This window comes from Prionailurus viverrinus, chromosome C2 (assembly GCF_022837055.1).
Source record: "Prionailurus viverrinus isolate Anna chromosome C2, UM_Priviv_1.0, whole genome shotgun sequence".
In the NCBI taxonomy this organism is placed as follows: Eukaryota; Metazoa; Chordata; class Mammalia; order Carnivora; family Felidae; genus Prionailurus; species Prionailurus viverrinus.
In genome coordinates, this window is record NC_062569.1 from 46,760,712 (window position 1) to 46,832,800 (window position 72,089).

Here is a 72,089-nt window from a genome sequence, read left to right on the forward strand (position 1 = left end):
TTGTGCTCACAACTTGCAGGAACCTTAAGTCTATGAGTTGAAAGACAGGAAAACACAATCAAACTTGGCTTCTTTGGTATCTTGGAGACAACGTGACTCTATGAGCTCGCCTCTCTTAGGCTTTCTGAAGTCAGTCTACGTGGTTGGAAACGGGAATGCCTACTCTTTATGCAGGTTCTGGCTTACAAGTACTAAACAATGAAAGCAAAGAAATGGACTTGGTGTTCAAAGGGCTAATCCACATGTGAGCTTGGCTTGCACAATAAGAAGGGAGCCATTTCCATATCATCACAGGACCAAGAACAGCCAGGCTTTGACAGGGCATCGAAAATGTCCGGCCTCTTGCTGGTACCCATTCTACTCTTGTCACAGACATTGAAGCAAGTGGGCTTGGATAAATACAAAACTGGGCCTCACGTGGTGCTCCTCCATTACACACATGTCAATATGTGGAGATTTCCGCCTGAGAGGAAACCATGGAAAATGGAAATTCAACATATGGTCAATGAGGGCTGCAAAAATCATGGAGAGGAACAGTTGCACCCCTGAGGCTTTCAGCGGCACTCCTCCGTAATTGCTTAATTGAAATTTTATTCCTTTCATTCAGCCTCGCAGCAGGAGTGAATCTACAATTACAAAGCAAGTTTTGATATTTCATTCCTGCCCTTTATACCAATGGGTGAAGAACGGGCATTAATTAAGGGATAGCTACAAAACAAATTGCTCTGGAAGGGAAGAAAAGGGAGAGATGTGAAAGTGTGTATGAATGTAATTAAAAGAGGGGAATGCAGAAGCAACATAGAAAATTTTTGTTTTTTTGTTTTTTTCTTCTGTATTGGTAACAGCAACATAGGAAAATAATTTTACTGAAAATTTGTGGGTAGATTAAAAGGACATTAATTATAGTGAAAAAATGTTTTTTAATCGGTCATAGTTCAAATTTTACAGGCCCAGTGATTTGAACAATTCAGGTCACTCCTCAGACCCTCAGATACGGTACAATGTGCGTAATAACTGCAAATTGTTATACTTTACAGGGAAAGTATGAGAATAAAGTGAGATACTACAGGGAAAAGCATACTGCAAATTGTAAAGCTCCTGTGCTCAGGAAATTGCATGATTGATTCAGAGAAAGATTTAACCATTCGTTTATTTTCTAATAGTGTGAGAGAGGGAAGTAGGAGCTGAGAACCAATCAGCATACTCCTTATTAGTACTCTAACAGAGTTTAACTTTCCAAAACTAATATGTGAAAGAGAAACTCAGTCCTTCTGCCACCAGTAATTAGCCACAGGAATTATAATGGGATTGAAACTTTAAGGTGCTTCTGGAACTTATTTAGATATGTCCTCAGTATGAGTAACTGGAAATAGGGTTGAATTGGCAGTGTCTTGTGCCAAATCTCTGGATCTTAAACTATTAAGAATATAAAATTATTGTTTTTATTTGTGAATAATCTAATGAGATTAGTGTGCAGCTCTCATTAGTCTCCAAATGTTCAAAGGCAACATCTGCAAGTAGTTCTGTGAGTCACGTTGGAGTTTAAACAATTTTCCCAGTTCCACTAAAAACAAGTAAGCTCTTAGGGAATGGAAAAAAGGAAAAGTAGATTTAGATGAACAATAACTGATAGGGCCAACTCGGAGAAAATAGACTCAGGCAACATAAGTCTCTCTTTTTTATCATTATGAATATATCCATGGTTTGAAGACCATAAGAAGCAAATAAATATAAAATAATAATCAAAGATCACATTGTTCACATTTCTATCCATGGCAGAGCCAACTGGATCCCTACATGATATCCATTCTTGCTTTCTGCTTTAGGAGCAAACAACGAGTATTATTTGGAGCAGTGATATGCCCAACAAAAATATTTTATTTCCCACTCTTCCATATATGCTAAAGGTTTCCACATGACTAAACCCTGACTAATGAGTTAGAAGTTAAAAGTTTTGGGAAGAGACTCCTAGTATGGTTGGTTCCTTAAGGGATAATATTTCCCTTTTGCTTTATTTTCTCTTCCCCTTTTTTGCTGTCTGGTAATGGATGGGGAAGCTGGGGCCACAGCAGCTGTTTTGAACAGTGATTGCCTTCAGGGTAGAATTTAACCAACACTGGGTTAAGTTCAGTTTTATTTTGGGTTAAAGAAAAACAATATGACTTTTAAAATCTTTTCACACATTTTTTTCATACAGACCACCTAATCTTAACTGATACACAACAACTACAATATAAGTTCCTTGGAAGCAGAGGCCTTTTTCATTTTGTTCAGAGCCCAGCACACAGGCAAGCCCACAGAGGTTCAAAAATATCTGTTGAATCTGAATGTCTAATACTGACTCTTTCCCTTTTATATTTTCTTGAATAATTCCTTTCTACCTCTCCTCTTTTCTACTTTTTCTACCATAATTTCCTAAAATATTTCCTCCATTGCCTTTTTGCTTCCTCTTCCATCAGTCTTTGTTCCTCATATTTACCATTGTAGTTCACGTGTTTCTTCTTGTTTAGATGAAAGTCTGTCCCAATGAAAAATGAACAAAATGTAAATCCAAAAGAAATGATGATTCTTCTTTCAAATTTGGTTTAAATAGAAACCAGCATGGTGGGCTACTTTGTATTTTTTTTTTAATTTAAATACAAGTTAGTTAACATACAGTGTCATCTTGGCTTTAGGAGTAGAACCCAGTGATTCATTTCTTACATATGACACCCAGTGCTCATCCCAAGTGTCCTCCTTAGTGCTCAACACCCATTTAACCCATCCCCCCTCCCACTTCCCCTCCAGCAACCCTCAGTTTGTTCTCTATTGTTAAGAGTCTCTCATGGCTTGCCTCTCTTTTATATTTTTATCTTATCTTTCCTTCCCTTCCCCTAAGTTTATCTGTTGTGTTTCTTAAATTCCACATATAAGTGAAATTATATGATATTTGTCTTTCTCTGACTTATTTCACTTATTATAATACACTCTAGTCTAGCCACATTGTTGCAAATAGCAAGGTTTCATTTTTCTGAAATAAAAGCAAAAATGAACTATTGGGACCTCATTAAAATAAAAATCTTCTGCACAGCAAAGGAAACAATCAACAAAACTAAAAGGCAACAACAGAATGGGGGAAGATATTTGCAAATGATATATCGGACAAAGGGTTAGTATCCAAAATCTATAAAGAACTAACCAAACTCAACATCCAAAACACAGTAATCCAGTGAAGAAATGGACAGAAAACATGAATAGACTTTTCCAAAGACATCCAGATGGCTAACAGACACATGAAAAAATGCTCAACATCACTCATCATCAGGGAATTACACAGGAAAATAAGAATACAGTTCTTATTACACAGGAAAATAAAAATACACTTAAAGAATACAGTTTTATCTTCCTAAATGTAAAATAAACCTTTCCTACATCCTTATAAATATTGTATAATGGTATTATGACCAAAAGACAAAGATTCAAATTTCATGGTCACTGTGAATTTAAGAACTTCGAAGTTTGTATTTTGAGTGAGTCAGTGGGGGATAGCTCATGAGAAAATGACAAATCAAGTCGAAGAGTTGGTCTCAAGGTTAAAATTCCCAATTAAGAAACAAATGTCACCTCCTAAATTTCAAAATAAAATTATAAAGGGAAAATATTTCAGGCTGGAAAAGGAGAAATGATTAAATGTCTTCAAGCTGATTTTTTTAATGTGACTATTTGTCATTCAAATTACCAAGCCATACACATTTATTTTTGAATTTTTTTGAATTTCTAGGATAAGGGGCATTAGGATGAATTCAGTTAGAGAAATATAACACTGTAAGAATGTAAGAAAATGTAAAAATAAGAGTCCTTTACTGCTAGTTGGAGAAGTCAAATAATGTGGAATTTTTTTTCTTTACTCTGGCTGTTTTTAAGATTTTATTTTCCCTTTATTTTTTTCATAAGTTTTACTAAATTGTGTATAGATGTGATGTTTTAGGTATTTATAATTTTGGAGAGTAGCAGTTCTTTGTAAAACTGTGTCCTGAGGGGCTCCTGGGTGGCTCAGTCAGTTAAGCATCAGACTTCAGCTCAGATCATGATCTCACAGTTGATGAGTTCAAGCCCCATGTCAGGCTCTGTGCTGACAGCTCAGAGCCTGGAGTCTGCTTAGGATTCTGTCTCCCTCTCTCGCAGCCCCTCCCCTTCTCATGCTCTCTCTCTCTCTCTCTCTCTCTCTCTCTCTCTCTCTCAAAAATAAATAAACATTAAAAAATGAAAAAAAAAACCTGTATCTTGATATCTTTCTACAGCCTTGGAAAATGTTTTGCCATTGTCTCTTCAACTATTGCTTCAGTCTCATGTTCCCTCTTCTCTCTTTTCTTCTACATATGCATTTTACCATTTCCGACATTACTTATGTCTCCTAATCTTTTTTCTTTTTTTGACCAACCTTCTTTTCTCTTTGTTTTTCAATGTGGTTATTTTCTACTGACCTACATTTTTGTTTTCTTATATCTAATCTTCTGGTAATTTACCCACAAATATTCTTTTCAGTTATTGTATCCTTCAGTTCTGGAACTACCATTTGAATATTTTATATTTATATTTATATATATTCTATATATATGTTATGTTATGTATTATATATATATTCTTATGCTTTTTGAAACTATTTTGTCATCTATTTTATTGAACATATTGATTACAGTTATTTTTACATTTCTGTTTTATCATTTCACTATCTGGATCATCTGTGGGTCTGTTTCTAGTACTTATTCCTTCTCTTGTTTTTTGATCATTTGGTACTATTGTAGATTTGTTTTGAATTCTAAACATTGTATATAAAAGACTGCTAAGACAGGAAGCTCTATATGACATTATCTTTATCAAAGAATATTTAATTATTCTAGTGAGTAGTTAGTATAAGGGCAGATTCTCTCAGTCTAAGCTAGGATTAATAAAGTTTGAGAACTGGTTTGAAGCTTTGTAGAAGCTGTAATATTTTTACTTTGCCCATATTCCTGCAAAATTTGAGTTTTACCATTGCCTCTCTTTCTTGGAAGATTCTAATTTCCAATTTGTGTTCTTTTGGTGCTGTGAGACTGCTAAAAGGTTTTTTTTGTTGTTGTTTTGTTTTGTTTTTTTTTTTGCCTTCTAACCTGTTTCCTTCTTAGTTCTTCAGTCTCTTACACCTTGAAATATTAATGCTTGACAAATGACTCAAGGGAAAAAAAAGGTTGTCCTCACTTCCTTACAAAGTCATTTTCTCTAGATCTTGTTCGTTTGGGTCTGACCTACCTTTTTAGCCATTATATTTTTACCACATCCCAAGTTTGACAAACACTCTAGACAGACTTTCTGCTTAAACTCTGAGCCTCCCACTATGAAATGGCAAATAATAGTAAATGTTTCAATGGGAGAAAGCAGCTAAACAAGTATAGTTCCCTTTAGTGTGTTTCCATTCTCTTTTTAATCTGTACCTCTAATCATGGCTGCTTTAATTGCTCTCTAATGCCTAAATAAGCTGAAAATTTTTAGACTGAGGTTTTATAGTAGCTTTTGACTGGAGACCTTGTGTAATACAAACTATTTCATTAGAGTTGGAAGATTTTTTGGAACCAACTCTTTGACCTTTCATTTTCCCTCTAGGCCTGACTTCTTGCTCTGTGGATTATGTTGTACCAAGTTAGAATTCTTCTTAATATACTAGTGACAATTTTCTTATGTAACATATTAGAAATACTGGCAAGTTTATATTCAAACTGTACTACTTAGTTGTTTTGTCCCTAATTAAAGAGGAAGAAGAAGTTGGGGAGGGGACATGGATTTATCCCTATGGGATTAGTTGTTTTTATTATTTATGTGCCCAGAGGGGAGTATAGAAGAGAATTGGTTAAAGTTAAGAATTTTTGTTTTGTTTTCCTTAAATAGCAGTCCCATTGGGATTAAATTATACTTTGGCCAGCTTCTTACATTTATTTGCCAATGGACAAGTCCAAATATGAAGGAATTTTGGTTCTATTTGGATTGATATAATTAGCCTGTCTATAAATAGATTATTTATATCTGTATATTTTAGTTGATGACTTGTCTTATAGAAGACAAATTGTTATTTTAAAATGTCCAGAGTGCTGAAGAGAAGATCCAAAGGAAGGAATATTTGTTCCTGCTAACGTAGTGTGCATACTATCCTAGAAAGATGGTGGGGCAGTGGGATAGGGAATGCATATTCATATAGTGGGATCTTAAAAATGACATACATTATCCTCTCTCTGCTCCTCCCTCCCCTCTCTCTCTAAAATAAATAAACATTAAAGATAAAAAACAAGACAGGTGCCTGGCTGGCTCACTCAGGTGAGCATCCGACTTCAGCTCAGGTCATGATCTCACGGTTCATGTTCAAACCCCGTGTCAGGCTCTGTGCTAACAACTCGGAGCCTGGAGCCTGCTTCGGATTCTGTGTCTCCTTTTCTCTCTGCCCCTGCCCCACTCACGCTCTGTGTCCCTCTGTCTCTCAAAAATAAATAAATATAAAAGAAAATTTTTTTAAATAATGAAAAAACAAGATAAATCCTTTTCTAGAATTTTAGAAGTACAAGTTTTATGGATACTCTTGCATGATTTTCACTTAGATATGAGACTATAGTTTCATAAGGTTATCTGGTGTGTTTAATGCTTTACTTCTATGCATTCCAACTGAAATGGCATATCTGGTATTGTGTGACAAAATGCCCATTTTAGTTTCTGTTGCAGAAATCTTAAATATTTCATGTTGTGCTGACAACACTAAGGTACTTACCTCAAAGAACTATATTTTGATGTGGCCATTGGCCTTTCTCCTCAATAATTCTAAATAGAGAAATACAGAAATGAAACATTTTTTTCTTTGTTCTCATGCGGTAACTGTTAAGGTGAGTCTCAAAGAGTTTATTGAAAACATATGGTCTTAGTGACACATGAAAAAAATAATACTCATCTTCATGGTAATAATCAAATTCCAGTTAAACATAGCTTAATTAACTAGTATCTCTATGTAGTAGTTTGAAATAAGTCATTATATCTAGCTTGCATATCAATTTTATGCTCTTTTAACTTTCTAAAAAAAACTGTTGGAGGGATTATTGCTTTCAATCTTCAGAAAATTCTAGAGGCTTCTTTCTTCATAACTCACCTGAGGATAGTTGAGAGTTGACATTCTCATGGTCATGTACAAAGTCAGGAATGTAGCTCAATGTTTAATTTATAGTCCCCTCTATTTTTTAAACTCCGCAGTTTACTAATTAGCAGCTGGAAATAATCAAACAAAACAGATTTTATCATCAATATGACTACACATTTAGTCAAACTTGCTTTGAAATGGAAGGATTAATCAAAATTATATTATTTCACCTTTGCTCATCATCTGTTGAAGTTCGTCTGTTGAGTTGTTAGTGTAATTTTTGGTCAATAAGGAGATTTGCCTTCCTTTTGTTTTCATGAACTCTTAAGGAAAATAGAGAAGCAGAGTGGGTGATTACCTAATGTAATAGCAGCATTCAATCTACTACAATAGCGTATGTATTTTCTTCAAAGACTGTCACAGGACATGTACATCTAGATGGATAAGAAACTGATTATTAAAAGAGAAATTATGAGAAACTACAAAATGCAAAATGAAAAGATATGATTGAGGTGGATGTGAAAAAGCACAGAATTTTCAATTTCATTTTCAACCAATCAGGAAAGCTGTATAGAACAGGTGGCATTTCACACAGAAAAAAAAAAAAAATAGGTACTTTGATCATCTGGTAAAGAAAAGACATTTTAAATGCAATTTTGATTCACTTCTAGACTTATTCCAGTTTTAGACTCTGTATTTTTTAATTTGCTGATAGAGTATAATTAGAAACTAATGTAAATTTTCTCCTGTGCTTTAAGAATCTTGACATTTAGTACTTCATTTTAACAATGCCTTTTATAAGGTGTCATTTCCTTTTATAGTCATTACACTTAAAATTTTTTCTTCTGCTTTCACAGAAAATAAAAGATAAAAACAGTATTAAGATAACTGGCAATTCAAAGGCAAAAAAGGGGCTCCAAGACACAGATATCTAAGTAAACATAAAAGAAAAGTTATGTATTGCTCCCACGTAAAATTAAATTATAGCTATAAGAATATAAATGGCTCAATCTGTATTATCTTTTGTTGATCCAGCAGCTTGTTGCTATAAAAATACTGACAATTATAAATATAGTCCTTTCCCTTCTGCCATTGGAGCCCTCATATCTTCCTATGAAAGTCACAAGTTAGAGATAAATTTGACACCTTGGATAGGAAATTGAATAGAAGCAAGAAATCAAGTAGAAATTCAAATCTCTCCCTTGACTCTCACAGGAACATATGAAAGTGACTTCCATAATGGCAAAATTTTCTGAGAACATTAAATTAGAATTTTAAGGACATGTTTATTCCAAATCAATATGACCCCAGAGATTGAAAAAATTCATGCCTTTGAGAATAATGCATAGTGTCATTCTGAACAGGCAAGACATACTTATGAAATGTCCTAAAGAACAAAGAATAGAGCTGGGAGAAATATTAAATTTTCTTTTATTACAAAACCTTCCTAGAATTTAACTTAATTTAAAATTAAAATAACTTCATCTTCATTATTTTTATAATCATTGCCGAATGTTTATTGAGTGCCTACCAAGTACAGAACAGAGAATTAAGTATTGCCAGCCCAAAGAACAAATGATAGTCTCTCCCTACAGGGGCACACTATCTTTGGAAAAGAGAAAGTAAGTTTCTACTGACATATGTTCCCATTACTTATATTACTCTCTTGCCCTGTTTGGAACCATACAATTCTAATAATTCTTTGGGCTTTCATTTAATACAGGTTTTTATTTTTCCTTTTTGGAGTAAGTTGAGACGATGGAAGTCGTGGGAAAATCTACCTCAAATCTTACATCATAAAACCCTACCGTGTCTCAGCAGGGACTTTGGGTATCAGTAACTCCCTCCTGAAATAAAAATTTAATGGTCAATGTGTTTGTCCTACAGTATTAGAAGTCCCCAACCTAGGGGTGCCTGGGTGGCTCAGTTGGTTAAGCGTCTGACTTCGGCTCAGGTCATGATCTCACAGTCTGTGAGTTTGACCCCCATGTGGGGTTCTGTGCTGACAGCTGAGAGCCTGGAGCCTGCTTTGGATTCTGTGTCTCCCACTCTCTCTGCCCATCCCCCACTCATGCTCTGTCTCTCTCTGTGCCAAAAATAAACATTAAAAAAATTTTAAAAAAAGTCCCCGACCTAGCATCGTTAGACAATATGAGAAAATGCTTTAAAGAAAAACTAAGTTTTAATTTTTTTACAGCTATATCATTTGCAGAATATGAATCACACTGTGTTGTCACCTAGCAACTATTTATTTGATATGATATTTTAACCTAAAACAGACATTTTTCCCATGACTAAATTCTATTCCAAGTCTATCACATCTATTTTCACATCTATTTTCTATGTCCTGATAGAAACCATCATAACTTACTAGAACAGGCAAGTGTCAGATCTGCTAATAATGAAAGCTGCAGTGGGGCCTAAAACACAGATGCTGGGTGGTACTTGCTGACTCTGGACATGTTTAGGATGTTATTTCATGAACCATGTTCAGAATGAGAGGAAAATCAATGGGAAAACTTACTGGATTAAACCTCATAAACTTGATGTGTCTTTCTTCCTCTTTTCTGGGCTTCCCTGTGATACAGTACTCTTCACATTTTATTGTAATGGTCTGTTTGTGTTTCTTTCTACCCAAACTATAGGCTTTTTAAGTGAGTAGAGCCTATCGTATGAAGAAGTAGGCAAAGTGCTTACATCATAGTAGATGTCAAAAATGCTTAAATGGATGAATGGGATAAGGATCTAAAATGGTATTGTAGCTATCAGAGAACTAAGAAACAAGTTGTAAATAATGTCATAGGGTCTTGAGGTCTATGATTTTATACAACTTGGCATAATTATAGAACATGAAGTATAGAGGCTTGGTATTCATCACTGGCCACGATCTTATAATTTGTTGAATAAATATTTTACAAATGCTGGAAGACAGAATGAACAATTCCCAAGCAACCCTGGCATTCATAATTTGGAGTTATTTGAAGTTTTGCTCCGTCACAAATTTGAATCTCATGTATTCTACATGAGCTGGTGAGTCACTCAGCTGGTGATAGAGCCTAGCCTTGAATGTCCCAGGCAATTATGTTGTCAAAGCTGTGATCCCTGAGAGTTTGGCCCTCAGCTCTGATGCTGTAAAGTTCTAAATGTCCTGAGACCTGAGAAAATGAAAAAAAAGCACCAATTTGGTCAATTGTTCCCCACTTACTTCTCGAGGCAACTTTGATTTTTTTCTGTTCATCATTAGTTACACGGTAACCTTCAGAAGGAATTAAAAATTTCCTTTTAATGTGAAAATTGCATTGCATAAAACTCTTCATGTAAGTTTAAAAGGTGAGATGATAAGAAGAGGAACTATACTGGCATTTAGGTGAAAGCTAGAAGCTTATGCAAACATTGTGGTATACTTAAATTTAAGGTTTCAAGGAAATTTTGAGAGTTATCATTCATGAATTTCACAAGCTTACTGTGCATGCAAGAATAAAGGAAAAAAATTGGGAAATGGAGAAAAAGTATTTATTGAATACTCACATTCAGGTCTCCTGTGAATCATTTGTCTTGTAAAAGAAGTAATTTAGTGAAGCTCAGAAAATCTGATTCTCTTCCAAAAGTACAATAACAAATTAAACAAGAGATCTATTTTGGTTGAGATGAAATCAGTCAAAGAAAAGATAAACATTAAATAAACTGACACCATAACTTCTAAAAATATAAAAGTAATAAAAGGTAGAAGTTAAATCAACTTATAAGACAAAGAAGATACAAATTCAGGGATAAAACCAAAGGCAATGAAAATGTAAATGGGAGGTGGAGTGCCATACACTTTAAAATTGTCTACTAGAATTGTCCAGTGCAAACTATATCAGAAATTATCCTTAGAATTGGAGGCAGATACAGATGCAATCAAGTTATAGAATTACATGCATTGTCTTCTCAGGAACATTATTTTTGTACTGATCGTCAATAATATTTACAGCTCTCCTGTACATTTGTCATAATTGTGCTCTTTTATTTGGATGATTATTGATATAATGACAATTTTTCCAATAGACAGGAATTTCCAAGAGGTAACCGTGCCCAACTTGCTCACCACTGAATATCAAGTACCTAACACAGAGTGTGACATAGGACAGGCGTTTAAACACCTTGTTGAACTTACAAGTGGACAATGATCTTCATTGGTTCTGCGAGGATTCAACTGACTACCATTAAACATTTTAAATTTGAAAAGTAGAAAAATCTGTGTGTGACTCCTACACCTACAAAATAGGTTTGTGGTGAGCTAAATGGATCCAGGAAACAGGAAAGGACGGATGAGCATCTGACAGGGGTATTTCCACTGGGCTGCTCAGATGCTTGCTTGCTCTCTGCCACCTGGACATATTTAAATCCAAACCCAAATGAATAATTAAATTCAACTGCATGAAGGGATTCCTTGTCTTTTTGTCTAGGGCATTTATCTTAGTGATTCTTAAAGTGTGGTCCCTCGAGCAACTTCATCAGCATCATCTGTAAATTTGGTAGAGATGTAAAATTTTCAGCCCCCTACCAGACCTACTCAGTCAGAAACTGGTAATGGGTCCCAGATATCTGTGTTTAATGAGCTTGCAGGTGGCTCTAAGATAAAATGTGAGAAACTCCAAACACTGTGTGAAGTGAATATTACTGTATAGACTAGTGAATTTTCATTGCACATCCTTTGTTGTTATGGAGTCCACAATAAGCAGTATTGTAACCATGGCTATGGTGGCTCCATCAACATGTGGACTCCCAGCCTTTCAACATCCGTGTGAATAACAGTTGCAGTTGTGCTTCTTTGATTTTGGAAGAAGTAGGACAGAACTGTAAATTACTATGGATTGCATTTACACATGACACTACATCTAATAATCAATGTTGTTTCCAAATACTTTTAAGAATAAAGGAAATGCATTATAGAAAAAGGAAATATGACTTTAATAGTTCTACCTATGACTCCCTGTGAAACCTTTGTTCTCCAGGTTCCTCTTTTTTTTTAACACCACACAATATACTGCACATATTAAAAGTATACAATTTGATTAGTTTTCATGTGTACCTACCGTGAACCATCACCGCAATCAAGATCATGAGTATATCAATACCCACCAACGGATCCTTGCAGTCATTCCCACTCAAACTTCTCTGTCCCTCCTCCCCCTTCTCGAAGCAACAACTAATAGGCTTTCTGTCACTATAGATTAGTTTTTATGTTCTAGAATTTTATATAACTGGAATCATACTGTATATATGCTTTCTTGTCTCGATTCTACCACTCAGCATAACGATGTTAATATTCATCCATTTTGTAGCATATATCAATAGTTCGTTCCTTTTTCTTGCTGACAAGTATCCATTACATGGACATACCAAAGTTTGCCAACCCATTAACCTGTTGATAGGCATTTTGGTCTTTTTAGTGGAATATTACAAATAAAGCTATTGTGTGAACTTATGCCCAATTCTTTATAGGGATGTAGGCTTTCATTTTCTTTGGGAAAATGCTAAGGAGTGGAGTGACTAGATTATATTGCACACATATGTTAAACAGATTAAGAAACTGTCAATCTCTCAAAGTAGTTATATTATTGGACATTCCCATAAGCAGTTCACGAGATATCCAGTTTCTCTACTTCGTTATCAACATTTGGTGTGGTCAACATTTTCAAGTTTAACCATTCTAAAATATTTCCTTTTTAATGTCTCCTAACTTGCTTAATCGCATTCAGATTTTTTTTTTCATCTCACACATCAAACTTTTTATGTTTAGAAGTTCAAATTGGGTGGATTTATATCTTCCATGCCTCTCCTCAACTCTTTGAACATATGTAATATAGTTGTACTAGCAGTATCAATGTCCTCATTTGTTTATTTTAACATTTTATTAGTTCTAGTCCAGTTTCAATTTATTGGGTTTTTTTTCTCCTCAATGTGGCTTATATTTTATTATTGCTTTGCAAGGGTATAATGGTTTGGGGGGTGTTTTTGTTTGTTTTTTGTTTTTGCCAGTCATGAATTTTACTCTATTGAGTTCTGGATCGTTTTGTTTTTATACAAATATTCATGAGGTTTGTTCTTTTTTTTTTTTTTAATTGTTTTTTCAACGTTTATTTATTTTGGGGACAGAGAGAGACAGAGCATGAACGGGGGAGGGGCAGAGAGAGAGGGAGACACAGAATCGGAAACAGGCTCCAGGCTCTGAGCCATCAGCCCAGAGCCTGACGCGGGGCTCGAACTCACGGACCGCGAGATCGTGACCTGGCTGAAGTCGGATGCCTAACCGACTGCGCCACCCAGGCGCCCCATGAGGTTTGTTCTATGATGCATTTAAGTTACTTGCAATTTGTTCTCTTTGGGTATTTTTAAATTTTTTTCTTTAAAAAAATTGTTTTAATGTTTATTTATTTCTGAGACAGAGAGAGACAGAGCATGAGCAGGGGAGGGGCAGAGAGAGAGAGGGAGACACAGAATCAGAAGCAGGCTCCAGGCTCTGAGCTGTCAGCACAGAGCATTATGGGGCTCAATCTCACAAACCATGAGATCATGACCTGAGCCAAAGTCGGTCGCTCAACCGACTGAGCCACCCAGGTGCCCCTGTTCTTTTTGGATCTTGATTTTATATTTGTTAGAATCAGAGCAATTCTAGGTAAGGCTAAAGATTCCCACTATTCAGGAATAGTCTCTTGTTTACCCAGTGCCCTTTCATCATGAGGTTTTCCAGTTCTGCTGGTGGTAACAGACATTACTCCAAGTCCTGTGTGAGTGCTAGGCATTGTTACTTCTAAAACTATCAGATGGTTCTTTCCTCAGCCTGGAGTAGTCTCCATGCATGTGTTAGTATCCAGTCGCATACTCAAGGGGTATCTTCCTGGAGCATGCTCTCTCTCTCTTTCTTTCTTTTTCTCACTCTCTCTCTTTCTTGCTCTCTTCTTCCTGATACTCTGCACTTCAAATTCTAGCTACCTCAGTTTACACACACAGTTCCATATCCTCCATACACTAGGCTCCTACTGGATCTCTCTTAGCCTAGAAACTTTTTTTAAAGTTTATTTATTTATTTTGAGAGAGAGAAAGAGCATAAGTGGTGGTGGGGCAGGGGGGACAGGGGACAGAGAGGAAGAGAGAGAATCCCAAGCAGGCTTTGTGCAATCAGCACAGAACCCAATGCAGGGTTTAAACCCATGAACCCTGAGATCATGACCTGAGCTGAAACTAAGAGTCCAATGCTTTAACCAGATGAGCCACCCTAGGCGCCCCTTAGCCCAGAAAGTCTTAAGGAAGCATTTGTTAGGCTCACCTTTTTGTTTCCTATTTCTCAGGTCGCACTCTCCTTCATCATCTGACACTGTGTGTCTTGAAAACTGTTGTTTTATATACTTTGCCTTATGGGGGAATTGTCTCAAATGGGAGGGTAAATTCAGTCTTTATGACTCCATTTTAACTGAAGATGAAAATATCTCCTCATATTTTTAAAGTCACATTTGGAATAAATGACCTTTAAAGATCAACCCAGCTGTGTGTAGACCCAGTTATGTACTGCCCAATAGGCTGCACTGACGTGTACTCTCCAGACCTCAACTTCCTGACTTTGTTCTTGGCCTGAGCAGCCCTAGCTTTGAAATCCACAGTTCTGGGGATGATAAAGTCCAACTGCTGCCATCATCACTATAGATCACGAACCCCCCAACTGGTAGTGACCACTGTCTCCAAACCACTGGCCGGGTCAAAGCTGTAAAGGGTATGGTTTCTCTGTTGTTCTGTAGAAAAGCTAGATCATACAACCCAGGAGTGTGGGGACTTCATAGACCCTGGAGCAGATGTGACCAGTGAGAAATAGTAGAACCATCAGATGAATTACTCTTTTCCCCAAACCCCATGCCCACCTAAGAGACATGAAGCTTGTCCAGAGATATCCCACATGACTAAATAATAACCGACCGAATTTTCTTGTAAAATCACAGACAACTGGATTCATTTCTCCTCCTCACTCCTGCCTCATTTCCCTTTCTCCTTCACTCTCACTGCCGTTGCACATGATGTTTCACCCCTACCAAAGAGCATTAATATATACATTTTGGTTCAGACTCTTTTCTAGGGTACTCAGGCTATGAGAGTGGGGGAAATAAGAGAATATAAGAAAGATAATAATCATCCCATTACATAACACCTACTTGCTCCATTTTTACACGCAAAAAAATGTAAAATTTTCTCTGGATATTTTAAATGAAGAAACAAAAACATTTTAATTTAACATGTTGAAAATTTAGCCCAAATTTACAGAACCTGGAGAAATATTATCAGAGACTGTTGGTCTTGCTGAAGGAAAAGTAACAAAATGTGGATCCTCAGTTCTAGAATAGCTGCCGAATCAGGGAAGGTAGAGAATTCTACATGCAGGTGCAACGTCACTGTGAACGCTGGAATTTCAGAGCTCTTACCTAGAACATGATTTGAAGGTTTGTGGGAGAATGATGATCTAAAACTTGAAGCAACCTGTAGTTTGCCTGCATTCTTAAATACCATGATGACTTTAAATAGAAGAAGCTGAAATGTTTTTGCCTTGGTGTTCTGTCCTGTATCACAGCTTTGTGATTTGTTTAAACAGATCTCTTCAGCACAGTGGAGTGATATTAAGCATGTGACTCCCATGCCAAAGTTACAGACTATGCACTAGTTGAAGAAAAGATCATTTGGTAAGTATGAATTTGAAGGTGGGTAAGTAAGTTGTAATAGTTTATGTAGACAGTACATTTTTAATCAGAAACCAATTACAATGTGAGATTTATTCATGAAATACTAGATTAGTACAGTGGGAGTCCTAACAAAATTATGATTTTTAACTTTCCTCCTATAAATTATTCTTGTTTATTCATAGAAACCAATAAAGTGAAATAAGGGAGTCTAATGTTCTTTTCCTTTCTAATGCAATTTATTTAAAGAATTTTAAGACCTAGTATTGCGGGTTGAATTGTATTCCTCAATAAGATATGTTGAAATCCTACCTCAGTATTTGTCCATGTGATCTTATTTGGAAATAGGGTCTTTGCAGATTAATCAAGTTCAAATGGATTCATGCTGGATTAGGGTGGACCCTAAATCCAGTTACTGCTGTCCCTATAAGAGAAGGGAAATTTGGATATTGACACATACAGAAAACATGTGATGAAAAAGGCACAGATTGGAGTGATACATCTGCAAGCCAAGAATAGCCAGCAAGCAATGCTAGAAAGACTCTCCCAGAGAACCTTTGGGGATAACAGGCACCTGCTGACACCTAGATTTCATACTTCAAGCCTCTAGAACCATGAAAGAATAGATTTCCACTGTTTTAAGCCACGTACTTTATGGCAATTTCTTTTTTTTTTTTTTTTTTTTTTTTTTTTTTTGTTTTTGTTTTGTTTTCAAGTCAACATTTTATTTCTTTAAACTAATTCTTTTTTTTTTTTTTTTTTTTTTTATTTTTGTTTATTTTTTTTTTCTGAAATTTATTGACAAATTGGTTTCCATACAACACCCAGTGCTCATCCCAAAAGGTGCCCTTCTCAATACCCATCACCCACCCTCTCCTCCCTCCCACCCCCCATCAAACCTCAGTTTGTTCTCAGTTTTTAACAGTCTCTTATGCTTTGGCTCTCTCCCTTTCTAACCTCTTTTTTTTTTTTTTTCCTTCCCCTCCCCCATGGGTTCCCGTTAAGTTTCTCAGGATCCACATAAGAGTGAAACCATATGGTATCTGTCTTTCTCTGTATGGCTTATTTCACTTAGCATCACACTCTCCAGTTCCATCCACGTTGCTACAAAAGGCCATATTTCATTTTTTCTCATTGCCATGTAATATTCCATTGTGTATATAAACCACAATTTCTTTATCCATTCATCAGTTGATGGACATTTAGGCTCTTTCCATAATTTGGCTATTGTTGAGAGTGCTGCTATGAACATTGGGGTACAAGTGGCCCTATGCATCAGTGCTCCTGTATCCCTTGGATAAATTCCTAGCAGTGCTATTGCTGGGTCATAGGGTAGGTCTATTTTTAATTTTCTGAGGAACCTCCACACTGCTTTCCAGAGCGGCTGCACCAATTTGCATTCCCACCAACAGTGCAAGAGGGTTCCCATTTCTCCACATCCTCTCCAGCATCTATAGTCTCCTGATTTGTTCATTTTGGCCACTCTGACTGGCGTGAGGTGATACCTGAGTGTGGTTTTGATTTGTATTTCCCTGATAAGGAGCGACGCTGAACATCTTTTCATGTGTCTGTTGGCCATCCGGATGTCTTCTTTAGAGAAGTGTCTATTCATGTTTTCTGCCCATTTCTTCACTGGGTTATTTGTTTTTCGGGTGTGGAGTTTGGTGAGCTCTTTATAGATTTTGGATACTAGCCCTTTGTCCGATATGTCATTTGCAAATATCTTTTCCCATTCCGTTGGTTGCCTTTTAGTTTTGTTGGTTGTTTCCTTTGCTGTGCAGAAGCTTTTTATCTTCATAAGGTCCCAGTAATTCACTTTTGCTTTTAATTCCCTTGCCTTTGGGGATGTGTCGAGTAAGAGATTGCTACGGCTGAGGTCAGAGAGGTCTTTTCCTGCTTTCTCCTCTAAGGTTTTGATGGTTTCCTGTCTCACATTTAGGTCCTTTATCCATTTTGAGTTTATTTTTGTGAATGGTGTGAGAAAGTGGTCTAGTTTCAACCTTCTGCATGTTGCTGTCCAGTTCTCCCAGCACCATTTGTTAAAGAGGCTGTCTTTTTTCCATTGGATGTTCTTTCCTGCTTTGTCAAAGATGAGTTGGCCATACGTTTGTGGGTCTAGTTCTGGGGTTTCTATTCTATTCCATTGGTCTATGTGTCTGTTTTGGTGCCAATACCATGCTGTCTTGATGATGACAGCTTTGTAGTAGAGGCTAAAGTCTGGGATTGTGATGCCTCCTGCTTTGGTCTTCTTCTTCAAAATTCCTTTGGCTATTCGGGGCCTTTTGTGGTTCCATATGAATTTTAGGATTGCTTGTTCTAGTTTCGAGAAGAATGCTGGTGCAATTTTGATTGGGATTGCATTGAATGTGTAGATAGCTTTGGGTAGTATTGACATTTTGACAATATTTATTTTTCCAATCCATGAGCAGGGAATGTCTTTCCATTTCTTTAAATCTTCTTCAATTTCCTTCAGAAGCTTTCTATAGTTTTCAGCATACAGATCCTTTACATCTTTGGTTAGATTTATTCCTAGGTATTTTATGCTTCTTGGTGCAATTGTGAATGGGATCAGTTTCTTTATTTGTCTTTCTGTTGCTTCATTGTTAGTGTATAAGAATGCAACTGATTTCTGTACGTTGATTTTGTAGCCTGCAACTTTGCTGAATTCCTGTATCAGTTCTAGCAGACTTTTGGTGGAGTCTATCGGATTTTCCATGTATAATATCATGTCATCTGCAAAAAGCGAAAGCTTGACTTCATCTTTGCCAATTTTGATGCCTTTGATTTCCTTTTGTTGTCTGATTGCTGATGCTAGAACTTCCAGCACTATGTTAAACAGCAGCGGTGAGAGTGGGCATCCTTGTCGTGTTCCTGATCTCAGGGAAAAAGCTTTCAGTTTTTCCCCGTTGAGGATGATGTTAGCTGTGGGCTTTTCATAAATGGCTTTTATGATCTTTAAGTATGTTCCTTCTATCCCGACTTTCTCAAGGGTTTTTATTAAGAAAGGGTGCTGGATTTTGTCGAAGGCCTTTTCTGCATCGATTGACAGGATCATATGGTTCTTCTCTCTTTTTTTGTTAATGTGATGTATCACGTTGATTGATTTGCGAATGTTGAACCAGCCCTGCATCCCAGGAATGAATCCCACTTGATCATGGTGAATAATTCTTTTAATATGCCGTTGAATTCGATTTGCTAGTATCTTATTGAGAATTTTTGCATCCATATTCATCAGGGATATTGGCCTGTAGTTCTCTTTTTTTACTGGGTCTCTGTCTGGTTTAGGAATCAAAGTAATACTGGCTTCATAGAATGAGTCTGGAAGTTTTCCTTCCCTTTCTATTTCTTGGAATAGCTTGAGAAGGATAGGTATTATCTCTGCTTTAAACGTCTGGTAGAACTCCCCTGGGAAGCCATCTGGTCCTGGACTCTTATTTGTTGGGAGATTTTTGATAACCGATTCAATTTCTTCGCTGGTTATGGGTCTGTTCAAGCTTTCTATTTCCTCCTGATTGAGTTTTGGAAGCGTGTGGGTGTTCAGGAATTCGTCCATTTCTTCCAGGTTGTCCAATTTGTTGGCATATAAGTTTTCATAGTATTCCCTGATAATTGTTTGTATCTCTGAGGGATTGGTTGTAATAGTTCCATTTTCATTCATGATTTTATCTATTTGGGTCATCTCCCTTTTCTTTTTGAGAAGCCTGGCTAGAGGTTTGTCAATTTTGTTTATTTTTTCAAAAAACCAACTCTTGGTTTCGTTGATCTGCTCTACAGTTTTTTTAGTTTCTATATTGTTTATTTCTGCCCTGATCTTTATTATTTCTCTTCTTCTGCTGGGCTTAGGCTGCCTTTGCTGTTCTGCTTCTAGTTCCTTTAGGTGTGCTGTTAGATTTTGTATTTGGGATTTTTCTTGTTTCTTGAGATAGGCCTGGATTGCAATGTATTTTCCTCTCAGGACTGCCTTTGCTGCGTCCCAAAGCGTTTGGATTGTTGTATTTTCATTTTCGTTTGTTTCCATATATTTTTTAATTTCTTCTCTAATTGCCTGGTTGACCCACTCATTCGTTAGTAGGGTGTTCTTTAACCTCCATGCTTTTGGAGGTTTTCCAGACTTTTTCCTGTGGTTGATTTCAAGCTTCATGGCATTGTGGTCTGAAAGTAAGCATGGTATAATTTCAATTCTTGTAAACTTATGAAGGGCTGTTTTGTGACCCAGTATATGATCTATCTTGGAGAATGTTCCATGTGCACTCGAGAAGAAAGTATATTCTGTCGCTTTGGGATGCAGAGTTCTAAATATATCTGTCAAGTCCATCTCATCCAATGTCTCATTCAGGGCCCTTGTTTCTTTATTGACCGTGTGTCTAGTTGATCTATCCATTTCTGTAAGTGGTGTATTAAAGTCCCCTGCAATTACCACATTCTTATCAATAAGGTTGCTTATGTTTATGAGTAATTGTTTTATATATTTGGGGGCTCCGGTATTCGGTGCATAGACATTGATAATTGTTAGCTCTTCCTGATGGATAGACCCTGTAACTATTATATAATGTCCTTCTTCATCTCTTGTTACAGCCTTTAATTTAAAGTCTAGTTTGTCTGATATAAGTATGGCTACTCCAGCTTTCTTTTGGCTTCCAGTCGCATGATAAATAGTTCTCCATCCCCTCACTCTCAATCTAAAGGTGTCCTCAGGTCTAAAATGAGTCTCTTGTAGACAGCAAATAGATGGGTCTTGTTTTTTTATCCATTCTGATACCCTATGTCTTTTGGTTGGCGCATTTAATCCATTTACATTCAGTGTTATTATAGAAAGATATGGGTTTAGAGTCATTGTGATGTCTGTATGTTTTATGCTTATAGTGATGTCTCTGGGACTTTGTCTCACAGGGTCCCCCTTAGGATCTCTTGTAGGGCCGGTTTAGTGGTGACAAATTCCTTCAGTTTTTGTTTGTTTGGGAAGACCTTTATCTCTCCTTCTATTCTAAATGACAGACTTGCTGGATAAAGGATTCTTGGCTGCATATTTTTTCTGTCTAGCACCCTGAAAATCTCTTGCCAATTCTTTCTGGCCTGCCAAGTTTCAAAAGAGAGATCAGTCACGAGTCTTATAGGTCTCCCTTTATATGTGAGGGCACGTTTACCCCTTGCTGCTTTCAGAATTTTCTCTTTATCCTTGTATTTTGCCAGTTTCACTATGATATGTCGTGCAGAAGATCGATTCAAGTTACGTCTGAAGGGAGTTCTCTGTGCCTCTTGGATTTCAATGCCTTTTTCCTTCCCCAGTTCAGGGAAGTTCTCAGCTATGATTTCTTCAAGTACCCCTTCAGCACCTTTCCCTCTCTCTTCCTCCTCTGGGATACCAATTATGCGTATATTATTTCTTTTTAGTGTATCACTTAATTCTCTAATTTTCCCCTCATACTCCTGGATTTTTTTATCTCTCTTTTTCTCAGCTTCCTCTTTTTCCATAACTTTATCTTCTAGTTCACCTATTCTCTCCTCTGCCTCTTCAAGCCGAGCTGTGGTGGTTTCCATTTTGTTATGCATTTCGTTTAAAGCGTTTTTCAGCTCCTCGTGACTGTTCCTTAGTCCCTTGATCTCTGTAGCAAGAGATTCTCTGCTGTCCTGTATACTGTTTTCAAGCCCAGCGATTAATTTTATGACTATTATTCTAAATTCACTTTCTGTTATATTATTTAAATCCTTTTTGATCAGCTCATTAGCTGTTGTTATTTCCTGGAGATTCTTCTGAGGGGAGTTCTTCCGCTTGGTCATTTTGGATAGTCCCTGGCGTGGTAAGGACCTGCAGGGCACTTCCCCTGTGCTGTGGTGTATACCTGGAGTTGGTGGGCGGGGCCGCAGTCAGACCTGATGTCTGCCCCCAGCCCACCGCTGGGGCCACAGTCAGACTGGTGTGTGCCTTCTCTTCCCCTCTCCTAGGGGCGGGATTCACTGTGGGGTGGTGTGGCTCGTCTGGGCTACTTGCACCCTGCCAGGCTTGTGATGCTGGGGATCTGGCGTATTAGCTGGGGTGGGTAGGCAAGGTGCTCGGGGGCAGGAGGGGCAGGCTTAGATCGCTTCTCCTTAGGTGATCCACTTCAGGAGGGGCCCTGTGGCAGCGGGAGGGAGTCAGATCCGCTGCCGGAGGTTTGGCTCCGCAGAAGCGCAGAGTTGGGTGTTTGCGCGGAGCGAGCAAGTTCCCTGGCAGGAACCGGTTCCCTTTGGGATTTCGGCTGGGGGATGGGCGGGGGAAATGGCGCTGGCGAGCGCCTTTGTTCCCCACCAAACTGAGCTCTGTTGTCAGGGGGCTCAGCAGCTCTCCCTCCCTTTGTCCTCCAGCCTTCCCGCTTTCCGAGCAGAGCTGTTAATTTCTGACCTCCCAGACGCTAAGTCGCGCTTGCTGTCGGAACACAGTCCGCCCGGCCCCTCCGCTTTTGCAAGCCAGACTCGGGGGCTCTGCTTGGCCGGCGAGCCGCCCCTCCGCCCCGGCTCCCTCCCGCCAGTCCGTGGAGCGCGCACCGCCTCGCCGCCCTTCCTACCCTCTTCCGTGGGCCTCTCGTCTGCGTTTGGCTCCGGCGACTCTGTTCTGCTAATCCTCTGGCGGTTTTCTGGGTTATTTAGGCAGGTGTAGATGGAATCTAAGTGATCAGCAGGACGTGCGGTGAGCCCAGTGTCCTCCTAAGCCGCCATCTTGCCGCAACTCCTATGGCAATTTCTTATAGTAGCTCTAGAAAACTAATATACTTAGTTATAATTGTTAAAAGACTTTTTTTGTTCTTATGTCATAAGTTTTATAAAAATTCAATAATGTTAACAAAGACTTGTTTTATGATATTATTACAAATTACACTACATTAAGGAATCTTTGAGGCTTACATTTGAACTCTATATAGAAAATTTTATTGAAAAAATATTTTCTTTTCCATTAAGGAATTTCCTATAATTCCTATTCAGTCCAATTTAACAGGTTGTTTGTAATTACCTGTCTGTGAATAGTACTCTGGAAGGTAACAACATTGCCAACAACTTGACTTCAGACTTCTGGTCCCTTGTTTTAAGTCACCTGGTTTGTAGTAATTTGTTATGGGAGGCCCAGGAAACAAATACAATACTGACAACTTCAGGATTTTTTGTAGATGACAAGGGGATTCAAGTCCCAGCCTTATGACCTCATTTTACATTAATCACCTCCATAAGGGCCCTATTTTTAAATATAGTCATTTGGGTGTTGGGATTTCAACATATAAATTTGCGGGGGCGGGGGTCACGATTCAGCCTATAACATTGTGATTATTTTTCTTTATTTCTTTAGATATTTTTAAAATGTTTGTCTTCCCATAAAATGACCCCTTATTCTTGTAACCTTTTACTTTTTAGAACCAATTTCCCTAAAACACTTTGTTCGTATGATTCATATGAGGGTAGCCACAACCCCACACCAGGGATGGCACATGCCATAGTCCTAATTATTCAGAGAACCAATGAAAAATTTCGTTTGGCCTCTGCAAAAAGATAGTGGCCACTATATATCATGTTCCCCCCAGGGTCACTAGAATTAACCTTTACACAATGTGGAGTGAGCCTGCCAGAAAATAAAGGCACTCAGAAGAAAATAAGGCCAGAGAGAGTAGAGACAAGACAGACAGGTACCTGCTAATATTCAAACATTCAATGCAGTCTGTCAGAAGCTTGACCCATACATAACTTTTGAATTACCTGATAAATATCCTATATTTGCTTAAGCCAGATTACATTGGCATTCTGTTAGTTAATATTAGAGTCCTGACTACAACAATTCTGGAGTTATAGAAAACTTGTAAGTAGATATCATAATCTTCTATTGTCTGGGCAATTGTGTTAGATCATGTGATAGGTAGTTTTTAAGATAGTCCCCAGTGATCCTCATCTTCTAGTATAAGATGCAACCTCTTCTCCTTAAGTATAAACTGAACTTACTGATTCACTTTTAATGAAGTGAATAGATGGAATCTCACTTCTGAGATTAAGTTACAAAAGACCGTGTTTTTGGTGTTTGATGCTTTGTCTTACTCTCTTTTGGATCACTTATCTGGGTGGAGCCAGTGACGAGACTTGAGGCCCACCTGGTGAGGGACCACACAAGTGAAATTGGAAGCAAATCTTCTCCTCATTCTCCAAACCAACTAGGCCTTCAGATAAGACCATAGCTTCAAGCTGACAGTTTGATGCAATGTCATGAAAGACTTTAAGCCAGAGGCAGCCAGCTAAGCCATGCTTGGATTTCTGATGCACAGACACCATGAGAGTATAAATGTTTGCTGTTTTAAGCTGCTACATTTTAAAGTAACTTGTTATATGGTAATAGATAATACAAATCACTTGAAAAATAATAAATCTTGGAAGCTATTTGAAAGCAGTATCATATCATATCATATCATATCATATCATATCATATCATATCCACAAACAGAAATAAGCTATTGGCCATCTATGAGTTGTCTCCTAGATAAGACATATATTTTCATTAACATTGAGGGTCTCAACACTTACAATCTCAGTAACAGGAAGGAAGAATCAAAGTATAAGAACAATTTGTGTTTCACACCCTTGAATTTGAATGCTGAGTCAACCCCAACTAACTGAATGACCTTGGGCAAATCACGTAAAATCTATGTGCTTCTGTTTCCTCTTCTGTATAATGGAGATAAGAAAATCTACTTAAAGAGTTTTCTGGAGATTAGAAATAATATATGTAGAATACTAAAACCATGAGTGGGCACACAGGACTGGAGCTTAATAATACATGGTTAGTATTTCTTTGACTAGTACCTTTAAGGTGAAGGAGCAGACTGACAACAGGAATGCATCCTTTGATATTGGCATGGTACTTGGGTGTGGACCCAAGTTGTGACCACTTGCTTGTTAGGATTAGGTTCTAACTGACTGGTTGGCCCCACACAGTTCAGTTCTCATATTAAGGTTGCTTGTGGTCCTTCTTTGAAACTCACTGGAAAATTATGTTGTGTTGGGTAGAAGATACACGTATTCAATGTGTGAGCTAGGTCACTTTTTCCGCCACAGTGGGACTTTACTATTGTCAATATTTTGTCAAGTGTCCCCAGACCTCTTTAATATGTCCCTTTCTGTAAAGGTATTAAAACATTTCACAAATTTGTTTACCTGTTTATGCCATAGTTAAATCTAATGTTTCCTGTTAGTTTAAATTACACCAATCTTTATCATATCCCCAGAGGACATTTAGGCAAGCTTATATATCATCAATTTGCAAATGGGAAAACCAGTACATCTAGAGGTTAAATCCATTTATAGTGTAGAGAAATCAAAGCCTATTACTGATTTGGAAAATCCCTGGAGACTTCTGTCTTTCCTATAGTTTAGGAACTTGCAAAATAATAATTATATATTATGTCAACAAAATCATTGACCATAGTAAATGTGAGTTTGTTTCTCAGTGTATTTAAGTCTAGTCAGATCCTTATTAGAGAAAAGTGCCCAGTTTAGCAATTCATAAATACAGTGGATATCTCAGATAGTATTGAATAATAAAAGAAAATTAATAGTTGAGTGTTAATGTAAAGCATAGCCACAGAATTTCCATGAAGGTGATACCTGAGCACATTAGATGTGGTATATAATAGAAGATTTTGTTATTTATAAACCCAGTGTTTGATGTTTAACAGGCCAACAGATAGCAGCATTAAAATTATAATTATCATTTTTTTCTGATTCCAACAATATGCATTCATTATAGAAAAAAAAGAAAATGTTAAAATTAAAAAAAAATCATTCATAATTCTGACATTCAGAGATAATTTATGATAATTTGACATATATCTCTATAATCTATCTAAATGAATAGTATATATATTCATTTAAATCTATAAATTATATATTTGGGATTATACCAAAGAGTTTTGGGTGAATGCTACTTCAGTTTTTATTTGACAGTAACATAATGTCAAACCTGGCTTAATGTTTAATATATCATTAATATGCCATGTATTGTGTATACAAGTATCATCTGGGCACTGCAAAAGCCTAAAGGACATCATTTACATAGACTATGACACACCTCCTAGGGTTGTATAATGTGACAGCCTATGTTAAATGTTCTTAGAAAACATTTGAAATGGCTACATAATTGCTCATTACGTGACTCTTCCATTCTTTATTAGCTACTAGTCTACTGTTCCATGCTAAACTTGCTTCCAGTTTTGATGTTATAAATAATGCTATGTGACATTGTGCAAAAATATTTGTATTCTCTGCTTATTCATTTAAGGAATACCCTTGGAAGTATAATATATATAAGTCAAAAGATAAACAATTTTAAGTATTCTCTATATATACTGAAATATATAACAAATGCTTTAGACTACTTACTGGGCGGCTCTTGTTTCCAATTTAAGCCTGTATGCCCATCAAAATTTCCTTGGTTTCAAGTAAACTTAATTTATTTCAATAAGGAATATCTATATCTATATATGTGTATGTCTATGAAACATAAAAGAAAATTTCACAGAGTCCTAGGCACTCAAGACTATAAAGAAATGGTACCGGGAACTCAAAAGCCATTAGGAAATTAGTTAGCAGTAAAATTTTACCTGTCTCTGAATTTGTGTATTATTCCTCTCTCTCTCTCTCCACCCCCCCCCCACTTTCCCTTTCCCTCTCCCTTTCTCCTTTTCTCCCTCTCCCTTCTTCCTTCTCTCCAGCTTTTGGAATAGTCTAAAATGTCTACAACACAGCTGATTGTGTATCTTCATTCGATCGACCATTCCACATCAAAATAACATCTTTGATCCATGTAACATATTCCTAGGAGTTAAACCTTATTGACCTTTCTTAGGCCATTTGTTTCTTTTCATTCAGTTGATAAGAATAAACATTGAAGAGCCATGTAGTACAAATCTGACAATTATTTCCCACCACAGGAAGGAATTTCTAAAAGAATGGCAAACACTATGATACAGACACTGTAAAATATGACCACATAGTGCCATAATTAATCATCTGACTGACAGAATTGTGGATTCTAAACTGATAGAACACTGAAGATAGTCCAGTGGCTTCAAGTCATCTTTAGCTTAATTCTTAGGGAATCATGGAAGAATCCCAGATGCCAACACAGCAAGAGGGTACATGGAGACTGGATAAATTGACTTTGGGTTTGGAACCCTTGATTCAACTACAGCTGTATACTTGTATATGTTTTATATATATGCCTTTCTTGTAAGCTCCAGAGAAAAAGAATTTAAGGCAGAAAGAATGTGGGAAAAGGGAAGGGATAAAGGGAAGAAGTGGGAAAAGAATTCTGTGCCTAAAATTCATTTGAAATCACTTATTTTCAACCAACTGCCTGGATGAAATCACTTATTTTCAACCAAATGCCTGGATGAATGAAAGGAGAGTAGAAAGACTGTGGGATTTAACATTTTGTGATGTATTTAGTATTCTCTTAAAATATCTAAAATCAAATACAAAATTTCCTTTGAATATATCTTTTCCTGAGAGAAGTTTTCCATTATCTTAGTGTTGTTTATTTCATGTAAACTAATACCTGAACTTATTATATTAAAGTCTATTTACCCATTGCTTGCAAGCTCTGAGTTACTTAAGAAAATATCTTCCCTTAACTGATAATGAAAACCATTATCCAAAAAATTATTTCTTACTAATCTGGAGGCTACTAATCTGGAGTTTTACTTCCTCATCTGGGGATGATTAATATGTTTAATATAGGGAGAAAAGGCACTTGAAATGAATCAACATTAAATTGACACTACAATTTCATTTGTAAAAATAGAGGAAAAGATTGTGATTGGAACTTTATTTTGAAAAATAAAACCAAAATTATAAAAATGTGATTAAATATAATCTAATATTTAACTAAATTTAGTTTACAATTGCAAACATGGTTCAATTTTTAGAAAAGACAAAGAACATTGTTTTCTTCTTGGTGCAATTTACTGACAAACTTGTACTATTGCATGATATCATATGTGCACAAAATGTGTTTTTTTTTTCAGTATGATAATAAGGAGGATTATTCTTGCAAATACACACATGCTTAATCATTCTTTGCAAAGCTCTCTCTTAAGTCTTTGATTTTTAACAATCATTCTCTTTTGAAACCCCTGCCTATCCTTATTTTTGTTAACATTTTCTTCTCCCATTGTTTATTGCTTATTTGCCAATGACTTCACATGAGATCTAAGTATTTCTCTAATATCCTTCTCATGGTCTCCATGGAATTCTGTATCTTTTGCAAAGCTCAAAGTTTCATTTGGCAATAAATTTGCAATATATTGGCCTTCCAAACATCCAAGAATAGAAGCAGGCCAAGCCACAAAGAGAAGGCAAGCTGCAGTAGAATAGATTCTACCGTTAAAACAAGATGGGGATTAAAAGATGTTTGAGGGAAAACTAAATTTCTGTGTGGTTTCTTCATTCATGATTTTTTAAGACTCTCTATGTAACCTTATAGTGCAGCTCCTTGGAAGGCAAAATACACAGATTAAAAAAGGACCTTCGAGATAAGAAAAATGAGGTACAATTTAATTGACCTTTCAAGATACTTTAGAGAATTAAGAAGACAAAACTAGTTCTACATTTCTTATTTTAATTTGTCTTTACGAATCTTGCTTTGTGTAGATCATGCAGTCACAATTCCTATGAAATCATTTGTAAACGTGATAGTTCAAGTAGTTGAATATGTCCGTATTGCCCTCTAGATAGTATTAGGGCTACTTCTAGGCAAAGCTGTGATGTAAAATGAGAAGATACTAGTGTTTATCGTCCTCCAAATTTCTGTTAGGTAATTTTCTTAGGTGCTTCGGTACTTGCTGTCCTTCTTTTCTGTCCTGCTGATCTCATTTTTCTGATTATCTCTGGTTGCATAAGAAACCACAACACAACTTGGTCGTTTCAAACAATAATGTATTATTATCTCTCATGATTCTGTGAGTTTATTGGATCTAACTGGGTGGTTCTCACTTGCAGCCGTATATGTAGTTTTAGGCAGATGTCAGCTAAGGCTGTAATCATCTCAAGTATATTCTAGCTGGACATCCAGGTTAGGTGTGGCAATGATTAGATACATAAGGGTAATTGATAAAATAAATGATATTAAGGATAGTAAGAGCCTAGTTTCTCAATGTTGGACTAAGGAGTTACAAATAGGGAAGGGGCAAAAACTAGAATGAACTCTATGTTGTTGCATTTAAAGTTGAGATATTAAGGGGCGCCTGGGTGGCGCAGTCGGTTAAGCGTCCGACTTCAGCCAGGTCACGATCTCGCGGTCCGTGAGTTCAAGCCCCGCGTCAGGCTCTGGGCTGATGGCTCGGAGCCTGGAGCCTGTTTCCAATTCTGTGTCTCCCTCTCTCTCTGCCCCTCCCCCGTTCATGCTCTGTCTCTCTCTGTCCCAAAAATAAATAAAAACGTTGAAAAAAAATTTTTTAAATAAAAAAAATAGAGATATTAATGTGAACTCTTCATATTCTAGATAGATAAACTACATATGGATGTAAGTATAAATCTATATGTAAACATATATCTCTACCCCCACACCTAAATAAATATGCATATGTAAAAATAATAAAATATATTTGTGTGTATATGTAACATATATAAATATATTTCCTATCTTTTTCCCCTGAGCAGCTGGGAACCAGCAACCTCCAATAGTAATGAGAACACCTAGCACCCAGATCTTAGTTTCTAAATATCACTGTCCACTTAAGGAAAGTAGAACTCCTTGGACAAGTAACTCAATCTATCACTGGGCAGGAATATTGCAATATGAACCTGGACAATCATGTGTCAGAAAGAAAGAAATTCTCAAAAAATGATGGAGAAATGTCCAAAGGACAAAAAAGTGCCTTCAAAGGAGACCCAGTGACTAAGTCTTGGACAAGTTTAACATTAAAGTAAATAATGAGGATATTGGACTGCAACTTATTAAATAAAACAATCTATCAATCCACACTGATTTAAATAAATGAATAAATTGAAGTTTTAACGAAAAATGAGATATTTACCTAGCCTCAAATACTTGCTCCAATAAAATACTTAATTATAAAGGGGGAAAAAGTAACTTTATGATAAGAAGCCTGAAAGATACCACCACAAACAAGTGATCAAAGTTAACATCATCAGTAACGGAACAAACCCATGTGTCACCTAACAGGATGAAAGAGAATAATGCAGAGTCGCTTTTGTGGTATGTCTGCTCAAGTTGAAAACCTAAATTTAATCATGGGGAAACATGAGAAAATCCAACTGAAATAATTCTGGAAAATAATGTCTATAATCTTCAAAAATGTCATGGTTGTGAAAGTCTCAGAAAGACCACAGAACTATTCCAGACTGAAGTTGTTTAAAGGATTATGACAGCTAAATAGCATGCATGATTCCGGACTGGATCCTTTTCTTACAGAGAACATTATTGAGACCATTTGAAAAACTTGAATGGAATCCAAGGATTATATGGTAGTAATGTATCAATATAAATTTCCTGGGTAGTTGTCTTAGGGTTATATAAGAGAATATCTTCGTTCTATAGTAAAGTGTGCAGGGATGATGGAGCATCGTGTTAGCCTCTCAAGCTCAAATCGCCCAGGAAAATGCTATTTGGATGATTCTTAACATTTTTTAAGTTTGAGATTGTTTTGAGATAAAAACATTTTTAAAAAGTTACAACTAGGGCGCCTGGGTGGTTCAGTCGGTTAAGCGGCCGACTTCGGCTCAGGTCATGATCTCGCAGTTTGTGAGTTCGAGCCCCGCGTCGGGCTCTGTGCTGACAGCTCAGAGCCTGGAGCCTGCTTCCCATTCTGTGTCTCCCTCTCTCTCTGCCCCTCCCCCGTTCATGCTCTGTCTCTCTCTGTCTCAAAAATAAATAAACGTTAAAAAAATTTAAAAAAAAAGTTACAACTGCAGAATCATTCAGCAACACTCAGTGTTAACAAGATAAGGGTAAAAGTTATGATTTGTAATTAGCTATGCAGCATCAGGAAGCTATCTCAGCACAAACCACAGAAGTGTTACGAAAAGGATATCACGGACCCAAACCTGGAAAGCTCACTCTGATAGGATCATTCTGTTATCAGTACTGGTACAGGTGGTCCCCAGCAGGCCACTAATCCTAAGTGTGAAGGAATTAGAAATTCATATCAGATACTACCATATAGATTTTAGAGTTTATTGTAAATTCTATGTTGTTCTCCTAAAATATGGGGTGCAGTGATTCTAAACCATATTATTTTCTAAAAAATCCTAAGCCTTCCATGAAACCCCTATGTGCACATATTACCAGAATACGTGCAAATATATATTTCAATATAAATTCCTGGACTAGAAGGTCATATATAAGCCCCAAGTGGACAAAATTAAGAAAGTGTTTTCCCATACAGAATTCTGTCTTGCACATTAATCCTTTCTAAACTTGCTATCTATGATATTATACTCAAAAATACGTGGCTAAATTGAATGGTCTATACATATTTATGTAATAAAATTCCTAAATTAAGTCTACAAAACTTGATTATAAATGAAGATCTAATATAAACATTCTTTGGATTTTAGCACAGGAGTGATGCCTTGATGTACACTTAAGGATAAGAGGAAGGTAATTAATAATAAATCACTCTAACTTCAAGAGTCATAAATCTATTTGCACTTTAAAATCCCCATTCTTCTAAACTACAGCTTAATGTTTCTTTGGAAAGTGATGAAATTCACACAGAATCAAAGGATTAAGTTTCTTTGACTCACTTTGCTCTCTTGGAGAATGGGAGTTACCAGTTTTAATTGAAGGAAGACTAATTGAGGGATTAATTCCCATTTGTTTAATCCTTTGAAGATTGTTACCCAAATACAATATTATTAATATTTATTCATCACTCTCAAAAGCCAAGCCCATCACAAATATAAACTCCCTATAATCAACCTTTCATTTACAAGTGGGAGGAGACTAATTCTATTAACAAAAATTGAAATAAAATGTAAGATTCCAATAATCCCTCCAAAGGTTGCAGCAGTTAAGATCAATGATTATGACAAATATATTATGCTACAGTCCTTAGTAAATTGTTTTATCTAGAGACATTATAGCATACAGAATATACAGAACACAGAATATATAGAATACAGAATATACCAAAATCTATGAGACTTGTTGCAACCTTATTTTACAATTATATAATATTGTTTTCCTTAACTATTCCATAAATATAGATTGGTGCTTACTCTGAGCACAGCTTCTTGAATCTTCCAAAGCTTATATCAATTAATGGAATCTTTCTTTTAAATTGAATTTTTGCTTTCATTTAATTTTGCTAAAATTTTTTGGAGACATTGAGGGAAACTATATGCATATATGCTGGAACTTCCAAAAATAATCTCTAAGTTTTGCATTTAGATAGCATTTTTCTTGGTTTACCATGACAATAAATAAGATTCCAAATTGAATAATGGACCCTGATGTGCTCTTGTAACAGTACTAAAGGAATTTATCAAAGAAGAAGGCCAATATTACTTAAAGCACCATGAGATACTTCTTATTTTATTTTAGATGTTCATAGGACTCTGTAAACTAAATGACAATTTATTTTATCTAAGACCAAAGTGAATTCTTGGCTCCTTTAAGTGGAATTTCATATGATATCTGAATATATCTGCTGTCTAACAAACCAGTCATACAAATGTTTATTGAATGCCTTTCGTAATCTCAACTCACTGATAGATGTTGCACAGAATAGAAGAGAATTTTAAGCACACCATTGCATTCCAAAAATGATTCAAAATGCCATTTTACAGAGAAATAAAAAAGAAATAAGTTAGTATGAATTAAAAATAAATGTAAAAAACTATTAAAAAGGATAGGGACACAAGGACATAAAATGTTTTATAATCAAGTGCAAAAATGTAAACTTCCTTCCCAACCTCATTCCATGCATTCATTCTCTGATTGAATTCATTCTCTGATACACTCAATCCAGTCATACAACCTCATTATAGATTTGTCAACTACCAGTTGTTTGAACTTGTTTGAAGTTGTTTGAAGTTGTTTGAAGTTATTTGAACTTGGTCTTCTCTTTGCTATGTTCCTCCAGCTTAGAATCCTGACCCTCTCAACTACAACAGTATTCTGTGTTTACTCTATTTGTTCTCCTCCTCTACTGTCTTCAAAGCACTTATCACTTTGGGAAATTATTATTTATTTGATAATTTGTGTATTTATTGTCTCTGGAATTCATTAGAATGTTGGCTACATAATGACAGGTACTCCCTCTTATACTACTGTGTGCCTAGTACTTAGCAAAATGTCTAGCACATCTTAGATGCTTAGTAAATATTTGTTAAATGAATGCACTAGATATAGAAAACTGTTATCATGTCACTCCCCTAGTCGACAACGTTTTATATAAACATCAACAAGTTCAAATCTCTTTAAAATTGCCATGAATAATGGCTTCCATAATATGGATCCATTCCACATTCTGTATTTACCTATTGTCCTATATCTCTTAGCCATCATTATGCATATTTAATTAAACACTCTTTTTGCAGGAATTTCCTACATATACCCTATTTATTTTTTCCTACAACATGACCTTTACTCATATGTTTTCCTCTTTCCATCTCCACCCATTCATATCGCATCTATTCTTCTAGGCACGGTGACAACGTAACTTTTGAGAACCCAAGTCACTTTGTCTTCAGGGGTTCCTTCCACCATCAAAATATTAAAAATTATTCTATTTGTATAAAAACAAGCACAATCCTGGCTGAATTTGTTATTATATATTCATTACTGTTATATTAAATTTTTATGATATTAAAATAAGTTAAAAGTATTTTATCTATGGACTCCTAGAAGTATCATGGGTCCTAGACACATTGTGTATTGTGTCTTTAGGATAGTTTTTCTTCCAAGCACAGTTTAAATATCAACTCATCTTGAAAACATTTTCTGAGCACACCCCCAATACACACACACACACACACACACACACACACACACACACACACCATGTGCCTTACATTTTCTTTCCTCTATTTTTGAAACACATTCTATGGATTTCATTGAACTTAGTAATAGACTGAAGTCAAAGAGTGTAACTAATTCGTCTTTATTCTCCTCAAAGTTTCTGTCACAGAGCTTGACACTTTCTAAGCAACAATGAGTGTATTTTGATTTGAGATTAATTCAGGTACTAATAATATGGATTCTTATAGTTAAGGAAGTTTCCAGTAAAGAAAACTTTATGTATGTATATATGTATTTTAAATGTTTATTTATTTTAGAGAGAAAGAAAGTATGTGCACACAACCTGGGGAAGGGCAGAGAGGGAGAGAGAGAATCCTAAGCAGGCTCTATGCTGCCACTGCAGAGTTTGACGTGGGGATCAGTCTCATGAACCATGAGATCATGACCTGAGCTGAAATCAAGAGTTGGACACTTAACCCACTGAGCCACCTAACCACCCCAAAGAAGACATTATTTAGATGGCCCTAGAGGCATTGTTAAGTGTCAGATCCTAGGTCATAAACTATTGAATATGTAAGATAGAAAGATTTTATGGATCACATCTGCTAGAATAATAGATGATGAAGTTGGGTACATAAATTGGGTCCAGATTATGTATAACCATGAATTTCCGACAAAGAATTAGGGTCTTGATTCATTAAGTCATGGAGAGATGCTAAAGATTTCTAAGCAAGAAAGCAACATGATGAGAATGGTATTTTTAGAAGATTTATCTCCAGGTTGGGCATTGCAGGGATCAAAGCAGGGAAAGTCAGAGGCAAAGAAACCCGAGACATTATAGAAGTTGGCCAATATGGCTGGACTATAGGCCAAGTTCTAGTTTAGTCTCTTCTTGCTTGGTTTTACTCTTAATTTCATTTTCATGTAAACACAGGCATTTATTCAAGGTTGTCATTTTCTAAGTTACTTCTAAGTTTATTACAAAAAATCATAAACCTATAAATGACTTGATGTATCCTTCATCAGAAACATTAAATATTCTTCATTAGATGAAGCAATAAATGTCTTTTTAAATATCAGATCCAAACAGTCAATAAATAAGCAATTTTTAAACAAACAATGTAGGTAACTCCTTTTGGTTTAGGCCATAGCAAATAGAAATTGAAAATCATAATGAAAGTAACTATTATGTCGGTGCCAATTTTCAGTAAAAGAAGTGTTAGTTACATTATTTTATGTAATTATATCAATGACTTCTTAGTATTACATTAACTTCATTTTATAGAAAAGGAAACTGATATGTTAAGGCACTAAGAAGAAATCTGGGGCATCTGACACAGAGCCTACCTGCCTTCCATTGATCTCCTCAAAGAAGACAAAGCATATACGTGATGCTATTATATCAGAAAGTAAGAGAGCTGATGGCACAAAGTCCAAATGGCTTGCCAAGAAATAAGACCTCATGGAAAGGTTGAAATTGTCACTGAGCTTTGAAACTGTAGCTTGTTCAGAGAACATTTGGATCAGAGAAAACAACATGAATACAAATGTGGAGGAAAGAATCATCTTGTCATATGATGGAAAAATGTGTAAAGGGTAGTATCAGAGAAAAATTGGGTGTTGAGCTGGATAGAGAATTGAACTGGATCAGTGAGATATAGCAAGATAGAAAAATGGGACATCAAGAAAGCCTCCAAGATGTATAATTAGAAAATCAAGCGTCTAGTCAAGCCATCCACTAGGAGTAGGAATACAGAAGGAAGAATGCAAGGGAAGGAGGGCTGATGAGGAAAGACACAATGAATTTAGTGTTCAATATGCAGTATTCACATGCAGTTATTCTTCATATGGAGTTGTCCAGTTGACAGCTGGTGATGGTAAAACATAGCAAAACAGGGAGACAAGAAGTTCCTGGGGTAATCCATTACCAAAGAGAATGCAGACATTTATCAGGGAAGGCTGGAAAAATATAGCCACATCTTCAGAAAAGGAACATTTAGAAAAAGAAATGTTTTATATATATATATGTTCTAGTATATATCCAAGTAGAGAAGACATATATACTCAAGTATAGAAGGTCAAGAAAAGACTGTGGAGCTGGGTAAAACAGAAATAAGGTACAATGTGTAAAAATATGATGTTCAGGTTTTCTCCATCCATCTTGCATAGAAGAAACAAAAGGGAAAGATTTTAAATTTTTCTCCGGTAGTATTTACAATAGTAATGGCTACCCATAACACAGAAACTCTTTGTATGTAAGGTGCCAGGGATGATTGGTCAAACCTATAGTATGCCAGGTGTAGAAACGGGTCTTTGCCATGTACTCTTGACTTTAATCCTCTCAAAAACTCATGAGATGGTTATGATTATCATCAGGTTGGAGAGGCAGGAATTGAGGCCATACTACTTGTCCACTGGATGGGAGAACCGGTGTTCAACCTCAGATTTTCCTGACCCTAGAACATGCACTCTTACCTACTATATCGTAAACTTCACTAAATTCATGGGCTATAGTACAAAACAGTATGCTGGAGTACAAAACGGTAATTAAATGGGTTCCCAATTATAGTTCACATTTCACTACAGTGCAACAAAGATGAGCTCCTCTCCATTGTTCAGTAACAGCGAATTACAGACATTTAGCATATATTAGAGTAATTGAATACCCCCCAATTCCATTTCTTTTTTTCTTTCCAAATCTTTTAAAGTGACTATAGTGTGCAAGACTACACGTCTTGTCTTCCAATTCTTTTCATAAGCAAGCAGAAGTGAGATGTAAATTGCAAACAAACAAATAAGAAATAAGGGAGTTTCTTCTTCTCTGGTTTTCCTCAGTCTCTGGGCAAATTTCATTTAAATATTTTATGGTACAGTCATTCCTTTCCTAGCTTTCAGATGGTGAGCATTTTAGTCATTATTTTACAAGGCCAACACGTTTGTTGACTGAAGCAGTCATAGAGAGGCCAAGAGCAATAATTCTTATCATTTTATTCTGAGGGAGTGAATCTATTTTATACCATCTTTGGCTACAATGTAAATCTCAGAGAGAATCAGAAGCTAGTCTGTGTTTAAATGAATTAACTTCATACTGAAGTAACCATGATAGTTTGGGCCATAAATTAGGCTGTTTTAAAAGAATTCAGCCAGAACATTCCAAAAACGGTTACAGAGCCAAGAGACTGAGATCTTTTACTTTTAAAGGAAGTGGTTCTTAAAAACATTAGCTAATAAACTTCATAGTTTTTGTTATTGGCATAACATTAGTGGTGTAGTGTAATTTAGAACCCCAGCAATGAAAGAAAGCTATATGACCATTATGAGCACACTGTAGTTATCTTTCTTACTAAAAGCATATTAAAAACCTTTTTTCCCTCAGTTTTTGTCAGAAGAACTGAATATATTTTCTCCTGAAATAATGAAATATAGGGAAAGAATACTTTTATATTAGAAAAAAACTAGAATAATAGCACACATATTTCTTTTTTATTTTAGGTGTTTTAGCAAAGAGCTGTCTCTTATAATTGAGATTGCATTATTCAGGTCTATTAATGAAGATGTTTTTATTAGCTCTCACTAGGTTATACAAGTATAGGTAAAGATACGCATTCCTGAACCTCTTCCTATGTGCTTTTTTTTTTCCTATGTGCTTTACATATATTACCACATTTTCTTAATATGAATCCTAGGGAATAGATATCTCTGCTATTCTTACTTGATAAAGAAACAGGTTCAGAGGGGTCATCATTTACCCCTGTGAGTGGCCAGTTTGTGAGGGGCCCAGCAAGAATTCAAACCTAGGTAAGCACTGCTTGGCAAAATTATTATGCTTACTATATTATTTTATTTTTAAAAAATTAACTTTATTGAAGTATAACTTACATATAATAAACTATATACACTTTAAGTGTACAATTCAATGAGTTTTGACAAATGGGTGCACCATTATGGGAAGATACAGAACATTTCCACCATCCCCACAAGTTCCATTCAGTACCAATATGCCACCTCTTCTTCTTCCCTTCTTCTTCCATTCATAGGCTTTCTATAACTAGATATAATTTTTTTTATTTTGTTACATGCATGTTCTGTTTAATAAGACAATATTACCACAAAATGCCAAATCCACAGTTCTTCGTCTTCTGCAGTAACTTGAAACAATACAGTACTTCTGTTAATATCAGATAATATTACCAAATCTAACACCTTACCAGATAATAGAGCAGTTAGTTTAGGGACCAAAGGATCAATGGCAATAAGGGGGGGGAGGAAAAGTGCATATAAATTTGTTTTGTAAAGTCAACTAAATGAAAAATTAATCCCAGAAAGTGTTAATAAATATAATATGGTCTTATGTGCACCAAAGTAATAATACCTGCCTTAGAAGGGTGATCCCTAGGTCCAGATAATCTGGACTGCAGAGTCATGGGATCATAAGTCTCCTGTTTTCCAGACATGATACTTTCAGCCTCCTCTATTCTCCTCCTTGTCTATCAGCTTCTCTGCTACTTTCCTCCTGGGGGACCTAAGACTCTCCACACACCTTTCATCTTAGGTCATGAACTGCTTGTTTGTTCTGACCAGTGATACAGCCACCAAGTAAGAGAACCAAGTTGCTATAAGGCTTGGCAAACCAGTGTGAAATGTTTTAGTCCTTTATTATACAATTGTTGTGGTTTAATTAAGAGAAACAAATAATGATTCATAAATGGATGAAGCACTTTGTTAAATAGAAAAACAATAACAACATTCAGATATTTAAAGCAAATGTAATTTTGTTTTCTATGACTGATCTGATTTTCCTTTGAGATCTTCATCTCTTTGGTAAATGAGAAAACAAAACACTTTTTTCAATTCCTGAACTATAATATCTCATTTCTTCCCTATTAAACTATCTCTTCTGGTTGATTCTGTCTTTCTCAGTTAAGGCTTCTGGATGCCCTCTCTTCCCTCATGCTTTTTGGAGACAAATAAATGAACTTTCTAAGGTTGGCAGAGGTTACAAAGAAGGATGTTCAAAAGCACAATTGTTTTCAGGAAAATATCTCTTAGCCATAGATGTTCTTTTATCCTCTCATCAGGTTTTGTCATCTCTCTCCACAATCTGACAGAGTTTATAGCTTGGGCTCCCTACTTCCCCTTCTTTTCTCCATCACATCTTGCTTCTTCTGAAGGGCTTAGCCTCAAAACAGAATCCATTCCACATACCAGGGAAGGAGCAAAAGATCTAGTCAGACCTCTGGCTCCAGATCCCTCTGTGGAAGCTATAGAGATTTGGAAATTCCCTTTATATTGCAGCAATACTAAAATTTTAAGGCTGTTGTCTTGCTAAGAATAAAAAATACAATTTGCAATGCAAAACTTAGTACTGATGTTCTCTCACTCTTTTCTTGTTTTATTCTCTGATGTAGTAATGCTAATCTTCCTCAAGGCAGAGTAAAGCAATATAAAGGATAATATATTAAAAAGAAACATCATATGAATAGACGTATCAAAATATATTACCATCATTTCATTTATAAATACTGTGGAGAAAAGAAAAAGAAAATATTACATCTTTCCCTAATATTGTTCTGAGTGTCCCTTTCTAACAAGGTCAAAACTTGACAGCCAGGCATTTGAATTTTCCACAAATTTATTCATCTCATCTTGAACTATTCTTGAGACACATGTTAAACACATGTTCCAAACACAAGAGGTTAATCATTGTTTCTCTAAACAACGTTTACTTTTCTGTCTCCATATCTTTGCTCAAGCCTTTATCACTACCTAGAAGGTCCTTCCTTTTTCGTTCATTTGGGCCAACTCAGATCTCATCTCTACCATGAACTCAGGCAATATTGAAAACTCTCTGTCTAGGACTCTTGCATATCTCTATTATATATTGTATCTCCATTATAACAGCTTCTTTTCCTTTTATGAATTAGAGATACTTCTTAAAGGATCTGTCTCCCACACTAAAGTGCATGGCTGCAGGGCAGGAACTGTGAACAATTCACCCCAGTTTCACCCACAATACCCAGCAAGGTGCCTTATATGTATTACATGATATGTGGCTACAGTTATACATATCTGTGATGTTGGGTGAATGCAAATGAAAGGGAGAAAAATGTCTTCTTCTTAGTTATTCCTTGTAAAATTCAAAAGAAGTATGCCTGGCCTTTTGGAACTAAAAGGAACCTAATGTAATAGAAGTCTCACCCACAGTCTGTATAATACAGAGGACTTCACAAATGACAGAGAATTTCTTCAAAAAGAAAAATACTTTTCTATCAACTAACATATTAAGAGAGTCTACTTAGAAAATTTGCTTTAAAATTTCTATGACTTTTGCAAATAGTAATGCATTTTCTGATGCCACTTGGAAAACTACATGAAATTAGGTATTCAGATCTTGATATCCAAATATTGAAATAATATAGATTATTTATTGTAACTTCAGAAGAGTAATTACCGTAATTAAAAGGTCAAGGATAGTAATTCAAAGGAAATCAAAAGTAAAATCTTAACACAGACTAATTTAGTCTAAAGAGTATAGCTTAAAGTATATTAACATTCTTAAAGAGTGGGAAGGCAAGATGAGATACTGTTTTTAGAATATAACTAGGAATAACTTAAGTAGCCAAAACTGGTGTGATGGATTAGTTAGGTAGAAAGTAATGGCAACAAATTTTTGTTGGTTGGATAGGATAAAGGTCGAAAGCATATTCTGAACAGACCACATCATCTTTGAGACATACACCGACATTTATGTTGACATAGTGATAGCCAGAATGACCGAATGGACCCAATGCCCCCCAACCTTCACAGGGCCATGGGTAAAACATACGGAAAGTGAAACAAGAATTGTAAGAAATTTTAAAGAGAAATTAAAAATAGCTCGGTAGTCATACAAGTGTTAAGAACCAATCTTAAATAAATAGCAAACACAATCTCATTACACAAGAAAGGATGTAATACATATTTGTTGTAATACATATTTACCAAAGTTGTAATACATATTTACCATATTGCCCAGGAGCATAGTCCTTATCCATTACTTTACGCCATCTCTCCAAAGCAGCGTATGGAAAATTGTTGTGAGTCAGACCATTTAGTGAGAAATGCTCTCTGACAGCAGTGCCAAGGAACATTTTCTTGATGGATATAATCAGTCACAAAATCCTCTATTCCCACTCTCATGCTTCATCCCATCACTAAATATTATCTGTACTTCTATTATGTGCAAGACTTCATTCTAATTTCCATTTTCCAGACGGTTGAGTCATAGCACCTGTTCTTAAGAAATCACAATCTGGGGCACCTGGGTGGCTCAGTCAGTTAGGCATCCAACTCTTGATTTTGGCTCAGGTCATGGTCTCACAGTTTGTGAGATGGAGTCCCATGTTGCGCTTAGCACTGACAGCACAAAGCCTGCTTGGGATGCTCTCTCCCTCTCTCTCTGACCCTCCCTCCACTCTCAAAATAATTTTGAATAAAGAGAAAAAGAAAACACAATCTACTCTGGGACAAAGAGATACCTCTACTCTAGGAGAAGAAATAAATGCCACCAGAATTTCTTTCAGCGTTTCATAGAAAAGAGATTATCAAATATTCCAGCTCAGTGCTCTGTGCACAATCAATATTGGTCAAATAGATAAATGAATAGATGAATTCATAAATCCAGAAATTTAGCTAAGTTCCATGTAAATACATTAGAGATTTTCAGCCTATATCACATCTGAAGCATAAATTAGCTCTATATTACATACATATATGTACATAAAAATAATGCCTTGCAAGCTTCTGTGAGTAACACTGCTTCTTATGATGCTTGGCCTATCACTAAATGTCTGCAACACACGCCATTTTGTGCAGTTTGATAACATGCCTCCTTAGATTTAATTATTTAAGACTTTTTTTTAATTTTTCAATGTTTATAATTGAGAGACACAGAGAGACAGAGCGTGAGTAGGGGAGGGCAGAGAGAGAGGGAGACACAGAATTCAAAGCAGGCTCCAGGCTCCGAGCTGTCAGCACAGAGCCTGATGCAGGACTCAAACCCACGCACCGTGAGATCATGACCTGAGCCGAAGTCAGACTCCCAACCGACTGAGCCACCTGGGTGCCCCTAATTATTTAAGACTTTAAATGTAATAGTTTCCTCTTTTTTTCTTCAATGATTCTATCTCCGGCTGCCCTCCTATCCTTCTGGCTTCAAGTTTTCCATCTCCTTTGTGGCCTTCTCCTCTAGTATCTGTGCCTTTGTTCTTGCCAGGGTTCTGTCCTTGGCTTTCTATTTTCTCCATTGTACATTTTTCTCTAAGTGATAGCATCTGGCCCCATGGTTTCAGCGACACTCTTGTCCACTTACCATTCCCACATCTAGTTTCCCAGGTCAGATATATGTCCTAAGCTGAGACCCATACATCTACCTGAGTACTGGAAGGCTCTATCTGAATGGCACGACGCATAGACACCTGACACTGAACAAATTCTATAAATACTAGTGCCTAAATATTTTTGGATTCCATAACCTACATATTCTGCTCACTGCTACTCCTTTGCTCAAGTCCTTTATTATTTCTCAAATGGATCTGTTCAATATCACTTATCTGATTATTCTATCTCATGCTTGCTTTCTCACCAATGCACTGGGATCCATTCTCCACACCACTGAGATCGATCTTTAGAAAACTAATCTGATTTCTTTACTTCCCAACTGAAAAGAGTTCAATAATAACTCATAACTGAAAAGATAATTAGCTTGGTGTCTGCTGGCACTTAGGATCTATCCACTAACTACCTTTCTGCCTTCACCTTTGATCATACTTGTTGTTCTCTATAAAACAATTATTAGTGACCTTGCCAGTTTCCAGAATGTCCTCTTTTGTTTCTATATCAGTACAAGTGTTTCTTTTTCCACCCTTTCTCTATCCTTCATCTGATTAATGTAAATACTCATCTCTGAGTTTTCTCTTAGGATACCTCCTTCAGAAAGCCCTCCTTAACCATTGCAGCTTTCTATATACTGCACCAAATGCAGCAGACAGAATGTCATCTGTGATTAATCCTTGTTGTAGGTATGAATGTTTATCTAACATCAATTTAAGGCCTTGAAGGCCTTTTCTTGCTACTGAAAAAACTGACTGCAAAGATGATATAGGTTAAAATGACTGTAGCCATATTTGTTAATGGTTACTGATCTAGGGGCGCCTGGGTGGCTCAGTCGGTTGGTTGAGCATCCAACTCAGCTCAGGTCATGATCTCATGGTTCATGAGTTTGAGCCCCACATCGGACTAGCTGCTGTCATCACAGAGCTGGCTTGGGATCCTCTGTCCTCGTCTCTCTCTGCCCCTCCTCCACTCACGTTCTCTCTCTCAAAATAAATAAACATTAAAAAAAAAAAAGAGTTCCTGATATAAAGTTTCAACCCTAGCTCTCTTAACTACCAATTTGGTGATCTTAAGTAAGTGTCTTCTTTTTTGTTTTGTTTTGTTTTGTTTTGTTTTGTTTTGTTTTGTTTAAACCTCTAAGCTTTTTCCCCTCTAGAGTGGATATAGTTCACTACTTCATTGGCTTTTTATCATATGAAATGAAATATTAAATGTGAATCACTGACTGAATTGCATGGAATTCAATAATTACATATATGCCATGGTAACTAATGAAATTTAATTTCACAGCGCTTTGTGTTAACATTAACCTGCATAGCTCATTTCTGACCTCAGGTATTTTCTTCTACTGACTATGTATACGGATTCATCCGTATACAAGTTGCTGTTGCTAGTTCAGTAATCCCTCCCCTCCCAGTAGCCTGTCCTCTGTAACTATTCATCTTCTCTATGTCCCCTGACCAAGCTTTGAAGCAGGTCATCTCATTTATTGATCAAATCATCTCAAAAGGTGGAATTTTGTCAAAGATTCAAGAAAAAAAAAACACAGTCACTTAAAATTGAATGTCAGATATCACTCCTAAATTTCCTCAACCATTACTCTTGAGTTGGAGTTTCAAAAGTAGAATCACACTAAAGAATGCACCTTGTCTTTTCCCCAGCAGGAGAGGGGAGAGGATATGTGAAATGGCAGCTGTAGCAGCTTTGACTTCCGTAAAGGTCAATTAAATTTAAAGATACAATCAATGTGTTATTTACACGTGATTTGTGTCTTTCCTATAAAATCAATAGTAGAGTTGCATTATCACTCACTTAATTTCTTTTTTTACATGTATTTATTTTTGAGAGACAGAGAGAGACAGAGCATGAGCAGGAGAGGGGCAGACACAGAACCCAAAGCAGACTCCAGGCTCTGAGCTGTCAGCACAGAGCCCAACGCGGGACTTGAACTCACGAACCAAGAGATCATGACCTGAGCTGAAGTCGGATGCTTAACCAACTGAGCCACCCAGGCACCCTGCATTATCACTCACTTAAAGACAAAATGTAATTACTTTTTATCCAATCCCACTAGTCTTTCTTTTCTTTTTCTTCTTCCTCATCTTCTTCTCTTCCTTTTCTTTCCAAAACAGTTCAATCTTAAAGCCACTCAATGTAGGCGATGAAGGTAAATATTTGCACAGGTTTTGGGGGTAGGAAAGAAAGGGAGTCCCCTGAAAAGTAGTGTTCTAAGTCCAAGCAGGGTAAGGAGGGCATTCTTCCCCAACAACAGCCAAGCATAAAGTATCACAACCCAGGAATGTAAAACAGGATTTCACATAGGGAAGAGTCTGGCACAAGAGGCCTAACAAGGTAAGAAGGGTATTTATGCAGAAGGAAGGTGGCAATGGTGATGGCATAAAGGGAGGTTGATCAAATAAGTAATATATTTAAGATAAGAGGATCCTGCTTCCGCATTGCCACAGAAGTCAGTTCAAATATAGAAAGAAAAAACATTAGAATTAACCTTGTTTTAGAATTGGTGGCATCAATGTGAAATAGTAGTCTTCAATAGGTAGATAAAAATGGAGAAATATGGATGTAAATATATGTATCATGTGTATACGTGTATATTATGTGTGCATATGTGTGTTCAAATGCATGCATATATATACTCTAGCTTGTCCACTAAGTGGTATGGGACTAGTGATACTCTTAATAGTCATGAATGTCCATGACGCCCACTCAGATCTTGGCTTCTAAATACTATTCGCCACAGATAGGAAATAGGGCTTGTTGGAGGAAAGGCCAATTTTAGGTCTTAAGGCAATACAAGATGAACACAGAATATCCTTTAGTGCCAGAAACTAAAGAATTGCTCAAAAAACAAATGATGGAAACATGTCAAAAAAACAAAGTAGTAACGTTGAAGGATATTTATTACTCAACTGAGGAAAAATTGTGCTTTTGGCATAAAAATGGATGTAGAAGTCAATGGAACAGATAAAGAGCCCAGAATTAGATGCAAACATACATGGTTGATTGTTTTTCACCAATGATGCAAGAAAATTCAGTGTGGAAAGTATAACCTCTTCAGTCAAGATGCTAAAACAGTTTTGCTATATATATATATATATATATACATACACATATATATATACGTACATATATACATATATATATACATATATATATACACACACATATATATATACGTGTATATATATATGTGTGTGTGTATATATATATATATATATATATATATATATATATATAAACTCAAGTCTTTAAATCTTCACATCATATTTTTAACAATAATAATGGACCATATACTTATGTGTAGGAGCAAAACCTACCAAATTTCTAGAAGAAGACATAGAGTAAACTCTGAGTGAACTTCAGTTTAGTGAAGGTTTTATTAAATACAAAGCAAAGCAGAGTAGTAATCATTTAAAGTTTTTGAAAACTTTGGACTTTAGAAGCAATTTCCTTCAAAATTAGGGAGAGAACTTGAGTCTAGAATATATACAGCATTCTTACAACTTAATAAGAATAAAACATCCCAAATGGAAAAAAAATGTGAACAGATGCTTCACCAGTGAAGATATATGGATGGTAAATGAGTACATGCAAAGATGCTCAACATGATTGTCATCAAGGAGATGCAAATCAAAACCACAAAAAGATAATACTACATACTCACTACAATGTCTAAAACTTTAAATACTGGCCATACTTAAGTATCAGTGAGGTGGTGAAGCAATCATAACTCTTACACACTTCTGGTGGGAATGCAAAATGGTATAGTTTTTTGGAAATGGATAGCACATTTTTAAAAGTCAGTAGGGCCAAGCCATTTCACTCCTAGGTATTTACCCAAGAAAAATGAAAGCATATGTTCATACAAAGATGTGTACACAAATTTTCACAGCAGCCTATTTGTAATAGCCTAAAACTGGAAACAACCCAAATATTCCCTAGAAGGTGAGTAGATAAACAAATTGTGGTATAACCATATAATAGAGTACAGCTCAACAATAAAAAAAAAGAGAAATACCAAAATATCTACTTAAGTTTTTTCATTGGTATCATGCCTTCAACTATAGGCATTTAGTACGCCCCACCCAAAATAATGAATTACAGAGGCAGTTAAATCTCAAAATCATCATGGTGAGTGAAAGAAGACAGGCAAAAAATAAAAGAATACATAATGTATAATTCTATTCACATAAAATTCTAGAAAATATAAACATATCTTTCTATATCTAGTCTATAACATAATAGCCCGTCATCTACAAAAGTGCCATGAAAAGTAAAGAAAGACCAACAAACTGTTCCAGGAATGTGAAGAAGCATGGCAACTAAATGTGAACAGATGAAAGCATGTTTGCTACTAAGGCCTCACTGGGACAATTGGGAAGTTTGAGTGTGGGGTAAGGACCTTGTGGGAACCTCTGACAATACTTGAATGGAATCTGATTAGATGTAGTAATGTGTCAAAATCTATCTCTTGGTTCTGTTTGTATTGAAGTTACATTGAAGAATGTTCTGGTTTGTAGGAAATGCTAAAATATTAGGGGTGACGGAGGCACATATTTGGCCACCTAGTCTCAAATGCTTCAGGAAAAATGAAATTGTTCTTTGCACCATACTTTCAATTTTTCTATAAATTTCAATCGACAGATGGGTAGATAAATATAGATAGGCATAGATAAAAAGATTAAAATTATCAGAATGGGCTAAAATAATAAACAAACAATAATACTTTTTTCTATACAGCTATCTATTGAAATTTATAGAAAAATTACAGGACTTTTTTCAATAACTCCATCTCTTTCATCTTCCTTTCCCTAACAAAATGTCTCACGATCTCCACCCTACCACCACCAAATGTATATACATTTCTCCCTGGAGGAACTCTGCCATCCTCCCCCAGCAAAGGTCTACAACAAGGTGGCCTCAAGATTTAATCTGACACAGAGATGCATTATTGGTCTACAGAATCTGTGCTTGTTTGTTTTCCCCTATGCTTGTTTCATCATCGTATTTTAGAAGCAGACAGTTCACTTTCTAGTTTTACAGGTCCAGAAATGAAGAGAGATTCTGCTCTAGGGTAGATCCCCAGAGTCTTATTTGTATCTGATTAGATGATGATATTTGGGATTAGGGGGTTGATGAGAGCTAGACGAGATTTTGAACTTGAGTTGATGCTGTCATACATGGAGTCTTTGGGGGATGTTGGGATGGAGTGGCTGTATTTCCCATGTGGGATGGATATGAACCTTTGGGGCCAGAGAAGGGACTGGTAGGCTGCAAAATGTACCACACGCCCAGACCCCCTACCCTAGTTCAAAAAGGATATATTTACAGAAAAACTGTAGAAACTATGAATGTTACCTTTTTCAGAAAAAGGGCCTTTTCAACCGTGATTCAATTAAAGGTCTTGAGATAATCCTGAGTTACTGGGTGAGCCCAAATCCACTGATAAGTTTCCTTATCAGATAAAAGGCAGAGGGATATTTGAGGCAGACAAAAGAGGGCAAGACACAGATATAAAGAAAGGGTGTCATGTGAAGACAGAGTTGGAAACTGCAGTGATGTGGTCACAAGCCCAGAAAGCCAGGTCAGCCACCAAAAGCTGAAGAAACAAGTTGTCGCCTTGATTCCTCAGAGGTAGTATAGCCCTAGTGATTTCAGACTTCCTGCACCATGCTGGAGCCTGGATTTATAGGTGGGCAAAACTCACAAAGCCTCTCCCTCAAGGCATTTATACATTAGTGGGGGAGACATATGAGAAATATATCAGTCATCAAATAGTGATATGTGAATTGATGGGAAATAAAGCAGGAAGAAGAATATATAAATGCTGTTTGGGTTGATGCTATTTTTGCTTAAAACTCTTAATTATCCGCAATATCCATTTTCCTGAATGATACAAGGAAACATGGCTACCTGAGTAAAACTATATTCCTCAGCCTCCTTCGTAGCTAGGCCATCTGACAATGTCTTAACCAATGGAATGTGAAGAGAAGCAATGTGTACAGTTTCTAAGATACATACTTAATAAAGGATACCTTTCTTTCCTTTCCCCTTCTTGGTGGAAATGTGAACCAGCCTGAACAGGGACTCTAGGGAATGGTAGAGCCTCCAGATGGAAGGAATCTATGTTCCTGAATATAGATGTTTGGAAGGGGAGGTGACTCCCTGTCTATTTCTGGAATGCTATGCAAGAGATAAGTGCAATTCATTTTTTTTAATCTCAATATTGGGTCTCTTTGTTTCGGCAGCTAAGCCTATAACCTAACAAATAAATATTTTAATTTAGATGGTGAAGGCAGGCCTTTCTGAGCAGAGACCAAGCAGACTAAGGAACCAGAGGTTGTAGAGAGGCAGTATATTATGTTGAGAGTTGTATCTGCCACAGTTTGGGTGGCTTTAAAAGCAAATTTTGAGGTAAAGGTTTGGGTGCAGGTACTTGTTTTGAGAGGTGATCCCAGTAAGCACAGATGAAGGAGTGGAGAAAGAAAGGGGGAAAAAGAGATCAAAGAGATCAAACATGCCAATGAGCAGGTCATGCCTGAGAGCCTTGGGAGCGCCATACCATTCAAAACCCTCTGAGGAACTTTAAGGAACATGTCTCAGAACTTTAAGGAGCATGTCTCCAAGAGATGAGGGACAAGGTATTTTACCCACCATACCCAACGCCCACAGAGAGTTTTCTCTGGAGGCATTAAAGACCTGGCACCTTTAAGCTTTACCCTGCAAACGCTGAGCAAGCCCCCAAACAATAATCAGAGAAAGCTCTCAGGCTGACAAGTATACATACCAGGGGCCTGTGGTGGGAAGCTCTGAGCATGTGGAAACTTACTACTTCCCCCACAGATGAATTCAGAAGTAAGCCAAGGGACCATGTGGCAGGACATTAACAGTCCTATAGCAAGGGGCACCTGGGTGGCTCAGTCAGGTAAGCATCCAATTCGATTTCTGCTCAGGTCATGATCTCAAGGTTCTTGAGTTTGAGCCCCGCATCGGGCTCTGTGCTGACAAGATGGAGGCTGCTTGAAATTCTCTTTCTCCCTCTCTCTGCCCCTCCCCTGTTCATGCTTTCTCTATCTCTCTCAAATTAAATAAATGAAACTTAAAAAAACAAAAACAAAAACTGTCTAATAGCCAAGGTTCAAATTCTGGCTCTTCCACGTACTAGCTGTGTCACCTAGAGTCAGTTGCTTAGCCTCTCTGTGTCTCAGTTTCCTCATCTGTAAAATGGAGATAATTATAGTACTCACCCACTTCAGAGGCTTGTTGTATTATATATTATCAGAGATATGATGCACAATAATTAGAATACTGCTCTTCATATGGTGAGAGTTATTTGTTAGTTTATTTTTGTCTGAGACAAGAAATACATTTATTAATCTAAACCATATTTGGGGCGCCTGGGTGGCTCAGTCAGTTAAACGTCCGACTTCGGCTCAGGTCATGATCTCACAGCTCATGGATTCTAGCCCCGTGTCGGGCTCTGTACTGACAGCTCAGAGCCTGAAGCCTGCTTCAGATTCTGTGTCTCCCTCTCTTTCTGCCCCTACCCTGCTCTGGCTCTCTCTGTCTCAAAAATAAATAAACATTAAAGAAAAATTTAAACCATATTTATTATTGAATCTTCAGTGTTTGTCATGAGCTGAACAATAGTAGTAGGTATTATATAAATGTTTATTTAATGAGTAGGCAAAAAAATTTTTTTTTGACTGCTGCTAGACTTTTTGGATGTATGTAGGTATGTATCAGAGGGAGACCCAGACTGGTCACTTCTCACCCATATCCTCTAAGGACTATCCAGAAGACTTGTATAATATCACCCTAAGATGAAGTCTACAGTGGGGCCAGTGATTAACCTTGCTTCATGAAGGATCTGAAGTATAATTTAATAGAGTTTCACAAGCCTCTTTTCTTGGGTAACTTCCACAGTCTTTTGGGTAATTTTCACATTTCATGGGAGTCTCAGTTCTAAATAAAACTAATGAAATTTCTTGGCAAAATAGAAGAAAATCATGGTCCTGGCCGCTGGTTTTTTAAAGAAACCCTACATGCCAACAGTTGTGCCAGTGGTTAAGAATGGTGCCCCTTGAAACCAAGCTAAACTTGAAAGGTTCCAGAAGATTTCCCCAAGAGACAGAAAGCTGAAGAAAGGCCAGGGAGCTTTTGTTACACCTATGTAACAGAGCACAGAATCCAGATGTAAGTATTGAGATAAGAAAAGATGATACTCTACACGGCCGGCAACTAGAGACACCAGTGGCCCATCGTGGAGGGTAGAGGACACCTAACGGAGATGAGGAAGAAAATGAACACGTATTGAATGTCTAATTAGGCCTCAAAACCTTGCACTTAAAAGTTACAGAAGCAGGGCACCTGGGTAGCTCAGTTGATGAAGCATCCAACTTGGGCTCAGGTCATGATCTCGCAGTTGGTGAGTTTGAGCCCTGCATTGGGCTGTGTGCTGACAGCTCAGAGCCTGAAGCCTGCTTCAGATTCTGCGTCTCTTTCTCTCTCTACCCCTCCTCTTCAAAAATAAATAGAAAACATTTTAAAAAATTAAACAAATAAAGTAAAAGTTGTAGAAGTGTTTTCATCTAATCCTCATGACGCTGTCTTGAATAATATTATGCATTAAGTCATGTTAATCTATCTCACTCCCAAATCCATGCTCTTTGCAGGCAATTTTAAAGGAGGGAGGGTGTCATATGGTCCTTAAGTATGAGCTGTGAACTACACCCAGAATGCTATGAACAAACTACTGAAGAACTTGCAAAAGTGCATGAAAATGAGAAAAGCCTTATAACTCTATGGCTGCCAGATCTTGGTCATTTCATAAACTCAAAAGCAAGGCCAGAAACATCAGTGGGCTTCATCCCTCTACAAGTATCTTCATAGTGAGGGTAAAGCTTCAGAACATTCCACAAAACAGAGAAAATCATAATAATGTCTTACCAGATGTCCAGGTCAATTTCAGATTCCAGAAACGGCACGAGAGGTCCTGCGATGTGACACTATTAGAACTCAAGTTCTCCAGAAAGGTGAGGTGGTAAAAACTTTGAAGCCAGCATTAATTTCATGGGAAATAATGGTCGTGAGCATTTACTCCACTTTCGTTTGGTTCAGCTTTGCACTGAAAGTACTTCAACAAAGAATCCGTATGAGCCACAAAAGAAACAGATTTTGAATTTAGGTAGACTGCACCATATAGATAAGCATCTCGGTTTTGTTTTGTTCTGCTTTGCCTTTTGCCTTTTCGGTCAAAGGGTTTCAGTTTGTTTCCGTTTTTTGTTATCATGGTTTTTGGAGGCGGTGCTTAGATAGTTGTTTGTTTTGACTATTTTCCACCACTGGGAAATACAAATAGGTTAAGGAAGTGAGATCAAGGTTTAAAGCTCTGTTAAAATTTCTTCAGAGATGCTGGAGAAGAGAGAAGTGCCAGGGTTTGGAGCGTGCAACTGCATCCAATAACAATATCTCAATTGTCTCAGCAAGCACAAAGGAGCAAGGGGCAGTGCTTTCCTTTCAGATACTTGGTCTGCAAAACTTCTTTGGGCGGGTTTTCTTTGTATTTTCAGGCAATAAATTTCCTGATGACATAAACCTCGTCATCTTGTTTCACGTTGTGGAAACGCCAGGCCAGCCTCATGTGTTGTTGAATTAGGGAGAAAAAAAAATATTATTTGGATTTCTATTGACAACAACAAAAAGTTTTGATTGGATTGAGCTATATAAAATTACTGATACTGAGCTATTTTTTTTCAAAGCTTCAGAGCTGTATTTTTTTTTTACAGCTTCCAAGTTGCAATTTCCTATGACTCAGAATATTGAATCAATTTCCTATGAATCAATTTCCTATGATTAAAAGTATTCCTGATGCTTTTACTGGGAATAAGTGATTCCCCACTAATATTTCTATAGCTCAGTAAGATTTTGGAGTATACTCTTGATTACAAAAGATAAAATACAATTATGGTATGAGAGATTATCATCTAAATTTTTGGAAATGGTAGTATTTGTAAAGCATAACAGAGTATTCTAGGCATATTTTATTAATTTCTGTTGTTTATATAGCAAGTATTATTAACCATCTACTGTAATATGGTGTTTTTAAAATATAGGGCCTAGAGTCAAAATTCATGGATTCCAATCCTGGTTTCCCCACTTTTTTTAAAAAATTTTTTGCATGTTTATTTTTGAGAGAAAGAAAGACAGAGCATTAGCGGAGGAGGGGCAGAGAAAGAGGGAGACACAGAATCTGAAGCAGGCTCCAGGCTCTGAGGTGTCAGCATAGTGCCCAACAGGGGGCTCAAACTCACGAACTGCGAGATCATGGCCTGAGCTGAAGTCGAATGCTTAACCAACTGAGCCACCCAGGTGCCCCATGGTTTCCCCACATTTAGAGTCTCCACACATGAAGACACTTAGGTCTTCATGTCAAACGTTCTTTTTCTATAAATGGGGGCCACAATGAAGACATCTGACTCATTGAATAGTATGAATTGAGTAAAATAACTGCACCTTACAGTACCTGGCTCATAACCACCACTCCGCAACTGTGGGCAAAACAGGTAACCCTGTTATCATGGAGCTTACAGCCTAATAAGGGAGACACAGACACAGATTATCACAACTGTCAAAAATGTGATGAAGGAGAAGTGCATGTTCCTGTACAGGTATAAAATTACTCTGTGGCAAGCAGGCAAAACTTCCTTTGGAAAAAGAGAATTCAGCCGAGGTCTGAAGGATAAACACTAATAAATCAGGCGCAGGTTTGATGGAAAGCGTTCAAGGCAGAAGAAAACCCATGCCCTGTATTTTGAGAGGCCGTGACATTTGGGGGAACTCGTTTCAGGGCTGCAAGGCAGTACCACCAACCCTCTGCAGGTGAGGAGGCAGTGGGGGCTCCACCACGAGGGTCTTTTAAACCATGTAAATTCCTTTAAATAGAGGAGTGAAGTCATTGCCTGAGTATGCTGCATAACAGGAACCTTCTTCTTTGTAAAGTGTCTGGTGTGACTTATTTGTTTTGTGGCATGTATTAAAAATAATTTGATGTGCCTTGGCTTCCCCACCATAGTTACAGTTATTTTTAAATGAGGTATATGGAGACAGAGTATTTTCTTTGGTCCAGTTTCTCCCTTTTAAATATACCTACAACTTCCAAAGGTAGCTAAAATGTGAGGTTTGAGGGCACAATCCTCTGAGTTGCCAAATGTTTCTGGGACCTCTGCACCAACTACAAGTTTGAGGGGATTTCTAAAATCACTGTCAGGTTTGGTGATTCATTAGAAAGACTCACAGGACTCAGAGCTAATATACACGTGCCTATGGTTTATTACAGGGAAAGAATAAATTAAAGTCAGCCAATAACGCATAGGACAGAGCCTGGTAAAGTTCCAAATGTGAAGCTTCTGTTGTCTTCAGAATGCATTTCACTTCCAACCCTGACATGCGACAATATGCACTCACTAGTGCCAACCAGGAAGCTCACCCAAGCTTTGGTGTCCACAACTTTATGGGGACTTCATTAAGTGGACATGATTGATTGATTACCCATGCAGTCGCACTCAGTTCCTAGTCCCCTACTGCCCAGAAGTTGGGTTGATACCATGTAGCCCAAGGGGCCCACCGTGAGTCACCTCCATAGCATAAAGTATCAGATGTGGTCCATAATAACAAAGATACTCCTATCATCTAAGAAATCCAAAAAGTTTAGAAGGTCCCTCCCAGTGGCTAGGGACAAAGCCCAGAGCTTTCCTTTGGCCAAACCAAATGATATCCTATAAAGGCTACCTCTGGCCTTTGGCCAAGTCTGTCTTATAGCAAAACAATCATATTTACCTGCAACTACATTTAGTATAGCTTGTATATGGTAGAGACAGTACTATCATATGAATGTGCCTCACATTTGGAGGAGCCAGTATGGAGAAGGGACAGGTTTAAAGAAAAAACTAATCCATCCTAAGGGTGACTGGGTGGCTTCATCAGTTGAGTGTCCAGCTTTGGTTCAGGTCATGAACTCACAGTTCATGAGTTCAAACCCCACATCGGGCTCTGTGCTGGCATCTCAGAGCCTGGAGTCTGATTTGGATTCTGTCTCTCTCTCTCTCTCTCCCTCTCTCTCTCTCTCTCTCTCTCTGCCCCTTCTGCACTCACACTCTGTGTCTCTCTCTCAAAAATAAACATTAAATTTTTTTTAGGAAAAAACTAATCCATCCTATAAAGTCATTACATATATTACATTTATATTTTTACTCCTTGATTTACCATTATGTGTACTTTAGAGTAAACTTATGCAATGTTATTTAGCATAGAGATTATCTGATGATTGGCTAAATTCAGTTCTTCCTTAAGCCAATCATTTTCCATCAGTGTTATGGTTTGAGGAGGCTTTAATTCTTTTTCCCAAATTGATCATCAATATCAACATTATAACCTTAACAACAAGGCCAGTGTCATACCCTATCACACTATGGCAGCAGATGTGATATAATATTCTTAATATACAAGAATGTATATTCTTATATATAGGATTCTTAATGTATAAGAATCAAAACATACTGGCACATCACCAGAGTCCCACTCAGTCATTAACAGTATAGTCCGTCATCATATTGTCTAACCAAAATGGCTGCCAGAGTGATGCCACTCAGCTTTGTAGGTTTCCTGTCAATGCTGTCAGGTTGCAAAAGCAGAAGTGGCCTTCACCCACTGGTGTAATTGAGCATTGACACCATATCATCTCTTGTTCTTAGCCTTTCTCAAAGTAGTAATGTAGTATTTATTTCCCCCCTTATAAAACCGATTTATGCCCTCCCATAGCCTCAGCTACTATTTTCCCTAGCTTCATTAACTGCCTAGTTTTACCCAAACATTTTCACCTTTGGAAGAGACGGCAGGTTTGGCTGTTGAGCAGGTCCAGATTGCCAGTAGTAATACTGGTCCAGCAAGCATTCCCTGCAATGCACTCCCATTATACAGGGTAGGATTACACAGTACATAGCTAGTGGGCTCTCGGACACTAAGCAACTCGTGTGTTACATTTCCCACCAACCCCAATTATGCCAGATGGGGTAAAGGCATAATCCAAACTATCAGGCCCTTAGGAATTCTGACATAAAAGTTTAAAGATATAGGTACAGTGTTTTTTTGTTTGTTTGTTTGTTTGAGGATTATCTCTGCTTTTCGGGCACCAATAGTCACAGGCCTGGTCCTAGGACCACTGCATTAGGTAAGAAAAAAGTTGAGGTGATGTGAGCAAAAAAGAAACAGTGTAGTCATAACAGCATCCTCCCCCCATGGGAAGAATTATACAGTCATACCAGAATACTTCCCCACTTCCTTCTTCTCAGATTACTCAGAAAAGCAGGGGAATCTATCTGATAGAGATCCTTCCTTGGCCTCCCCTCATGTTGAGTGTGAGAACACACTCATGAAGGTGCAGAAGCCAACTACTCTTGCTTTTATCTACCCATTTTAAACAACAACTATTCCTATTGCCTGTTCTAATTCTATATCTAGCCACTGCTCTGGGGACACAAGCTTTCTGCCCATTGTTGGACATAGAAGCTATGAAGTGTGGTTCTTGGTCTGATGCAATGTGACTTGACAGTCCAAACTGATGTTTCACAAGACCATCCTCAATGTCCGTAATTTGCCAGAAGGACTCCTAGAAGTCTCTGAAAACTATTATATATACATTTATGGTTTATTACAAGGAAATGATACATTAAAATCAGCCAAGGCAAAACACAGAGCAGATTCTGGGAGGGTTCCAAACCCAAGACTTCCATTTTCCACCTGGCATCAATGTGTGACAGTACCTGTGGAGGCTTGACAACCCAGGGAGCTCATCTTAACTTCTGTGCCTAGACTTTTTACTGAAGTTTCATTACTTGGGCCTGACTGGATGATTGCCCACAAAGCTGCGCGCGAGTCTCCAGCCCTTACTCTCAGAGCTCAGGCTGATAACACAGGGCTGAGGCCCACCATAAGTCACCATAATTAGCATAAAGTCTCAGATATGGTCAGAGGGATCCACCTGTCATCTCGCTAGCATAAACTGGCAGATGTGGTTCCAAAGGCCTACCATGAATAACAGAGGTACTCCTATCACTGAGGGTACTTCCAAGAGTTTGGAGATTACCTCCCTGGAGCCAAGGATAAGGCTGGATCTCTCTTTCTGCAAGGCCAAATTCTTTACTACAAAATATATCATTTTGAAATGGGTAATGCATAGAATTTCACTTTTGAAGTTGTACTTCTCTGAAATTTACTTTTTTTTTCCTTTAGCCCTCTATGGAACATAGATGCAGTTTTCAGGTGGAAATGTGACATGCTGCTAGCTGACCATGATATATCCATTCTGCCCCTCCCCTTATTAATAGATTAGGAAATAATGGAAATAAAATACAAATACACTTAAAAGAACAAAGCTAAAATACATTACTATTTCTTTGAGAAAACTATCACAAGATTGATGAAGAAGAAGGAGAGGAAGATGGAGTGGGCGGTGAGGAGAGATGAGGGTGCTTAAAGAATTACCATTAGAAATATTGGAGAGCATAACGGATGCGAAAACTTAAACAGAAAATAGAGAGAGGGGTGCCTGGGTCGCTCCGTCAGTTGAGCATCCAACTCTTGATCTCGGTTCAGGTCATGATCCCAGGGTCATGAGATCAAGTCCTGTGACGGGCTCCACACACTGAGCGTGGAGCCTGCTTAAGATATTCTCTCTCTCTCTCTCTCTCTCTCTCTCTCTCTCTCTCTCTCTCTCTCTCTCTCTTTCCCTCTGTCCCTCTCCCCTGTTCACTCTCTCTCTCTCTAAAATAAAAAAATAAAAAATATAATGGAGCACCTGGCTGGCTCAGTAGGTTAAGCATCTGACTCGACTTCAGCTCAGGTCATGACCTCACAGTTCTTTTGTTGGAGCCCCTCATAGGACTCTTCGCTGACATCAGGAGCCTGCTTGGAATTCTCTGTCTCCCTCTCTCTCTGCACCCCCCCCCACTCATGCACTCTCCCTCTCCCTCTCTCTCAAAAATAAATAAATAAACATTTTTAAAAATTTAGAAAATAGAGGGATATTATAAACAACTTTATGCCAATAAATTTGAATATTTACATAGTTGGTCAAATTCCTCAAAACCAAATTAAAAAGAGAAACATTAGAGTCCCATTAATAACAAAGTGTTTGAATTTCTAGTAAAAGATCTCACAAACCAAAATCAAAAGATATGGCTTTTCCAGCAAGTTCTATCACTATCACTCAAGACAAACAACAATAACAAAACCTTTAGTCTTACACATTCTACTCCAAAGTGTGTGTGTGTGTGTGTGTGTGTGTGTGTGTGTGTGTGTATCACTAAAGCCCAGATTCAAAGAGATGGGGATTAGACTCCACTTCATGTGGAAGTCATAGCAAGGAATTTGTAGCTCATCTTTAATCTGCCACAAAGTGTTTTTCTAAAATATTGTGATAAGGAGGAGCATGTCAAAACCCAGCAAAGCAGAAGTGTGCCTACATACGTTAGTAGCAATTTAAACCTGTAGTAGAACTTATTTTATTAGTGATGTTTTAAAACAGAGTATTCAAACAAATGAAGTGGCTAATGCTGTATGAATCATGGAGGATAAGGAGCCAAACTAAATATGTATTAGAGGGAATGAACGCTATCACAGTACATGTCTTAACTTGTATTCACACAAATTGATTCTTTCTGCACTCTGCAACCTTTGCCTTTGGTACATTTATGGAATGTAGCAATTTGTTTTTATGAAGAATGTATGTATTTCCACTTAAGTATGCTTTCTATATATGTGTTCATATTCAATACAGTAACACAAATTCTTCTCATCTGTTATAGACACTGTCTTGCTTACAGGGGCATTCAGTATTTGCTGAAGTTCAAGAAAGAAAAGATGAGCATAAAAATCTGAGAAGACAGTGATCCGCTTTGTAATTTAAAGGAAACAATTCTGTCAAACAGTTATAATGTTCAGGAATTAGCTCACCTAAGCTCACCCAAGACCTTATAAGGGCTCTTTGCCAGTTTCCTTTCTTGTTTCTGTAGTACTTGATCTCAGTGAATCGTTCACAACCTCTGTCTACTATATTAGTTTCATCTGCTATAATAAATCAATTTTGCAAAAAAAAAAATTAGTAGAAACTTTTTGCCTCAAATTCAGCTTTTAGTTCATACTAGGGTGTGTATGTGACTTTTGTTACCTCTGATATAGGGGGACTCAGCAGGTCAAAACTTAGAGGGACAGAATTCTAGTATGACATTTTTATCAATAACTGTGAAAGTCTTTTATCTATAAGCTTGATGGATTATTCCTCATTTTTGAAATATTACTTTAAGAGAGTTTCTGGGGAGAATGGATTACAAGTATACAAGTAAGCCTTCTCCTATATTAGCAACTGTCTCAGATTTTATGGTACTTTTTTCCTTCTGCAATCTTTCATACACCCATTCAAGAAATTTTAATTGAACTCTTACAATGTTCCTAACACCATGGTAGGCATTGAAGGTCAAATTGTAACTAGAAAATGTCACCAGACAAAATACAGGATTTCCAGTTAAATTTGAATTTTAGATCAGCAGCATACTTATACTAAATATTATTGTTCACCTTAAATTTCAATGTGATTGGGTGTCCTGTAATCTATTTTATTTTTATTTTATTTTATTTTATTTTATTTTATTTTATTTTATTTTATTTTATTTTATTTTATCTTATTTTATTTATCTTGCATGCATGTTAAATATGACAGCCCTAGTAAAAAAATATTATACCTGATCTGTTATAATTTGAAGTCCAGTAGGCAAGGCAGATACTAATCACTGATTTGGCATGTAAATGAAAAAATATAACTGCGACAAGTGTTACCAAGGACAAACACAGAGCTATAAAAGGAAAAAATAATCAGGAGAAAATCCTGGTTGGGAAGGTGACATCAGGGAAGACTTTCAAGTTAAAACTTGATAAATGGAAGTGCAAGTGACAACGGGCCTGGGGTACTACAGGGAAGGAAACAGAGATGCCCTAACACTGTTACTTTTATTTTTTATGCTATTTATATATTTTTCCCTCTAATTTTTTATTTAATTTTTATGTAGTTAATGTACAGTGCAATATTGGTCCCTGAAGTAGAACCCAGTGATTCATCACTTATGTATAAACCCAGTACTCATCTCAGCAAGTGCCCTCTTAAATGCCCATCATCCATCTTGCCCATCTCCCACCAACCTCCCCTCCCTCAACCCTCAGTTTGTTCTCTACTGTTAAGAGTCTCTTAGGGTTTGCTTCCCCCCCCCCTCTTTTTTCTCCCTTCCCATATGTTTATCTTTTTTCTTTCCTTAATTCCACATATGAGTGAAATCGTATGGTATTTAGGGACACCTGGGTGGCTCAGTCAGTTGAGTATCCAACTCTTGGTTTCGGCTCATGCCTCAGGAGTTTGAGCCCCATACTAGGCTCTCTGCCAGTCAGCTTCAGGATCCTCTGTCTCCCTCTCTCTCTAACCCTCCCCCACTCTCTCCCTCTCTGTTGAAAATAAACAAATATTTTTTTAATTAAAAAAAAGGAATCATACAGTATGTATCTTTCTCTGACTTATTTCACTTAGCATAATACACTCTAGCTCCATCCACATCATTGCAAATGGCAAGATTTCATTCTTTTTGATTGCTGAGTAATATTCCACTGTATATAGACACCACATCTTTATTCATTCATCAGTCAATGGACACTTAGGCTCTCTCCATAGTTTGGCTGTTGTTGATAATGCTGCTATATACATTGGGGTGCGTGTACCCTTTCAATCTCTCTGTATCCTTACTTTTAAATGGCAATTTTATACTACAGGGAGATGTGTCTAACTAAAATGGTATAAGCAGTAGAAAGCCTGACTGCTCACCATGATGCAGAACACTTCAGAAAGAAAGCATTGTTTCAGGGGCTAACCAGTGTGTCTGTCTTTTTCATTTGGCATCTCACTGATGATGCAACCAGAGGCTGCAAGTTTTAGCTTCGTTCATAAAGTGCCACAGGAGGGTTCAATACTCAATTCCAAACACTATGGACATTTTCTGGGATAAGAGAAGAAAAGTTGCTTGTTCCATCAGGCTTCTGGCCTTTGCTCCTGCCAGACATGAGAGGGAACATGCCTGGTGGGAAAGACTCAAGTCCATGATGCACTCACCAGGGAGTTGCCAGACAAGACTGTCTCAAGTGACCACACCCTACAGTACCTGTGGCAGGATTCAGGCTCTCCAACTTTCCCAACTGCCCAGTTTGTGATCCCTCTCCCCTTTCCAAGTTTCCTTATGAATGCAATGTAAGAAATGGTCTTGGATAGTTTGGGTTGATTATTGAGGCTTGAATATAATCATTGTTCTTCCTCCTCTTCTTCTTCCTCCCCTCCTCCTCCTCCTTCTTCTTCTTCTTCATCACCATCATCATCTTCTTCATCATCATCACCATCATGAGAATAGTTCTGCCTCAGGTTTATATATTTATTCCCATATGTTTCATCTCTTTTAATTATCTTCTTTATCTTTATGATGTGTGCCAAATAAAAAGAGGAGTGACTTATACCAATTTTTATGGATGTAGGAACCTGAGCATACTCTCTCCAGATGAGTTACCTATGTCCTTTCTCTGACACAGCCCACAGCAGGATGGAGTGTTGATCTAGCCTCCTAGCTGTAGCGCTGTATCAAACTGAAAAGAAGTGCAAAGCACAAAAATTGACTGACAAAAAAATAATTATGTTGAAAAATAGTCATTTAAATAATATTAAATCACAAAACTGGTGGACAATTAGATAAAACTTATTAAAAATACACTGACATACAACTATGTCAGAAATGCCACCTGTTAAATTGTAAAATGATTTGATTTCATGATTTTATTATTATGACAAATAGCACATTATCATTGGCTATAGCATTTTAGATCCCCAAAGTGGCATATGCTCTAAATGCCACTAATAAGTTATATATATTAGAAATCTGCAAATGTGGGAAGATTTAAGCTTTTCTCTAAAATTATAAAGTATTTTTTAATTATAATAGAGTAGTGTATCTCTTAAAAACCAGTGCCTGTAGGGAAAAATTGAAGAAATCTGCAATTTTAATATCTCAACCTCCTTGTATATATGGCACTTTGTTTTCTGAATAACAATATTTTTCATAATGATGTCTATATCTTACTTTATAGTAATTTAATGTACATCTTAGTCTAAAGGGTGCAAATATCAAGTATATAAAAGATGTATGGGTTTAATAGTTATGTAATGCTAGATTTCTTTAAAGCAAAGTTTCTGTAGTCTGGTTTCTCTTCCAATCACATAAATCTTTCACCTTTTAAAAGCAAAGGCTTTGGGGCACCTGGGTGTCTCAGTCACTTGGGTGTCCAACTCTCGATCTCAGCTTAGGTCTTGATCTTAGGGTCTTGAATTCAGGTCCTGAATTCTGCATAGAGCCATACACCCCCCCCACACACACACACACAAAGCAAAGGCTGTATTTTCTAGGAAATTTTTAGAAAACAGGATACAGTATTGTTTTTTGAAAGGCCAGCTTTTGTTTATTCAACTAAAAGCTAAAGAATTCCTTTCTTATTACTAGAAACTCAGTTATTGAGATCCTGCCTTCATGTATAGGCTTCTTTTTTATTTCTGTGAAAATGGACAGGTAAATCTCAGAAAAGAATGATTGTTTCCAGATCAGACATCAAAAATGATTTTCCTTTTTTTTCCCCTTTAAAACCACATGTGTTCTTTGGTACTGCCTTGAATACTACAGAGCAGAAGGGACTCCTGATCCCCCTCAGTCTCTCTCTATGGTCTAGGCCACAGGGAAGTTTTTATCTGTACCAGGGAAGTTTTCAAATATAAGCCGTTCCCCCAAAAGCAGTGGCATTAGGAATTGCAGGGCAGAGGTTTATCTCCCAGATGTACCACACCACTTGTAGGGCTTTTTTTGATCCGCTTATAAAATATGCCCACCAGATTTGAAATTAATTACTTCAACCTTGAGGATCCTTTTTATGGTGAATACACCTGTGACTCATGAGAATGTACTGTTATCAGATGGACTGGATTTTAAAAAGAAAGAAAGAAACATAATATTTTAGAACTACTACACACTATCTTTCAAGTCTTTAGGAGCATGATGTGAAAGATGAAGGGCACCCGAGCCCAAACTTTGTGCCAAACTCCTGGATGCCAGCAGCTATAGAAGCAGTTCTATTAAATCTTTACCACAATCCTGTAATGTTGATATATCGGTTCCATTTTACTAAAACTCAGAGAGATAGTGTAAGATAGGATCTTCCAGCTAAGTCAAAAAGAAGGCTTTAGCATGTTTTCCTATTGCTCACAGGGCCTATCAGACATATTTCAGACAGAAATATGGAGGAGCATTTAGTTGAGATGAATGGTGAAAAGTCCTTGGAAGTAAAAGCTGACCTGATGGCAGCCTTCTGGGTTGAGGCACATAAAATGGATACTTAAAATGATAGCAGTAGTTAAGAAATGTGCCTGGGACACCTGGGTGGTTCAGTCAGCTAACGTCTGACTTCAGCTCAGGTCATGATCTTGTGGTTTGTGAGTTCGAGCCCCACCTCAGGCTCCATGCTGACAGCTTGGAGCCTGGAGCCTGCTTCAGATTCTGTCTCTCTCTCTCTCTCTCTCTCTCTCTCTCTCTCTGCCCCTTCCCTGCTCACACTCTGTCTCTCTCTCTTTCTCAAGAATAAATAAGCATTGAAGAGAAAAAAAAGAGATGCCCAAAGCAGGAAATTTTGAAGGAATTTGAGAAAACACACCCTATCCTCCTTCTTCCTTTACCCAAGTCAATCCTAACACACACGCCAACCACCAAACGTTGAACTGAAAGATGACTGGGTGGTACCAAAGCAAAAATCCACCTACTTCCCAAATTTATGTAGAGCCAGTGCTGTGAGTGCTATTGAACTCTGACTTATGTGGATTTCATCACTGCTGGCTTTCCCAAACCCTGCTAACTTTGTTGTTTTCATATGCTTTCAATTCCCAAATGTCTGAGGACTCAAAAATGTCCTCTTGTGATTTGTCCTGTTTGCTATTTGGTTTTTCACTGCTGTTGTTGCTTCATTTGAATATTTTCTCCAGGAGTCTTAGCAAAGTTGTTTTTTTATTCTCCTTTTTGTGTTACTCATGCGGAAAGATCGTCTAAATTACATTTTAGTGCAGACTCACTGTTGACTCTTTATAATAATTACATTCTCAGCAATCAGCGGTAGTATCACATTTCGAGCACCTTAGAATTATTTCCCTTGTCATGATTCGAATGCATTTTTCAGACTCTTATCTAAAATTAAACCACTTTCATGATGTTATGGTCTTGGAATCTGTCATAGTTAGCACTACCTTTTCCCTTTCTATCATTTAAACTTAATGGAAAGAACTTGCAGAGAGAGTGACTAGATTGTGAATAATTAGTTCTTTATAGGATTTATTGTCATCTGGGAAGAATACTATGTTAGATGTTCTTACGAATCCACATGGGATTCGTAAATTCCCCACATGGGAATCTTACATAATCTACATGGGATTACGGAAGTAACAACACTTCTGAGTTCCAATTTTGTTTTACCTGAAAGGAGTAAATTTGTTCTTGCAATGTTTTAAGCATCCATGACTGGTGTCTCAGTTTTTCCTACATTCCTAATAATTGTCATTATTCCCAATTATATTCAGAGGACCTAGAACAAAAAAAGGTGGCTCTTGACAGAACATCAACTGGCGTTCAATAAGGATATTTTGAAATATTAACTCCTGCAATGGGACAGAACCTATTGTAACGCTATACATTGGTGTCTGAAATCCTTCTTTATACCAGTCCTGCAGGTCACGAACAGTAGAGGCCTCTCACACGCAAACATCTGCTCAGCTAACTTAGTTTTTGTTCTCCTTTCTTCAACTCACATGGACTTAGTAGGAATTTGCCGAGTTACACATCACCTCACAAATAGAGTTATGTATCTTTGTAGCAACACTGAAGAAACTAGGAGAACATATGAAATAGATTCTATCAAGAAAGGTACTTTGTAATTATGCAGTGTTATAATATGTCCTACACCCCAAACATCTGAACACATTCTAAGGTTGTAAGATGTGCATTTCTTCTCTGTGTAGGATACTGCCATTCACACTATAATAGTAATCCTGTAAATATTAATGTTTATTCTATTGTATTGACTGTTACCTTCATCATGGTTGTCTTTTCACTCTGAGGAAAAAAAAAAAACCAAATTAGCCAAATAGATATTGCCATTTCACATAAAATCACGGTTTTAAAGTGGCTCAAGCATAGAAAGGTATTATTTATAAAACTTCTGATTTGTTCAAATGGATGGATCCCAAATTATAAAACTAGTCATGCAAATAGCACCCAATGAATATTCTGTGGCTCAACAAGAGTGTGACTTGAGTGTTTAAAGAATTAAAATAAAACAGTGCTCTCTGTTACATTTCTGTATCTGTTGGATTTAGTTTTTGCCAAATGTATCTAACAGAGGCAATTCTTGTGTTTTCTTGGTTTAGTGACTTAAATAAAGAAAGAAGTGGAAGTGGTGGGAGACGAGGACAGTATTGTAGAGGAAGCTTGAAACCTAATGGATAGAAAAATAATGGTCTTCGAAAATCATGCTCAAGGCCAGTAATTTTTTTTTTATTGTGAAGGAAAGAAGTAACTTCAGTCCAGTTTCATATAGTTTTCTAAATATTTCCATGATATAGTTGGTTTTGTTGGAATTATTTTGTTCTTTTGTTTTGAGGGAGCTAAGGTGTTTGTTTGTTTGTTTGTTTGAGCCTAGGATTATATGCTGAATCTCCATGATGGTCAACCATGAGATTGGGAGAGCCATATCCAGAGCAATCTGGTTTTTATCTAATTTGCCTATTTGCTAACAGACTACCTAGACACTGAAGTTTAGCCTTGTTCCAAGGATGCAAATAGGAATCATTCTTAGCTTTAAAATTACATCTTGATGTTATGTCATGCCAGAGGTGAACAAACTGCCAATTGTCAAAGAGATTAAAAACTTTTAGCTAAAAATAACTATTAATCATTCCAGTGTAGAAAATGATTGGATATTGAAATATACAATTATGAGGGAACCTCAAAAACACTCCAATCAGCCCACTAAAACAGACCATTATTCCCAATGTCTCCATGCCTGTCATTGCTGCTAACATTTCTCCAGTGAGCCAGGCTCACACCAGTAAGGGTTAATTCCATTCATTGTTCAGCTTCAGAAATCATCAAGCACCTTTTTTACAACTGTTTCTGAACTAGCCTGATCTTTATCACCTTCCTCATGGCACTTTAGTTGGCTAATTCTGGGGCGCCTGGGTGGCTCAGGTGGTTAAGCATCCAACTTCAGCTCAGGTCATGACCTCACGGTTCCTGAGTTTGAGCCCCACATTGGGTCCCTGCTGTCAGCGCAGAGCCTGCCTCAGACCCTCTGTCCCTCCCTCTCTCTGCCCCAACCCCCCTCTAAAAAACAAATAAACATTAAAAAAAATAGGCTAGGGGCACCTGGTGGTTGAGTCAGGTAAGCGTCTGACTCTTGATTTCGGTTCAGGTCATGATCTCATTGTTCGTGGGATCGAGCCGTGCATCAAGCTCTGGGCTGACAGCATGGAGCCTGCTTGAGATTTTCTCTCTCCGTCTCTCTCTGCCTCTCTCCCACTCATGCACATGCACTCTCTCTCTCTAAATAAATAAACTTTTTAAAAGTATTTAAAAATTTTTTTCAAAAGGCTAATTGTGTTCCCTGCATATATTCTTTTTCACCAAAGGGAAAAATATTGCTATGTTGCTTAATGATGCTACATTGATATATATATATATATATATATATATATATATATATACATATATATTATGCAAATATATATATATATACATATATATATACACACACATATATATTATGCAAATATAGAAAGTATATGGCTTGAAATCTTAATGGAGTCCTCAGTCCAGTGTTCAATCCATTTTATCTCTCTTAGACCATCTGTCAAGATCCTTATGGTTGTGGTCACATCTCCTCAGGTTATAGTTGTTTGCTCTCTGCTTCCTTTCTCTGCTCTTGTTCTCATCTACTATACACCTTAGAATGTTCAGCTTCTCTCTTTACATGTAAATTCTAAAATACTAAGGCTCAAGTGGAATTAAACTTCTCTGAAGCCTTCTCCAGAAATTTATACTCAAGTATCTTGTATGTTTTGTCAGAATTTCCAGAACATTTTATGAAACGCCCAACATCTATATACCTGTTTTCTATTAGTTTCCTGTATGTAAGTTAAATTAGGGATAAATTGATACTTTTATTTTTCTCTTCCCCCACAAATCTGTTGTTTAAACTACAGGTCATGACTCACTTGGTTTATAAAATCAACTTAGTTCATTGACAATCCTCTTCAAAAAATGAAATAGATGAGGTGTGCATGGGTGGCTCAGTTGGTTGAGCGTCCCACACTTGGTTTCAGCTCAGGTCATGATCTCACAGTTTGTGGATTTGAGCTCTGTGTCAGTCTCTGAACTGATAATGTAGAGCCTGCTTGGAATTCTCTCTGTCCCTCTCTGCCCCTCCCATGCTCATGCATGCTCTCTCTCTTTCAAAGATAAATAAATAAACTTTATTAAAAAATAAAATAGATTAGAATAGAAAATAGGAGAATGGTGCCCAGAGTAAGGAGGAGTATTGATTGGCAACTCTTTTGTTTTAGATAGATAACCAGAGAAAGATAGCAAGATAGACAGTTGTATTTTGCATCCTAATGTAAAATTGTGTTGTTTTTTTTTTTTTACTGTGGATCATGGTCATACATTTTTCTGTAATTTATCAAAATCATGTTTATACTCCTTCATAAGTAGAGTTATTTATTCATTCATTCAACATGTTAAGTACACCAGAAGTATTAAAAAATAATAACATTGTCTCTCTCTTTGAGGGCCTAGCATTCTCTTAAGAGAAATTGGTAGGTATACAAACAATTTTAGTATGATGTACATGATGTCTAGATACAAAGTACAGATAATTCTCTGGGAACATAGAGGAGGAAGTAATAGCAAGTCTTTAAGAGTCTCTCGTTGACTCACATTCTTCATTCTTCTGATGAGAAATCAGCCTGCTAAGTTTTTTTTAATTTTTTTTAACATTTATTTATTCCTGAGAGACAGAGCATGAGCTGGAAAGGGGCAGAGAGAGAGGGAGACACAGAATCCGAAACAGGCTCCAGGCTCCGAACTGACAGCACAGAGCCCAACGCGGGGCTCAAACTCACAAACTGTGAGATCATGACCTGAGCCGAAGTCAGACACTCAACCGACTGAGCCACCCAGGCCCCAGCCTCCTAAGTTTTAATTAAAATATTTAAAAGATGCTAGTCCATTTTCTTCTCTTCTTTAATGTTATATGATTATGGGTAAGTAATGGAGTATAATATAAAATTCTGTGTGGTGAGGTTGTGAAAATAACAACTTACTTTTCACCAGCTTTGAACTATTTTAAAAAATTGATACTTCAGCTTATACTTCAGAAAAGCTATTATCTATTTATTTAAAAATTTTTAAGTTTATTTATTTTGAAAGAGAGAGAGACAGCAATCAGGAGAGGGGCACACAGGGAGGGAGAGAGAGAATCCCGAACAGGCTCTGTGCTATCAGCACACAGCATGATGCAGGGCTCGAACTCACGAACCCTTGAGATCATGACCTGAGCTGCAACCAAGAGTTGGACGCTTAACTGACTGAGCCACCCAGATGCCCAAAGCCATTATCTATGTAGAGGAGGAAGTTGTTGGAAAAGCTTGACCTCCATAAGTTCCCCTTTATATGAAATGAGAAAACTTTCTCAGAGTGCATCACCTGTCTTAATCTTTTCTTATGTTCTTAAAATTATACTCAAACATATTACAACATAATGTAAAAGTTTAACAGCATATACACATAAAATTTCATATTAATAAATATTGATGCCTAAAAACATAATGAGTCAAAAATATTTGGTAAATATAGTAGATTTAAAATAATAGATACTCATACTATAATCTATCTCTTCCTAAAATGCAGTGTACTTTGGATTGATTGTATATACAGTTGACCGTTAAATAACACGAGGCTTACAAGCACCAGCTGCCCACACAGTTGAAAATCTGAGTTTAAATCAGACTCCCCAAACACTTTACTAATAGACTATTGTTGACTATAAGTCTTACCAATAACATTACACTTGATTAACACGAACTTTGTATATTCTATGTATTGTAGAGTGTATTCTTACAATAAAGTAAGCTATGAAAAAGAAAATATGTTAAGAAAATTATAAGGAAAACACACTGATAGTGCCATACTTATAAAACACACACACACACACACACACACACACACACAGATCCAGGTGTAAGTGCACCTGCACTGTTCAAACCCATTGTTCAAGGGTCAACTGTACATTTAGAGCCAAATGAAGACATGTTTTTAGAAGAGGATTTAAAAAGCACTTGAGGGTCTCTTTGACATAGCAAAAATTAGATCTGCAGTCAGATTAAAAAAGAAGACACCAGAGTGACACTCTGCCAACGTAACCAAAACATGCTACCAATTTTTAAATAGAGTGCTTTCTTTTTTTTTTTTTTATTTTATTTTTTTCTGAAATTTATTGACAAATTGGTTTCCATACAACACCCAGTGCTCATCCCAAAAGGTGCCCTCCTCAATACCCATCACCCACCCTCTCCTCCCTCCCACCCCCCATCAACCCTCAGTTTGTTCTCAGTTTTTAACAGTCTCTTATGCTTTGGCTTTCTCCCATTCTAACCTCTTTTTTTTTTTTTTTTCCCTTCCCCTCCCCCATGGGTTCCCGTTAAGTTTCTCAGGATCCACATAAGAGTGAAACCATATGGTATCTGTCTTTCTCTGTATGGCTTATTTCACTTAGCATCACACTCTCCAGTTCCATCCACGTTGCTACAAAAGGCCATATTTCATTTTTTCTCATTGCCATGTAATATTCCATTGTGTATATAAACCACAATTTCTTTATCCATTCATCAGTTGATGGACATTTAGGCTCTTTCCATAATTTGGCTATTGTTGAGAGTGCTGCTATGAACATTGGGGTACAAGTGGCCCTATGCATCAGTGCTCCTGTATCCCTTGGATAAATTCCTAGCAGTGCTATTGCTGGGTCATAGGGTAGGTCTATTTTTAATTTTCTGAGGAACCTCCACACTGCTTTCCAGAGCGGCTGCACCAATTTGCATTCCCACCAACAGTGCAAGAGGGTTCCCGTTTCTCCACATCCTCTCCAGCATCTATAGTCTCCTGATTTGTTCATTTTGGCCACTCTGACTGGCGTGAGGTGATACCTGAGTGTGGTTTTGATTTGTATTTCCCTGATAAGGAGCGACGCTGAACATCTTTTCATGTGCCTGTTGGCCATCTGGATGTCTTCGTTAGAGAAGTGTCTATTCATGTTTTCTGCCCATTTCTTCACTGGGTTATTTGTTTTTCGGGTGTGGAGTTTGGTGAGCTCTTTATAGATTTTGGATACTAGCCCTTTGTCCGATATGTCATTTGCGAATATCTTTTCCCATTCCGTTGGTTGCCTTTTAGTTTTGTTGGTTGTTTCCTTTGCTGTGCAGAAGCTTTTTATCTTCATAAGGTCCCAGTAATTCACTTTTGCTTTTAATTCCCTTGCCTTTGGGGATGTGTCGAGTAAGAGATTGCTACGGCTGAGGTCAGAGAGGTCTTTTCCTGCTTTCTCCTCTAAGGTTTTGTAGAGTGCTTTCTTGAAACCTCATTAAACATAGTCTGAATGTGTAAACTATCTGTTCCCTTGCATTCTTAGTACATGCTTTTTGAGTAAGCGATATTAGTTTTTCTCCAGCTCTAATTAATTTCTGTCATTTTTTTCCATTTGGAGTCTATTTGAAGTTTTTAAATGTTCTAGTTCCAACGCATAATTTTAAAGTTAAGGAGCTTCTCTGGACAAATGTATATGCACACCATCCTTCCCTATATTATTGCCTTAACTATAGCTTGTTCTCTATGTTGTACTGCATAAAGCTTTTTGCGCAATACACTTCCTATGGTTAAATCATACTATCAAGTCATGGGGCCTTTTGTTTAGAGGAATCAAGGTCGAGAGTCCAAGTCGCTGAAATTTATTTCCATAGTAAGAGGTTGATTGAATGACTTAAAAAAAGAATTATCTATGATGATGGAGCCCTAGGGACTCCTTGATCTGCCTTTTGCAAGCTGGAAAACCTTGAAAGCCAGTGGTATAATTCAGTTATTGTCTGAAGGCCTGAGAATAGGGGAAACCAATGTTATAAGATCCAGTGTAAGACAGAAGACCCAGGAACCAGGAACTCCAATGTTCAAGGGCAGAAGATGGATGTTTCAGGTCAGAGAGAGAACATCATCCTTCCTCGGCCTTTTTGTTCTATTCAGGCCCTAAATAGATTGGATGATGCCCACCCACATTGGTAAGAGTAATCTTCACCAAGTCTACTGATTCAAATGTTAATCTTTTCACGAAACACCCTCCCAGACACACCCACAAATAATGTTTACCAGCTATATGGGCATCCCTTAGCGCATTCAAGTTCACGGTGACACATAAAATCACCAGTATTCTTAGAAGTGTTCATGATTGCTAACAACATGCTGTAATTCGCTTTTCAAAAACTTCATAAAGCCCTATTTCTCTCCAGATAGCTAAATCCTCCCTACTCAACCTCCCTAGGCTATCTGCCTTACTGTCCTCTATCCTGAATCCTACCTATTTCAGTACAGTTTGGGAAATTACAGTATTAAAAACTCCGCAAAACTCAGTGTTAAGTAAAAACCGAGGGAGGAAAAGCTAGTCAGGGAATGGATTTTCTAGAATTGAAAGGCCCTCTTGCTGGGTACTATGCCTGGGGCTTTCTATATGGTAAACCTCCTATTACATATAACAGTCTATGACTTAGGCATTTGCAACTTCACTTCAGGATGAGAAAACAGATACGGAAAAGTTAAATCCATTGCTGCCAAATTCCCTTGACATACAGGTGGGGGCCTGGGATTCAACCCAACATCCATTTAGCCTGAAGTCTAGGATCTTTTCAGTATACCACTCTCTTGCAAGAGTGCTTGTTCTGAGATGTGAGTTTTCTGTAGAAAGTTGTTGAGTTGTTCAGTTTTTGTTTTGTTGACTTTCATTTAAAAGTATAGGAACACCTAGTGTTTTTTAAGCAAGGGGTTTATATTAGCTATTCTTTTCACTTACCTGAAAGTAGAAGACATGACATGTAACCATGAGCTTAGAACTTCCTTATGCAAATCATAGGAAAGGATTTGCTCTGAGAAGCTGTACAGGCTGTGGTGATCAGAGAGGACTGGATTGAAGCAATTTTTATGACAACTGTCAAAGAAGGTCAAGATTAAGCTGTTTTACATGATGTTGGCTTATGGATTAGCTATCCTCCATAGACAACATATTTAATTCATGATAGTTTTTTGCAACCCCAGCAATAAGGAGAGAGTTTGCAAAGTATGAACTGCTGGATAAAGACAATCAGGGAAATAAAAGGCAGAGTGGGAAGTGCTTATTAAAAATTTAAATAGGTATCTATCCCAGAAACTCACACAAATTCATCTACATACTATAATTCCTAATGCTCATACTAATAGTTCATAGTTCATCTTTTAAAAAATGTGAATTACAGGGGGCCTGAGGGGCTCAGTCTGTTAAGCATCTAACTCTTGATTTTGGCTCGGGTCATGATCTCACAGTTCGTGGGATCATGACCTGCGTAGGGCTCTGCACT

General features: G+C 37.1%; 1 long non-coding RNA gene across 6 annotated transcripts; it reads right to left on the reverse strand.

The window, feature by feature from the left end:
• Positions 1-900: 900 nt before the first annotated feature.
• Positions 901-52,402, reverse strand: LOC125174806 (uncharacterized). 6 transcript variants are annotated; one of them, XR_007155566.1, is made up of 6 exons: positions 51,167-52,402; positions 30,901-30,979; positions 16,147-16,258; positions 7,360-7,452; positions 7,142-7,257; positions 901-2,518 (listed from the first exon to the last, which is right to left on the reverse strand). It is a non-coding gene; the product is annotated as an uncharacterized LOC125174806 (long non-coding RNA). The 6 variants fall into 6 exon arrangements; XR_007155570.1 differs by lacking the exon at positions 16,147-16,258 and adding an exon at positions 10,658-10,683 and having other exon boundaries at positions 30,907-30,979; positions 51,167-52,400; XR_007155569.1 differs by lacking the exons at positions 16,147-16,258; positions 30,901-30,979 and adding an exon at positions 6,770-6,819 and having other exon boundaries at positions 51,167-52,399.
• Between the last annotated feature and the right edge of the window lie 19,687 nt (positions 52,403-72,089).